General features: G+C 45.7%; 10 protein-coding genes across 10 annotated transcripts; 6 read left to right on the top strand and 4 right to left on the bottom strand.

Annotated features, from left to right (window-relative positions):
* Nucleotides 1-20,236: 20,236 nt before the first annotated feature.
* Nucleotides 20,237-22,176, top strand: F5J12DRAFT_833230 (uncharacterized protein; the record flags this gene model as incomplete). Its single annotated transcript, XM_051745803.1, is given in 10 exon segments — nucleotides 20,237-20,373; nucleotides 20,427-20,535; nucleotides 20,597-20,953; nucleotides 20,986-21,094; nucleotides 21,131-21,253; nucleotides 21,365-21,428; nucleotides 21,457-21,502; nucleotides 21,563-21,675; nucleotides 21,709-21,953; nucleotides 21,963-22,176. Coding segments are annotated over 9 exon segments (1,303 nt in total), but the record flags the coding sequence as incomplete, so codon positions are not given.
* Nucleotides 22,177-22,324: 148 nt separating this feature from the next.
* F5J12DRAFT_783024 (uncharacterized protein) lies at nucleotides 22,325-23,806 on the top strand (the record flags this gene model as incomplete). The annotated part of the gene is made up of 7 exons (XM_051742804.1): nucleotides 22,325-22,468; nucleotides 22,528-22,624; nucleotides 22,677-23,002; nucleotides 23,073-23,110; nucleotides 23,282-23,399; nucleotides 23,577-23,634; nucleotides 23,691-23,806. 7 exons carry the CDS (start codon nucleotides 22,325-22,327, stop codon nucleotides 23,804-23,806), a joined length of 897 nt encoding a protein of 298 aa, XP_051599729.1.
* A 2,728-nt stretch (nucleotides 23,807-26,534) lies between these two features.
* Nucleotides 26,535-29,003, bottom strand: F5J12DRAFT_939998 (cytochrome P450; the record flags this gene model as incomplete). The annotated part of the gene is made up of 11 exons (XM_051749674.1): nucleotides 26,535-26,965; nucleotides 27,025-27,171; nucleotides 27,230-27,244; nucleotides 27,301-27,426; nucleotides 27,484-27,565; nucleotides 27,614-27,827; nucleotides 27,916-28,026; nucleotides 28,078-28,193; nucleotides 28,245-28,393; nucleotides 28,446-28,770; nucleotides 28,826-29,003. Coding segments are annotated over 11 exons (1,536 nt in total), but the record flags the coding sequence as incomplete, so codon positions are not given.
* Nucleotides 29,004-30,145: 1,142 nt separating this feature from the next.
* On the top strand, nucleotides 30,146-31,811 carry F5J12DRAFT_905735 (uncharacterized protein; the record flags this gene model as incomplete). Its single annotated transcript, XM_051748702.1, has 3 exons — nucleotides 30,146-30,499; nucleotides 30,523-31,249; nucleotides 31,360-31,811. The coding sequence occupies 3 exons, from the start codon at nucleotides 30,146-30,148 to the stop codon at nucleotides 31,809-31,811; spliced, it is 1,533 nt and encodes a 510-aa protein (XP_051599727.1).
* Nucleotides 31,812-35,297: 3,486 nt separating this feature from the next.
* On the top strand, nucleotides 35,298-35,855 carry F5J12DRAFT_721228 (uncharacterized protein; the record flags this gene model as incomplete). Its single annotated transcript, XM_051741300.1, has 1 exon — nucleotides 35,298-35,855. A coding segment is annotated over one exon (558 nt), but the record flags the coding sequence as incomplete, so codon positions are not given.
* A 4,865-nt stretch (nucleotides 35,856-40,720) lies between these two features.
* Nucleotides 40,721-43,348, top strand: F5J12DRAFT_905734 (uncharacterized protein; the record flags this gene model as incomplete). The annotated part of the gene is made up of 11 exons (XM_051748701.1): nucleotides 40,721-40,743; nucleotides 40,783-40,920; nucleotides 40,963-41,122; nucleotides 41,215-41,482; nucleotides 41,537-41,562; nucleotides 41,610-41,748; nucleotides 41,886-41,935; nucleotides 41,987-42,163; nucleotides 42,191-42,443; nucleotides 42,714-43,079; nucleotides 43,119-43,348. 11 exons carry the CDS (start codon nucleotides 40,721-40,723, stop codon nucleotides 43,346-43,348), a joined length of 1,830 nt encoding a protein of 609 aa, XP_051599725.1.
* Nucleotides 43,349-46,693: 3,345 nt separating this feature from the next.
* Nucleotides 46,694-47,354, bottom strand: F5J12DRAFT_892978 (uncharacterized protein; the record flags this gene model as incomplete). The annotated part of the gene is made up of 2 exons (XM_051747620.1): nucleotides 46,694-47,011; nucleotides 47,064-47,354. 2 exons carry the CDS (start codon nucleotides 47,352-47,354, stop codon nucleotides 46,694-46,696), a joined length of 609 nt encoding a protein of 202 aa, XP_051599724.1.
* A 1,897-nt stretch (nucleotides 47,355-49,251) lies between these two features.
* Nucleotides 49,252-51,096, top strand: F5J12DRAFT_892977 (uncharacterized protein; the record flags this gene model as incomplete). Its single annotated transcript, XM_051747619.1, has 9 exons — nucleotides 49,252-49,383; nucleotides 49,435-49,581; nucleotides 49,636-49,806; nucleotides 49,853-50,034; nucleotides 50,084-50,280; nucleotides 50,312-50,596; nucleotides 50,644-50,792; nucleotides 50,847-50,894; nucleotides 50,944-51,096. 9 exons carry the CDS (start codon nucleotides 49,252-49,254, stop codon nucleotides 51,094-51,096), a joined length of 1,464 nt encoding a protein of 487 aa, XP_051599723.1.
* Nucleotides 51,097-51,980: 884 nt separating this feature from the next.
* F5J12DRAFT_783017 (uncharacterized protein) lies at nucleotides 51,981-52,450 on the bottom strand (the record flags this gene model as incomplete). The annotated part of the gene is made up of 3 exons (XM_051742803.1): nucleotides 51,981-52,106; nucleotides 52,192-52,308; nucleotides 52,349-52,450. The coding sequence occupies 3 exons, from the start codon at nucleotides 52,448-52,450 to the stop codon at nucleotides 51,981-51,983; spliced, it is 345 nt and encodes a 114-aa protein (XP_051599722.1).
* Nucleotides 52,451-56,653: 4,203 nt separating this feature from the next.
* On the bottom strand, nucleotides 56,654-57,437 carry F5J12DRAFT_783016 (uncharacterized protein; the record flags this gene model as incomplete). Its single annotated transcript, XM_051742802.1, has 3 exons — nucleotides 56,654-56,694; nucleotides 56,899-57,305; nucleotides 57,340-57,437. The coding sequence occupies 3 exons, from the start codon at nucleotides 57,435-57,437 to the stop codon at nucleotides 56,654-56,656; spliced, it is 546 nt and encodes a 181-aa protein (XP_051599721.1).
* Nucleotides 57,438-71,388: the final 13,951 nt, after the last annotated feature.

Raw genomic sequence — 71,388 nt, 5'->3', positions numbered from 1 at the left:
GGGATGACCTCTGTTTCATGATGGCAAGACAGAAAAGCTGCAGTGGGGTGTGGAGGTAGAGGCACCCTGACTCCAAGACCTCTTCCAAACAGTCCTCTAGGAGGAGGGGGTGGTACAGGTGGTTTACAAGAGGGTGAAGACACTTTGATGAAAAGTGCAAATGAAGGCTGAGGGAGGAATTATAACCTGAAGGTAACCTGTCAGCATAGGGGTGGTCTAGGGAGGAGTTTACAGCCTAATGGCTACCTGTAGACTGATGGATTTGGTTAAGGAAAGAAGGGTGTTTTTCCATTCTTGATAGCACAATGGAAGTCTTTGGCATGACAGATGGATGGTGTTTCCAGATAGGGAAGTACTAATTCCAGAATTGAAGGGCATGAGTCAGGCATCAAAGGGGCTAGGGCATTGGGGGTCTATGGGGCAATGGGAGCATAAGTGATTGCATCTCCCACCCTTTCATTCCTTCAGCAAAGTTAACAAAAGCTTCATGAATGGGGCTCTGATGGAGGAGAGGGAGAAGGGGGGATGTCTTCTGCTGAACCTTGCAGTAAGAAGGCAAGATGCATGTCATACTCATCATGGATGCAATCAGGGAGGCTGGATAACAGTAGATTATGCTGCAGCTGTCACAATGTGGGGAAAATGATGGATGAGATTGGAATAAAGACAGTGCAGGGAGCAGGGAGGAATGATCCATAGTGCAGATACAATAAAAACTGGAATGCCATACACAGGCACTAAGAACTTTTAATGTGCACTTAACTTGCTTCCTCTTTTCTCTTTAGCACTAACAACTTGTTCTTGTGCAAAGGATGGCTGCTAATGTCCAGCAGTCTTTCTATGCATGAGGCCTTTACTCTTCATCTGCATTCATGGGCATGGGCATTGCACACAACTTGTCGATGAGTTAGGCAGAGTCAGCTGTAACCATGTCCACAACACCTTTGGTATGTGACACCAGCCATCCCAAACACCATACCCAACTGGACTCAACCTCCACCCCCACCAGTAGATGTTGACAGCAACCTAGAATTCAAAGTAGCAGAGATACTCAATTCAAAGGTCAACTGGTGCAAGAAGTATTGGTTGCAGTACCTGGTCCAGTGGACTGGTTACAAGGGAACTGATGAAGAGACTACTGGGGTACTAGCAATGGAGCTAGACAATGCCTCAGAACTTGTTCAAGAATACCATGACCATAAGTATGATATTCCAACATGCAAAATTGCAAGGCCATGGGAGTCAAGAAGTTATAAAGGCAAAACTGGGGACTGGGTCACCCATATTACTTCCTTCAGAGCCAAGATCTGGGGAAAGACTATGTGCATCCATGCATATGTCCTCAAGCTTGGAACTTGGGAGTCCCATTTACTGGGAATGCCATGGCTCACAGAGCACAACCCCATAATCAGCTGGACTTTGTGAAAGCTGATCAGTTGGGGGGAACTTGACCATGGCCTTGACAAGAAAAGTTGTGTGTGTGGAACTGACTTTGCCCAGACCATAAAAATCAACCACACATCTATTTCCATGACACTCAAGGTTTTGCACATACAGGCAGAAGTAGAGTTACCCCTAGAATATTGGGAGTTCTCTGTAGTCTTCTCCAAAGAAGAGATCCCTCTTCCACCTCATTGTGGCTTCCTCAATCACAAAATTTGCCTGAAGCTGAACTTCCAGCTGAAGAAAGGAGCTATCTACCTGCTCTCACTTGATGAACTCAAGGCCCTCGACAAGTTCATCAATGAAGACCTTAAATGCAGAAAAATTTTCCCCTTGAAGTCTTTGCAAGCTGCACCTGTGTTTTTTGTTGGAAAGAAAGATGGCAAGAGAAGACTCATCCAAGACTACTGGTACCTAAACTCACACACTATCATTGATTTGTACCCCTTGCCCAATGTCAAAATTCTCCTTGATGAACTGGCAGGTTCTAAGTACTTCGCTAAGTTTAATGTTCATTGGGGGTTCACAAATATATGGGTAAAGGGAGGTGATGAGTGGAAGGGAGCTTTCATCACTCCCAGAGGTCTCTTTGAGCCAATGGTGATGTTCTTCAGGCAACATAACTCACTGCCTACCTTTCAGAGGTACATGGATCACACCTTTGGAGATCTCAAGAACAAGAGGAAAGCCATAATCTTCATGGATGATGTCACTGTTCATTCCAAGACTCAAGAGGGTCTCAAAGTGGCTGTCTGCCAGTTCCTTCACATTGCTGCAAAGGAACATCTTTTTCTGAAGCTCAAGAAGTGCACCTGCAAAGCTGAAGAAATAGAGTTCTTAGGTTTCATGATCCACCAGGGTCAGTATGAACAATCAGAAATTAAGATTGAAGCCATCAAAATGTGGCCCATGCCAATGACTCTTAAAGAACTCTGTTCCTTCTTAGGGTTCTGCAACTTCTACTGGCAGTTCATCTCCAGCTTCTTGCAAATCACCTGCCTGCTTCACAACCTCTTGAAGAAAAACATGAAATGGATCTGGAGCCCTGAGCAGAGCTCCACCTTTGAGGCCCTGAAGAAGGCCCTGTTGTCCAAACCAGTTCTTTGTCTGCTGGACCTCCAGAAACTGTTCATACTCCACACTGATGCCTCAAAACTTGGCACCAGTGCAGTCCTGTCCCAAGCTGACAACTTGGGAATGCTCCATCCCTGCACCTACATGTCACAGTCACTTACTGGAGCAGAGCAGAACTACCAAGTCTATGACTTCGAAATGCTGGCAGTGATGCATTGTAGGAATAGGTAATAGAAGATACCTAGAAATAGTAATTATCAGTAATGGGTGAGTACTTGTGCTTGACCCAAAAGGGAGGTCCTGTGTGGAGAAAGAAAGGTGTAGTAAAAAGGTAACAATGCAAACTAAAATGAAGACTTAGCTCTGGGATGTCTTCCTACTGATATAAATGTGTTGCCAGTCCTCCTGGCCCTTTGGGAACTCCCCAAAGTAATAATTCTATCCTCAAAAACTCACCAAAATGTGAGACAAAATCACCTACTACTGAGGGCCTGTGACATGAACTGGTTTTCTGGTAAACTGAACTCGTGCGAACACAGCATATGTGCTTAGTCAGCAACACAGCTGCTCACCACCAAGTCCAGTGGTACAAACATGAAAACAAAAACAAGAAACAAAACAAGTCCCTCCACCCCTATTTTCCTCTGACCAAGACAACTTCTCCTAGGGAACTCAAACTTGTTCCCTACAGTGTGCCCTTGAACAGTGGCACCCTTACTTGCTTTTGCCCCTGGAACTGACTCATGTCTATATGGACCATCAAAATATCACATATTATGCACAACTGCAGAAGCTTACTGCCCAGCAAGCTCATTGGCAGGCTACTCTACAGGAGTACCCACTACAGTTTGTTCACATTGCAGGAACCAAAAATTCTGCCACTGACACCCTTTCCCATTGCTCAGATTTCAACACTGAGCCTTCTACCATCTCTACCCTACTTCTGAAGACCATTTGGCTTGAGGGGGGGGTGAGACCCCCTGTTGTTTCCCTTTGTAAGATCAACTGAACTGCTCCCAAGGCCCCTAAAGCCACTGTGCCTGTTCAGAAGGTCTCTTTCAAGGAACCAAGGACCCCTGAATGCCCACCTGAGGATGGGGAAAAGGTTCAGAAGGGTAAAGGACATGTTTTCCAACTGAATGCTGACCTGTACCAGGAAGTAGAGAAAGCATCCATGTCCCTTTCAGTCCCTGAAACAACAAAAGGGTCTGACAGAGTCAGAAGGAAGGGGAAGAGGATATTCATTCCCAAACCCATCTGCCAAGATGTCCTTCAGCAGTACCATGATCTTCCTGCATTTGGACACCCTGGAGTAAAAGCCATGACAAAGAAAATGAACAAGTACATGTGGTGGCCTGGGATGTACCAGTCCATTCACAGCTACTGCAAGGGTTGCCCCTCTTGCCAAGCCAACAAGGTCAATATGCATCTGATGACCCCACCAATCACCCCACATGATGTAGCAAAGAACCTTTTCCCCTTTAAACAGATCTCTATGGATCTCATAACAGATCTGCCCCTGTCTGGAGGAAATTATGATTGTATCCTCACTATCATTGACCAAGGACTCACCAAGGGCACATTCTTCCTACTGACTACTAAGACCATGGATAGCATAGGTGTGGCCAACCTCTACCATGCTAATGTCTACCCACATTGGGGTGTGCCTGAGGCTGTCATCTTGGATTGAGGCCTGCAATGTGTCTCTGCCTTCACTCATGATCTCTACTGAGCCCTTGGAATTGAATGGAAGACCTCCACCACATACCATCCACAGACCAATGGTGAGGCTGAATGTGTAAACCAGGAAGTTGGCACCTACCTTTGTATGTATGTGGATACAGACCCACACAACTGGCATGCCAAATTCCTGGGTGCTCAAATGGCACACACTAATGCATGCACTCATCCCACAATCAAATGCCATATTCACTCATGTATGGCTTTGACCCTGCCTCCTATCCAACCAGACAGCCCCTGGTTGAGTCACTTGTGGGAGACCAACTCAAGCAGCTGGCTGCCAATAGGGATGCTGCAATTATCACTCATAAAGAAGTGCAAGAGTTGATGAAGCAGTGATTGAAAGGAGCCTATATGGAGTTCTCCATAGGAGATAAGGTTTGGCTTGATGTGTCTGACCTAAAAAGGGAAGTTCCATCAAAGAAGCTCGCACCCTGATGGCATGGACTGTTTTTAATTTCCAAACAGATCAGCCCAGTTGCCTACAAGCTCCAACTTCCCCAGAACTGGCAAATACATCCTGTATTCCATGCGTCCAAGCTTACCCCCTTTGTCAAAACAATGGAGTATGGCCCAGCACAACCCCCACCACTGCCAGAACTGGCAAGAGACAAAAATGAGTGGGAGGTCGAGGCTATTCTTAAGCACAAATGTGTGTGGAAGGTCAAGTCATCGTCAAAACAACCTGGGGTAAACCCTCAGCAAAAATACCTCTATCTCATCAAGTGGCTTGGTTACCCACACTCCCAAAACAGCTGGGAGAGTGAGGAAAATCTTATAAATGCCCCAGGGGTTTTAGGGGAGTACAAGCATGTTCACAACCTCTGAACTGTGATGTCTTACACCCCCAACACTGAAAACCCTGGCTCTGACTACTTTGACAATGACTTCCATGCCAACATCAACAAACCCTACAACCCTTCCTGTCCCCACTTCCATTGCAATGCCAGTACCCCTCTCTGTCTATCAGAACCACCAGTATGCTCCCCCAGAGCACTACATGCCGCATCCCCCACAGTATCCACCCACTCCTCACATGGCAGTCCCTACCAACCCCTTTGTGACTCCATCACCTCTGCCATTCACCTGTACCCACACCTGGTCATCTGCTCAGCCCCCACCACTCAGTGAGCCTGCAAGGATGCCCATAAGGGAAAGTCCAAGGCCTGCAAGCCATCTGAGCCTCACTATGACACTTCCTTCAGGTCCTGCAACACCCCCCCACTCTCCCAAGCCAATTATAAGTCACCATACCCAGCCTCTTGCCCTGGCTCATCTGCTCCAGAGCCATGTGTCACACTGGCCACACTCTTGGCCCCCACAGTCACCCCTACTGCCCCTGCCACTGCCACCAACAGAGTGGCTCCTGAGGCAAGCCTCTTCCTCAGTTATGTGTGGCTGCTTAACAACTTCAAGCACTGGGAATCACACAGCTGGAGAGCAGGAGGACAACACAAGCATCTACAGATGCTGTCTATGATCTTCAGAAGCACAGAAGTGATCAGGAAATGTGTCTATGACCTCACCAGAATCACAGATGGAAGCTTCAAAGCCCATATGTATGAGGATACTGATCATGTGAACTCATCCATCCTCCAGGAAGCCATTGTCAAGATTGTGCATGAAGACTATGGCCCCTCCCTCATCTCCTCCTTTCATTCCTTTCTTGACCAACTCCCCCTCGACATTGTGGTCTGTTGTGAGTCAAAGTGTGGTTCAGTGGTGAAAACCAACCAAAACCAACACAAAAGACAAAAAGAGTGAGTGGTGGTGTGCCTATGTGGTACCTAGATGGTAGAACCTGTTCTTTTGGAGAGTTTTTGTGAGCTACAACACTCAAAGACAAGTGCTGAGGGTTGGGGGTGCTCCTGACAAAGAGGGAGCAAGAATGTGATAGAAAGCGATAGGGTAGACTGCTGTCAGCCTACAGAAGGATGGATGATGACTTAATTTGATGCTCTGAGCTGCACTGAGCTCAGGGAGGGCTTGGAGTGAAGTATATTGATGATAGACAAGGATAAGTGAAGTAGACAATAGTTAGACCCTTAATAAAGTCTCAACTATCAGAGCTGCTGAATGAATTACTGAGTGATGATAAAATGCAAGCAAGAGGGGCTCTCTGATATCTTTTTTTTCTCTGCTATCTAAGTACAGTGATTTATATACAGTACAGGGGTGTTGCCCTTGGAAAACAAGGTGCAAACACTTGGTAAGCAATTGGTAACTGATGAGTAAGGAATGTAAGTGATGGATAATTGTCTTGGAAAGCATTGGAAAGCATTGGTAAGCATTGGTAAGGATTAGCAAGCCAAAAGGTGAAGGATCAGTAAGCAAAGTCAAATGATTGGTAAGTATTGGCAATAGGTGAGTCAAAGACAGTCAAAACATCAAAGTATGAGTCAAGTAATGTCAGGAACTGGGAAAGTGCACTGGAATCACATTAGGGGGAGGCTGTGCATGTCACATCTCAAAGAGATCACTTCTAGGCCAAGGTGGGATGACAGAGAGGCAGCACCAATCTGATGCTGATATAGTACATCCAAAAGTGGACAGGGTGAGTCAGATGTCAACAGGCGTCAAGCTTTGGGGGTCTGTGGGGTGACAGGAGCATAGGAGATCACAACTTTCCCCCCAAAACCATCCCCTCAGTGAAGCAAACAAAAACTTCATGAATGAAGCTCTGTTGGAAGAGAGGATGAAGGGGGAGTGTCTTCTGCTGTATCTTGCAACAAGGAGGCAAGATGTGCATCATACTTGTCATGGATGTGATCAGGGAGAGTAGAGAACAGTAGATTATACTGTAGCTGTCACAATCTTGGAAGAATGATGGATGAGACTGGTACAAAGACATTGCAGGGAGCAGGGAGGAAGGATCCATATGCTTCTTGGACTGGAGAGACTGAAACAACCACATAAGACCTTTCCAAGCAATGACAGACCTGAGGCAACCAAAGAATGTCCTCCTAGAGGTCATACTGACAAAAAGAACATGCTGTCCAAGCTGGATGGGCTGAGAGGGGGCAGAGAAGGGTGGGATGTACCAGGATGCTTCAGGACAGAAGCTGGTAGGAACTCCTGGTAGATATATGTAGCCATGGTCCCTAGCAAAGGGGACAAGTGAAATGATTGATGTGGAGGTGGCCATATCAGAAGAATTAGTGAAATGAGCATCTTTTGGAGGGAGTGCTGTAGAAATGTGTGGAGTGTGCAAATCCTTCCCAATTTTGGAAGGTAGGATCGCATGGCTGAGCACTACAAGCAAGTGTGGGAATGGTCTCAGTATCTGCAGAGACAGTGGAGATATGTTGAAAACTGGAATGCCATACACAGGTGCTTAAGAATTTTAACTAGTGCTTAACTCACTCCCTTTCTTTTTCTTTGGCACTGATGACTCATTCTTGTGTGAGGGATGACTGCCAACACTTCTGGCTGTCCTTCTTCACAGGAGGGCTATGGTCTTCATCCCCATTTGTCAGCTGTATCCATGTCCACCTCACCAAACACCTTTGGTGTGTGACACCATGGGCTCTTCTCTCCAATGCATCAAGCAGCATCTGGAAGATTGAGCCTACCTTCAGTCCCTGACTGAAAGGAAGCATGGCTGCTCCAGGGTCAGAAAGCCAGCATCAGAAGGACATCTCAACCTGGAGGAGGAGTTTCAATGGCTGAAGGAGATGTCAAACCAAGGTGTTGCAATTGCTGGGAGAAGATTGTACTGGGCCAGGGCCAAGAGCACTTCCAGGCCATCATGGATGCCCCTGCAAGTGTCCCCTTCAACAGATTGCCCTGTGACTGGCTCGACTTTTTTGCTCAGGCCAGAGGAGATTCAGCAGGGCAAGCTATCTTCTATGCTACTAAAATGACTCAATCTCTGCTGGATGTACCCTTTGTTCCAGTCCCCATTTCCTCCCTCAGCAAGTGAGAACCTGGTGGGCTCATTCCCCTCGATTGGCAGCATCCCCTGCATCAGTTCACCTGCTACCAATGTTCATGCCTTGGACATTGGTCAACTGACTACCCAACTCAAGGTGGCAACTAACAGTGAAATCCATTCCTGGGTTCTTTCTGGCCTCTACCTGCCTTTGGAGGACCTCAGGCCTTTGGGGGGGGTGATGTTATGTGCTGCTCACATTCCTCCCTTTTATAGACTTTATACAATACTGCTTGTCACACTTTCAAGTGATGATGTTCTGTTGCCCATGAGCCACCTCTGGACTTGTGTTCTCTTTGTATGTTTCCTTTTATGGTATCCCCCTGTTCACCCCACATTGTACTATAGCCAGACTATGTCCAATTGCCTTTCCTTCTGTGATCCACTGGTGGCCCTGATCCATGTGGTCATGTGACACAGTTAACCTGTCTACCCCAGGTTGCCTGTTTACCCCTGCTACATCATATATGTGGTTATTCCCTCTTCCCCATGTTCACCCTCATGTTTAACCCCATCTGCAGACTTGGTTACCCTTATGCCTGCACAAGGGTGGACATTTAAACATTTTCAAATGTTTGTTCCACAGGTACTCTACATATGTATATAAACCCACATGTATTGTACCAGCTCCTCATTTCCAATCTACCTTGCACCTGCACTTAGCTCTGTCCATTGTACCCAAGAGGACTTGGCAGTAAAACTTCACTCAGCCAAGACTAGTGCTCTATTTGCTAGTGAGGTTAAATTACATGTCACTTCATGTGCTGTCACATGCTTGTACCTCAGTACTTGATTTGTGACACAATACAAGTTCGTCAGCATAACAAACAGTAAGGCAAAGAATGTCAAAGGTACTGAAGGGAGTATCCACCAGCCCTCCCTTCCCAATGGAGGAAGGGAGTTCAATATTAATTTTGAAGATTGCCTTCACCCTTACATTTATGATGAAGGGCACTGCCTCATCTTTCATGGAAAATTACCAGAACAAAAGCAACATTGGCAGTCATATTTGGTTCTTTGACACATTCAAATGCTTCATCAAAAGGTTGAAGGCAACCTTTGATTCTGGAGACCAAACTGCTCTGGCTATACTTAAGCTTTCCTCTGTCACTCAGGGAAAGTGGGAGTTAGAAGCCTATATCACAGAATTCATGGGACTCATTAACAAAGCCAGCCTTCATGAAGAGTCCTGCAAGGGAGGTATATTTTTCAGTGAGGGGCTCACCCCTAATTTCCATAACTGGATCCTTAATACCAGAAGAACCCCTAGTATGGTAAAGGAATGGATCATAGCCATGGGAGAAGCATGTACAGCCATCACTCACTACTCAATGGACCTTAGAGGGAAAAGATTTGGATCAAGATTGCTGCTGCTTCATCTCATACTGCACCTCTAACTGCAATCCTGATGCTATGGATGTTGATGATCAATGAAAGACTACCACACATTGTGCAGATATTAAATGTTTTAATTGTAATGCAACTGGTCACATCAAACATGACTGCAAGAAGCCAATGAAGACTTCCAAGAACCAGACAAAGTCTCCTTACTCAATCAAAATGATCTGCAAAGAAGATGGAAAAGAAAAAGAAAAAGAAAATCAATTCCATTGAGCAGATCAAAGAGGTCATAGAAGGGGAAATGAAAAAGGGTTTTTGAAACAGGCTGCTGCTCCACTTGCTACAGTCAGTCTGTCATACATATTGTCTGCTAAATGTACTTCTATAGATGAGGAATCTGATATGCATGTTGTTTCACCCCTTGGATGAATACAGTTAGAAGACTGTAATGCAAGCATTGTTGCCTGCATTGACTCCAGTGCAGAAGTCAATTTAATTTCAAAATGAATGGTTGACAGGCTCCAGATCATCACCTATTGCATCGAAGAACCTTTCCTGACAACTTCATTCACACAGAAGGACTGGGAAATGCTCAAGTACAAGTGCACCCTTCATGCAGTCATCAAAGGATGCCAGTTGAAGATCAAGGCCTTTGTTGGATCACTCCATGGAAAAGAAGATATCCTACTCAGGATGCCCTTCTTGAAAGAGTGTTAAGTCCAGGTCTTCACTGGTCCAAGGCCAGTCTGGAGTCCAGTCTGGGGTCAGGGGGGGTAGACTAGGAACTAGGAGGTTGGACTGTTGGACTTAGCAACTGAGGGTGCAGTGCTATTCCCTTGTGTGGGCCATAGTCTGGTCAAGAGGCAGAAGTCAGAGATTAGGGGGACCAGGTTAGATGAGACTAAGTTGATTTCAGACTGAGGCTAAACAGATTATCCTACAGCTTAAATACTAGAAGTAACCTAAGTGTAACATAGCACTGGAGACCAGTTTGTGCTGGTACAGCAATGATTGGTAAACTGATTGGTAAGTAATGTTACAAAGAATATTATCAAGCAAAAGTATGAACAAAGGGATTACTGGGAACTGGGGCAGGACTTGTGGCTGGGCCAGGTGTTACACCAGCCTGGTATCAACTGAGCAGACAACTTGATTGGGCACTGCCTTGCAGTGCCTCATGACCTAACACATTTCTGGGTTTAAGGGTAAAGGCCAGGACCAGGGCAAGGATTGGATGAGACTGGTCAAGACTGGGGTAGAGCCAGTCTAGAGTAGTCTGGACACAGTTGTGACAGTATCCCCTCTTGGAGCCAAGCCCATGAGGCTCCAATGAGGACAATGCTGAGAACAAAAATTGTGTCTGACCTTGAAAACTGGTGGACTTAAGACTGGTCCACTTCAGGTTTGGTCCCTCACTTTGACATGTCTATTTGCCAGTCCCAAACACCAAACAACCAAGACCTCTTGCTTGACCTAACCCAGGTGACAAGCATCAAGCTGCAGGTAGGCAGTGATGATGATGAACAAGCAGTCCAGGGCAAGCTGGCTGAGCACAAGAGGTGCAAAGCAAAGGTGCAGGAGGAGGCCCAGCTTGCTGAAGAAGCCTGGTTGGAGGTGGAGAGACAAGAGCAGGCCTGGCTTGAAGAAGAGAAGGTGTGTGCAGAGGCTGAGGTGCAGAGGGTAGAGGCTGCATGCAAAGCTGACAAGGCCAGAAGGGCAGAGGAGAGCTGGCAGGCAGATGCCTTAGTGGGTGGTTTGACTTGGACCAGGTCAAACATCAAGGTGATGAACCCTTGGTAAGTCATCTAGCTAGTTTCAACATGTTTGTTAATGTGCTCTCTTGCAGGTGTCTTCATTGTGACCAGACCAACACAGTCTGTGTGTGGTCCACCAACAGCAAGAAGTGGCAGCTAACCTGCAACCAGTGCAATGAGTTGAAGGAGCATTGCCAGTGGCCAGTTGAAGGTGAGACTGGTCAGGGGTCTGGCCTGGCTGCTGACAAGGGCAAGAGGAAGGCTGATGTGATGTCCCTGCATGCTGGTGATGATCAAGGTGGTCGAGTGTGTGGCTGACAATGTGGCCAGCCTAGCAGTGGCCCAAAAAGAAGCCTCAAGGAACTTCTACCAGTTTGCCTGGTCCTATGAAACATATGTGAAGAGCACCTTGAGTTGTTGGTGCCAGACATGCCTTCAGACCAGGACACCACCAATGAGGAAGACAGGGATGTCAAGGGGCTTGATGAAGAGCTGGAGGGGCTGAGGAGGGAAGAAGAGGAAAGCCAGTCCTGTTCTGAGTCAGGTGATCAGACCAGTGCCAGTTCTGCTGGGTCCCAGGTCTAACATCATGCATGTGTAGTGTAGTGTTCTTGTATGCCTGTGAATGCCAAATCCTGGTTCTGGTTCTAAGTAGTGAAAGAAAACAAATAAAAGAAGAGTAAGGGAAATCAAGACATGGTAACTAAAAGACAGGTGAAACAGATAAGGAGAAAAGAAACTTGAGACTGGTTCTAGGTTATTTCTTGAAAGGACTGGGTTTGTTTGGGTACCAGTCATGATGTTCTTGGATGAGTTCTGAGGTGTTGTCCAACTCTGTTGCTAATACCCAGGTAGTTTCTTTGTCAGTTCCCTCATAACTGGTCCACTGGACCAGGTACTGCAACCAACACTTCCTGTGCCAGTCAACCTTTGAATTGAGTATTTCTGCTGCTTCAAATTCTAAGTCACCATTGACATCTACTGGTGGGGGTGGAGGTTGAGTCCAGTTGGGTATGGTATTTGGGATGGCTGGTTCAAGTTGGGATATGTGGAAGACTGGGTGTACAGCACAAATGGAGTCTGGTAAATGCAGGGTGAACAAGTGAGAGCCAGCCTGGGCTATTATGGGGTAAGTCCTGAGGATCTTCTCACTCAACTTCTTGGAGGGCTGGGTTGACCAGAAATACTTGGCTTTTACATAGACACTGTCACCCACTTTGAAGTCCAGGGCCAGCATGTGCTTAGCATCTGCTGGTCCTTGGTAGTGTTGCTGGGTGAGAGCCATTTCTTCACAAAGGTATTGGTGCAGTGAATCTAAGTCAACTGCATAATCATGAGCCCAGTTGGATGTGAGATTGCACTCAGGGAAGACCAAGATATTAGGGTGATAACCCTTATTAGTGAAGAAGGGTGATACCCTGGTCATAGCACTAGGTGCATTGTTGTAAGTGAACTCAGCCAATGGTAGTAACTTGGCCCAGTTATCCTGTTGGTAGTTACAGTAGACCCAGAGATATTGTTTGAGGGTCTGGTTGGTGCACTCTGTCTGACCATCCCCCTCTGGGTGATAACTGGAGGTGAAGTGTAGACACATGTCTAGAGCTTTACCAAGAGACTGGAAGAAGTGGGATACAAATTCTGATCACCAGTCTGAGGTCACATGGGCTGGTACACCATGCTTAGAGAACACATGCACAAGGAAGAGCTTGGTGAGCTCAGGGGCTGTGATGGTGTTGTGAGTAGGTATGAAAATGGCTTGCTTTGAAAGCCAGTTGACCATGATGAGGATGGCAGTAAAGCTGGTTGAGGCCAGGAGTTGCTCTATGAAATCCATTGAAATGGAATTCCATGGCTTCTCTGGCACAGGGAGTTGTTTGAGTAGGCTGTGAGGCCAGTGGCAGGGTACCTTGGCCTGGGCACAGGTGGTACAAGACCAGACATAGTCTTTGATGAATGTCCTTAGGCTGGGCCAGGTGTACTCATGCTGGATGAGTTCTAAGGTTCCATTATTGGCTGAAGTGGCTGGATGAGGGGTGATCATGTTTGAACCTTAAGATGCAAAGGCAAAGGTCATTAGAGTCCAGTACATAGATTCTTCCATCTAGGCAGAGGAAGCTGATGTATCTGAGAACTGGACTTGGGTGACTGGGTCTGAGGGTAGAGCTGAGAGGATATCATTGTGTAACTTGTCCATGTCCATCAGTGCAACAGCATGTAGGACCAGGTATTCAAGGTAGGTGGTGTGCAGGGAGGTGGCTAGTTGTTCCTGTGTGAAGACTGGTCTGAGATTCTGTGGGTTGACCTGGGCATAGTTGCTATCCCCCTCTTTGGGGTAGACATCCCATTGTCTAGTTAGGGTGTCAGGCTTAGTGCCAAGTTTTCCAGGTCTGAATTGGATAACCATATTGAACTGTGACAAAAACTCAGACCAGTGCACCTGGTGCCAGGTTAATACCTTTGAGGTGGAGAAGTGTTGGAGTTTATCACTTTTACCTTGGTTGTGGTTCACCGAGCACAGCATTATGTAATCCAAAAGCGGACACTTAGCAGTTTATTTTTTTCCTTACTGCACCTCAGCTTCAACCAACTTGAAGTCTGAGTATATTCCTCTCTATAGACTTGACAATCCTGCAGCTCATCATCCTCCAAAAGGTTATGAGCCCCACTTGTGAGTTCTAATCCTAGGGAAGTTGAACACGTCAAGTCTGGTACAAAGTGTCTACTATGTCTGGTCTGTCAGCATCCACTTCTGGTCCCTCAAAGGCCCCAGTCTCTGCCCCAACAGTAACCTCTACTACACCTTTGGGTAAAACTACTCAAGCCTCCAGTCAACTCTATGACATACTGTCCCTCAAAGACAATGGTTTGAACTTCCAGACGTGGAAGTACTGAATTATGATGATCCTAGATGTCCATGGACTTTGGGAGCTTGTAGAAGGAAAGTTGAAGGCACCTGATGCAGCAGCTGATCCAGTTGCATGTGCAGACTGGCACTACAAGGATAAAGAAGCAAGGGTTCAAATCACACTTACTCTAAAGGACGACCCACTTAGTGGTGTTCTGCATGCCATGACAGCAGCAGAAGTCTGGAAAAAGCTATGCAAGTGCTATGAAGGCAAAGGGAAACAAATGATAGCCTACCTTATAGGCAAACTATTTCGTGGTACCCTAGCAGATGATGTCTCAATGGAGATGCAGCTTAATGCCATGTGGCAGAAGGCAACAATCCCAAAGTCTCTTGGACAGCCCCTTGAAGACTCTCTTGTTGCCATAGCCATGGTCATCTCCCTTCCAACCTTGTACTCAACCCTTCACACTATACTCATGTCATCCAATGAGAAACTAACTCCAGACTCTGTCATTTCCCAAGTCTTGATAGAAGAGAAGTCTTGCCACACCTCTTCGGCACAAACTGCCCTTGTAACAAAGATGCCTAACAAAAAGGGAAAGAGGAATGACAAGAAAAAGAAAAAGGCTTGTGGCTATTGCAAGAAGATGAACCATGTCAAAGATGACTGCTACAAGAAGAAGGCTGATGAGGCAGCCAAGTCCCTGTCACAGGCTGAAAAGGATAAGCCTAAGGAGGACAAACTTGTTGCTAAAGTCACACGCATCTCACCTGCTGAAGACAGTGCCCTATGGCTCTTCATGGCCACTGACAATGGTGAGAATCTACACACACACTGGGTCATTGACTCCAGTGCCTCTGTGAATATGTGCTGTCAGCAGAAATGGTTCACTTCACTAAAGATGCTCTCACCCCTGCAGCCTGTAGTCGTTGGAAATGGGAGCACAATTCCTGCTACTGCCATCAGATGGATCGAACTTCATATGGATCTTCTGAATGGGAAGACCAGTAGAATCCTACTACAGAAGGTCTATTTTGTTCCAGATCTCAGTGCAAACCTCCTCTCAGTGGCATACCTTGCCACTAGAAATGTCCAAGTCATCTTCACAGGTGGAACATGCTCAATCACTGATGGTACAGACACTGTAGGTGTGGGTCATCATCAAGGCTCACTCTCCAAGTCATGGAGCACTTGTCATACAAGGACCATCTCCACTACTTGACCCTACCCTTACTTTCCTGGCACTCGCAGCTGCAGCACCAAAGTCTGTAGCCACACTTGACTTGTGGCATTGATGACTTGGGCATGCAAATACAAAATCTGTGCTTAAACTGGTTAAAGTGGGAATGGTTGAAGGCATGGAGCTTACCAGCACTGAGCACTCGAACTCAGTATGCCAACCTTGCCTTGAAGGGAAGCAACACCATAAGGTGATACCCATCAGGTCAAACATTGAAAGCCCAACAGTACTCTACCGGACATACTCTGATGTATGTGGCCCCATGGAGACTATAGCCTGAACTGGACACTGCTACTTCGTAACCTTCATTGATGCTTGCTTGCACCACCTTGTGGTTAAACTAATAAAATCCAAGGATGAAGTCTTCCCCTCAGTGAAAGACTACCTCGCTTGAGCTGAAGTTGAGACTGGCAAAAAAGCAAATTATTTTTGGAGTGACAGAGGTGGGGAGTATGGCTCAGATGAGTTCAAGGCCTACCTCAAGTTGAAAGGGGTCCACCACGAGAAGGACAAATGCCTATACCCCACAGGAGAATAGCATTGCCAAGCAGATGAACTGCACACTTGTTGAAAGTGCATGGGTGATGCTAAAAGACGCTGGACTGCCAAATAAATATTGGGGGGATGCTATCCAGTATGTGGCCTACCTAATCAACCGATCACTGACCCATGCTATCTCTGAGGATGTCACACCATATGAAGCCTTTACAGGTATTAAGCCATTGCTGGCCCATATCCAAACCTTTGGCTGCACCACACACATACATATACCTGAGGAAAAAAGAAAGAAGCTAGATGCAAAGTCCTTAAAATGCATTCATCTGGGCTTTGCAGAGAACAAGAAAGCATACCTATGCTTACACCAGCCCACTGGTTGTGTCTTCAAATCCCAGGATGTAGTATTTGATGAGGGAAGCACAGCAGCAGGCCTAGATCGCATCCAGATAGAAGAAGATCCTGCAGGCATGGTTAGTAAACCAGCAGACATAAGAGGGAATGCCCAAAAGGGAAATACATCGCACCTGGATACCATCAGGGCTTCGGGCATGGAAGGCCATGCTCACATGGAGTCTGATGATGGGGATCTCCAGTCTAGTGAGGGAGAGAGTGAATATGTTGTCCATGAGGTCAAAATCAAGTCAAACGACACACCTGATCACTCAGGATCAATGGTAGATCATTCCCCACAGCACTTGGAGGGTAACATGCCAGGCAGCGGCCAGAGTCCTAAAACAGCGCTTGAAATGGCCTCAAAACCATCAGTAAAGCGAGCCAGGACGACGCCAAAACCTACCATGCATAAAGCGACACCCCTGCAGCCCTATCCAACTCCAATTCCACCTTGAGAGACCTGAAGGTCCACCAGAACACAAAAAGTGCCACCTAGAGATGATGATTATCACTTTTTCATCAATTCCTATGACAGGACAACCTTGCCTAGTCAACAGCTTGAGGCGCCAGAGGGTTCAGGTGCAGAGAGTGAGGGTGGATGCCCCATCGACAAAGTCACTCGAGAGCGAGAGTGTGCATGTGGCAACAGTGAGGCTGAGGTGGCTGAGATGAATGAGGAAGTGGCTTACAAAGCATCCACAACACATGACAATGAACCTTGCTCGTTCAATGATGCAATGCAAAGCACCAATGCAGATCAGTGGTATGCTGCAATGATTGATGAATTACAGACCTTTAAGTCCATTGGACTATACAAGGAAGTTGCCCTGCCTCCTGGCTGTAAACTGATTGACTCAAAATTGGTCTACAAGATCAAGCAAGGGCCAACTGGTCAAATTGAGAGGCACAAGGCTCATTTGGTAGCCAAAGGCTTTGCACAGGTACATGGGATCAACTACACAGAGACATTTGCACCTGTCACCAAGTTCACAACCATCCACATACTCCTGGTGCTTGCTGCTAAGTATAATCTTGAAATTCATCAGATGGATGTTAAATCTGCATTCCTAAATGGACTATTAGATGAAGAAATATACCTTCACCCCCCTCCAGGCTTTCCTCCTGACAGCAACAAAGTCTGGCAGCTGCTACGAGTGCTCTATGGCCTTAAACAGGCCCCCAAGTCATGGTACTCTCGTCTTTGGACTGTTTTCAAATCCCTGGGTTTCACTCGAAGCCAGGCCGACCATAGCCTCTTCTTTAAAGTCGAGAATGGCATACTGATTGTTGTTGCTGTCTACGTAGATGACAAGCTAATACTCTCGAAGTGCTGCACAACCATTGAGCATGTCAAGGCTCAGCTCTTGCAGGAGTATGAGATGAAAGATCTGGGGGAGGCACATTGGATTTTAGGAATGGAGATACTTCGCAACCATGATAAAGGTATCATACGGCTCTCACAGAAGGGATATGTTGAGAGTATTCTCAAGCAATTTGGAATGAGTGAGGGGCGAGCCATCATGACCCCCATTGAGCCTAACCTAAAGCTCAAAAAACTAGAAATTCCAGAGGCTGACACCAAGTCATACCAGGGCACTCTCAGAGCCCTTATGTATGCAATGCTAGCAACAAGGCCTGACCTTGCCTTTACTGTAGGCATGTTGAGCCATCATGCTGCATGCCCTGGGCATGAACACTCTACTGCACTAAAGCATGTTTTTCACTATCTGTGATGCACCCCTGATGTCTGTCTTACCTATAAGTGAGACTCAAATGCATGCATGATCAGGTATGTAGATGCAGATTGGGCAGCAGATATCAATGACTGCCACTCTGTTACTGGCTATACTTTCATCCTTTCTGGTGGAGCTGTTAGCTGGTCATTGAAAAAGCAATTGTCTGTTGCTCTCTCAAGTACAGAAGCCAAGTACATGGCCACATGCACTGCCACAAAGGAAGCTATCTGGATTCATACCCTAGTCCTTGAACTCAAGACTGTGTTGTCACACAAACCCACTCCCCTCCTCATTGACAATCAATCTGCTATCTCACTGGCTCGAAATGCAATGTTCCACAACTGCATGAAACATATTGTGATCCATCATCACTTCATACGAGAGAAGGTGGATTCTGGAGAAGTAGTTGTCAACTATGTGTCTACCAATGACCAGGTGGCCAATGTGCTGACTAAGGGTGTGTCTAGGGAGAAGCATGTTCGTTTCTCTGAAGCTATGGGTATTATTTTCTTTTAATTCCTTCTTGACTATACTCATTGAAGGGGCATGTTGGAGTTTATCACTTTTACCTTAGTTGTGGTTCACTGAGCACAGCATTATGTAATCCAAAAGCGGACACTTAGCAGTTTATTTTTTTCCTTACTGCACCTCAGCTTCAACCAACTTGAAGTCTGAGTATATTCCTCTCTATAGACTTGACAATCCTGCAGCTCATCATCCTCCAAAACTTAACAACTTCAAGCACTGGGAATCACATGGCTGGAGAGCAGGGGAATGACACGAGCATCTATGGATGCTTTCTATGATCTTCAGAAGCACAGAAGTGATCAGAAAGCACATCTATGACCCAACTGGGGTGGCAGATGGAAGCTTTGAAGTGCATATGTACAAAGGCACAGATCGCACAAACTTGTCCATCCTCCAAGAAGCCCTGAGAACTCAGGAGGCTGTCATCAAAATTGTCCACAAAGACTACAGCCCCTCCCTCATCTGCTCCTTTCATTCCTTTCTCAACCAACTTCCCCTTGAAGTTGTGGTCTGTGGGCTCTTCTCTCTGTTGTGTCAAACAATGACTGGAAGATTGAGCCTACCTGCAAACGCTGACCAAAAAGAGACATAGCTGCTCCAGGGCCAGGAAGCCAGTGTCAGAAGGACATCACAACCTGGAGGAAGAGGAGTGTCAATGGCTGAAAGAAATGATGAACAGAGGTGTCACAATTGCTGGGAGAAGATTATACCAGGCCAGGGCCAGGAGCACTTCCAGGCCATTGCAGATGCTCTTGTGGATGTCCCCTTCAATGGATCACCCTGTGATTGGCTTGACTTTTTTGCTCAGGCCAGAGGAGGTTCAGCAGGACAGGCCATCTTCTATGCTACTAAGACAACCTGTCCTCTACTAGATGGTCCCTTCGTTCCAGTTCCTGTCAGCACCCTCAGCAAATGTGAACTTAGTGGGCTCATTCCCCTCGATTGGCAGCATTCCACTCTTGGGTTGCCCAGGGACTCTACTCACCTTCAGAGGACCTCAGGCCTTTGCAGGGGGGGGGTGATGTTATGCACTGCTCACATTTCTTTCCTTTTATAGATTTTCTACTTTATTGCTCATCATGCTTTCGAGTGATGATGTTCTGTCACCCACAAGCCCCTGCTGGGCTTGCATTCTCTTGTACATTTTCCTTTTATAGTATCCCGCTGTCTACCCTGCATTGTACTATAACTGGACTATGTCCAGTCACCCTTCCTTCCATGATCTGCTGGTGGCCCTGACCCATGCAGTCATGTGACACATGTACCCCATCTACCTGGGTTACATGTCTACCCCCATTCCCTTCCATTCTGCAGACTTGGTTACCCTTATGCCCACATAACAGTGACTTGACAATACCTTGTTTGGAAGGTGGGTGAATGGTTAAACATTTTCAAATGTTTGGCTTGCAGGTACTTTACATACATATATAAACTCGCATGTATCATACCACTCCCTCATTCGAAATCTACTTTGCAACCATTCTTAGTGTGGTAGTCAAGAAGTCCATGGTTCAATTTTGCATTGACATGTTGACACACCATTCATTTGGCATTGTTTATTGTTATCTTTCACTACCTATGTACTACACAGCTCAGAATACAGTATGCTGATTGACGTGATGCAAGGTATATCATGACCTCATAAGAGATTAGTAGGCAAGAGTGTAGGTTCAGGTCATGGGTATGACTCGGATGCCAGATGATGCATATATGTTTTGTAAGCAAGAACACTGCCACAAGGCCTTGCACTGCACTGCACTGACTCTACGAAGTTCAGTGCATGCTCAATACTGGACTTGGATGGCACACAATCAAACAGGTGTCAATGGATATGGAGTCAAGCAGTGTTCGTCCCATTAGTATATCACTGGCTGACTAGCTGATGTTGCTGCAACACAGATCCTCCTGAAGATGTCCTTTGTGAGGCACTCCATCAGTATGCCAAGGAACCACTCATGGTGCAGGAACATTTGGCAAGACTGAACTCTGAGTTCCAACTTACTGTCAAGTTAGGCCAAGGATTTGATTCTGTCTATGCTATTAAGCTGACACTACCATACTTTTGGCAGGAAGTCCTGGTTGCATGAATTAAACAAGCAGTTTGATGTTCCAAGTCCACAAAAGCCACCCCTGACTGATATTGCAACCCAAGCTGTTCTGGAGAAAGTTGCGAATGATGTCAACCAGGCAAATGGAGTCCGAATGATCACATCACTTTTGAGTAGTGAAGGAATGCCCCCACCTTGGTATGACCCTTATGTGTCATACAAACATTCCTTATGCATTTATTTATCTAGTGATTTTGTACACACTGTGCTTGCCTGCCATGCACCAGATGGGTCGAATGCATGGTTTCCTCATGGCAAGCAAGTTCACAGATCAACCTTATCAGCTATTGGGCCTAAATCACCAGCATCATGTGGATGGTTTTGCGAAGTTGAATGCACAGGCTTTGCAGGATGGGTGGTGTAGGACTTGACATATATGGGATAAAGGACCAATGGAGTAGTTTTCTTCTCCATCTTGTTGTAGTTCCAAACCATCAGCTTGCAGCAACAATTGGCCATGTGCACCTCAACTACATCACAAAGTACATGGGTTAGTGTTATGCTTGTTTCCCTTGCAGTTTTGTACTCAATATTGATGTGGAAGCAATACCTCTGACATTTGTTACTGACAGAGGCTCAGAAACAGGTATCATTTTCAGCCAACCAGACAGCACTGTGGTATATTACAATTCCTTAGTTCACTGCTAATAAATATACTAAACCCTGCTTGTGTATGCTAGCATGGTTTTTGCACCTAACATTGATGCCAACCAATACCCACCATTCCAGTTCTTGAAGAGTGTCCATAATACACCCATTGAGGGCTTGTGGCACTGGTTTCTTGATACAAAGGGTATTAATATAAAAATTTCGCTACAAAGCGGACTACATGATGGTGTATATCACCCTAAATATATCTCTTCACAAGTGCATTGCTTCATTCACTACCCATATTTTTCTTTACCTGATGGATGGCATTGCCATTAGGCAACTCTTCTACTGGCTCTGGCTGAAAATTTTGCAGGGCAAATTGGATTCTTTTGTGGAGTATTGGAATAACCACTGCATTTGCTACCAGAAACAAAAATCCAATGCTTCAAGTACCTCTCCATGACATGCATTCACTCTCCCAGCATCACAAGGTGGACAGGACTGCAAGATCCCTGTTACCCAAGACATAATTGATGCACTGAGGCATGAAATCCCAGTTTTGAGAGATGTGTCAATGTGTTGGGTAAGTGAAGAGTTTGGTAATTTGGCCAAAAGGATCTATGAAGAAATTGGATGTCCCAACTTCACACTGCATGGAGGCTGGGCTATTTTTCAAAAAATGGAGGAAATCCTTGTCAATGAACTTCAGGTTGATGAGCTCTTATAGGAACACATGTCCATATTTATGCTGATTAGCTATTTCACAGATCAGAACTTAATATGAGTCTGAGATGTAGTGGCATCTCTGTGGTCACAACTCCACATGCAACAAAATGCTACTCCCATTTTAGCAACACAAAGGATATCACCAGCCATGGAAATAATGTACATGGAAACTGCAGGCTTGACATGATGTACATAGAATTTTGATCCATCTGCATATGAAGGCCACATGTACTGCACAATCCAAGTCATATAAAATGGGCTGGGCACACCACAGTTCAGTGTCATCCAACAACACCACTCCGTCCTTACAGGTACTCCCCAGTTTGATTCTCTCTTTTGTCAAGTGCATTCCTTTCAGTCTTTAACCTAAGAATGGCCATTCTTTCATGGTGTGAAGCTAGTGATGGTGATGGCTGTGGGCAGATCTTTCCTCACAAGACTCAACCTGGGATCTGTGCAAAATGCCATAAATTAGCTTCCTTTCAAGCTGGCTCTGCAGACATCAAGTTATGGCAGGTATGTTGATACACATGGATTCCTGACTTTGCGAAGTACCTACTGACTATTGCTTACAGGCAATGCCACAATGCAAAGGATGTGGCATGGCATGGAAAAATTTACAGGGAGAGATGTGTGGAACTTGTGAAACTGCATCACCTGCAGCCAACCAAGGTGTGATCAATTATAAATGAGTAATTACTGGACTGAGATTGTGCAATGCTAGTTGGTAACTGTGATAGCAGTGCTGGCACAAGTCAGGTCATGCATGATGCCATTGAAACTGCAAGGCAAGCATGGGCAGTGTTAGCTAGTGTCCACTTGCAGAAATCACCAAATACATCTGGATGTCCAAACACCCTGAACACAACTGCTGGCCTCAATTATGCATGGAATGGTGGTGGTCAACCAGGCAGTGACAAGATCAAAATTGCTATTGAAGTCCAAATCAAAGGTGCCTCAAAGCGAAGCAATGCTGGTGATGCATATGGGAAGTGGATAATTACCAAAAGTTTATTGACCAGCATGAACATGTTTGTGGGGAAGTGCCAGGTAGCTGCACTATGTCCACCCAAAAGTGCCCTGCTGTGGATCACTCCTCTGATGAGGATACTGCCCTTAGAACTGTAACTCATCAACCACACAAAAAGGTGCAACACGGTAAGTCTCATTTTCAAATTGTTGACTCGTATTAATTGCAATATATACCTCAACTACTACAGGTCACCTTGGACTCACATTGACCTTCATTCCCACACCATCATTAACATCTCTGTCTCATACTACATCAGGACCTTCAACCTCAGTGACATTTCTATGTGCGGTTTGCAGCATGGTGCCTGAAACAGGTGAAGTTGAAATTGTGTGGCCAGATGACAGTGTCAAAACAATCAAGGGTTTCCTGGGATCTGATGCATTTTCAAAAGGCTGGACAAAGAAGGTTTATAAGGTTTGTCACTAAGGCACATCATACTTTTAGTCATTTGCTTACAGCTTTCAGCTAATGCTCAATGGAGATCTTTTTGTTGCCAAATGTTTCTTTGACATTGACACTGGTGAATCCATGACAACTACTGACAACAAGAAGTACCTCAAGGCTGAACTAGTCTGACTTAACTTGGGAAAGTGGTTTCTGGGCCATTTCCATGAACTTGCAAAGCAACAGGGTGTCAGCATCTTTTCAGGTATGTTTACTCAGCCTTAACCATCCCTATGTCTTAATAACCTGTGCCAATGGCAGAGATAGTGTTTTCTGAAGGTTTCCTGCTCTGTGAACATGAGATGTCATCTGCTGCATCTGGTGAATTGGACCATGGGAATTACTATGGTGGTGCCATTTGGCTTGTCGAGCCTTGACAGACTACAATGGTTATGAAGTTTAGTGGCACACTGGAGCACCCATCTTCAACAGACAAACTCAGAACTACTATTTCAGCCTTTGCTGATTTTGCATATGAGTACAGCAAGCATAAATTGGTCTTTGCAGATATTCAAGGTACACATCTAATACCAATGATACACCCAGTAACACTGACCTTCTTGCTGCCCCTTGTCAGGTTCCCCAATGACAGTGAATGGGCATGATGGAATGGTCTTATTCAATGTGATGACCCACACAGTGACATTGTATGGTAACCAACTGCATCACAGTGTCAAGTTACTGATTCCCCTCAAGTGACAGTGGAATTGGCGATCACAGCAAAGACATGGAATCAAAATTTTCACACAGCTAGCACCAGTGTGACTACATCTGTGTCAATATGGGACTCCCCTCAATTGTAAATACCATGTGGTGATGAGGCATAGACTTCATGCAGGAGTTACATTAGGGCATGATCGCTCTAGGATGTAGTAATGCACTGCTATTTGTGGACAGCTAGTAGCCTAATACATTCGGACAGAACTGGATGGTTGATGTTGATCCCATATTTACTCAATGCTAGCCAGCAGATGTGTTCATGGGCCTCAGACTTGCCTGACAGTGCACAAGTAGTCAGGACAACACTAGTCATACCTGCTTACATAACACACACTAATTCACATTCTTGCTCCGAGGCTCACCACACCATCATAAATGTCAGGTAATCACTTATGTGGTCACAATATACCTTGTAGATGTTGTGTAAATCAGCATACTGCATTGTTGAACATAGGTGGTGGAAGATAAACAATGCCAAATGAATGGTGTGTTGACATGTCAATGCAAAATTGAACCATGGACTTCTCGACTACCACACCCTTAGCTCTGCTTGCTGTACCCACAAGGACTCAACAGTATGACTTTGGCTGGCCAAGACTAGTTCTCCATTCACTAGTGAAGTTAAATAACATGTCACCTCTTGTGCATCACACACTCAATTCATGACACAATATGAGTCATCAGCATAACACCATTGACTTCCCCTCAAGCTGCCCCAGTGATCTTTGTCACCAAGAAGGATGGTAAGAAGCAGCTAATTCAAGACTACCACTGCCTTAATTCTTGGACTATCCCAGATGCACACCTGCTCCCCAATGCACAATCCCTATTTGATGAATTGGTAGAGTCTCATTATTATGCTAAATTCAACATTTGGGGCTTTACTAACCTCCATGTAAAAGAAGGAGATGACTGGAAAGGGGCCTTCATTACTCCTAGGGGCTTGTTTGAGCCCATGGGAATGTTCTTTGGTCAATGCAACTCACCACCTTCTTTCCAGAGGTATATGGATAGAACCTTCAAAAAACAATGCAGAAAACAAGTAGGATATATGGATGACATCATCATCCATGCCAAGATTCTCAAGGCACTTTGGAAGCATGTAGAAGAATTTCTAGAAATTGCACAAAAAGGAAATCTCTGCCTCAAAATCAGCAAATGCATCTTCAAGGCTGAAGAAGTAGAGTTCTTAGGGATGATCATAGGGAAAGGAAGGATCAAAACTTTGCCAACAAAAACTGATGCCATCTCAACCTGGGAGGCTCTGGAGAAGCTCACAGTGCTCAGATGCTTCCTGGGGTTCTGTAACTTCTACTGGAAGCTTATTCCATCCTTCTCCTCCATTGCCCACCCTCTTCACAACCTCACAAAGAAAGGGGAAAGCTACAAATGGACCCACAAACACAATGCAGCCTTTGCTAAACTTAAGTCCTTGTTATGCTCCTCCCCAGTTCTAAAAATCCCCAATTTCTTGAAACCTTTCACACTTTCTACTGACACATCAAAGCTTGGGACATAACATGCCTCTGCTAGAGCAAATATTCACCTTCTTTCCAAATCTGGCCTTTCTGCTCCTCAAATATCCACTAAACCTGGTCTGGGAAGCTCTACTGTGACCAGGGTCATCAAAGAGTTCCAGCTAGATCAGGAAAACCTTAAAATGGGACATCATTACCAGCTTTCTTCTACTAGCAGAAGGAGAATAGTCTCTAGTGTGACCTCTGGGAGAACTGAAAATGCCATCCAGGTCAACCATATAATTAGAGTGGCCCTTTCCTCTCCTGTCTCTGCCCAAACTGTTTGCAGTGTGCTCAATTCTACATCCCTGAAGGCTACAGTCAAGCAGGAGATTCCAGCTTGTGTGACAAAGTGTGAAAAGGATCAGAGACAGTAGACAAGGGCTGGACACACAGGTTCTGCATGCAGCAAAGTGGGCTGAGGCAAGACATGTGAACCAGTTTGCTTACTCAAACATGAACTATATTCTATGTCACACTTTGTAACTCAGCTTACATAGAATACTATTTTGTTAACTTCCTGATGACTATCACAAACCAACAGGTGTGTCCCAGGTAGTACCCAGGCATGCCCATGATAGACTCTAGTCACTGCTAGTGAAGTAAATTTCTCATCCTTGTAGACTATTTCCATAAGAGGTAGTACAAGATGCAGATGTTTAATCCTCAGCATTCAAGTTGGAATGTGTTAAGTGCATGGACCCTTCTTACACTGAAGGTCAGTATGGAGGGCTTTTTCAATTTGCATACTAGAGCAGGACCATCACCAACAGCTGGCACCTTGTTCACCACATGACCCACAATTCCTAAATGGCAATATTAGACTCAGGGTGACTGAAATTTATACATCAGTAAATCACTTTTGCTGGCCAGAGCTGTCCAGAGCTGTCCAGAGCTGTCCAGCACTGGACAGATTCCCTAGGACTGCCAGCACACAAAGTGGTTTACTGATGTACTCAGCACTTCATGTACATACATGTATATTAATCCGCAGCAGATACTATGGACGATAGAGATAATACTTTCCGGCGCCTACCCATGACTCGCTAATCAGTGTCCGCATACTAGATACCGAATGCCAGGTCCTGAACTTGCAACTACTTGGCCACTCAAAATAACCTACAGGTGTTCACAAAACTGAACAGACGTGTCCACGAGTGAATGCATAGATGGGCTTCACCCATGACGGACGATTTGCCTCCGAGACGCACATTCCATATTGAAAATCAAAGGTGAGGATTCTGTTGGATCAGCTCAACAGCCTTCGCAGACCGGGCTTTGATCGAGCACTTGAACTGGCTTAGGGTGACTATAGAAAAACAAAAGTCCTCAGGTACGGAAACTTGTGGGATGAGGACGTATACCTGATGGTACCACTCGTGGGATCAACTTCCGGGGTGATTTCAACTCCGTTCTCAACCACCTTCGAGATATTGAAGACAGCGAGTGACATGGCTACGATGATCCACACCGAGGCCTCACCGAGGAACAAACCTGTTGGTATACTATCAAATCCATTCATTACCTCTCGTTTATCCATAGGAGGCCTTGCAGAGAGAGTACCAACCAGGACAGATGCTACAAGAGACGCTGTAAGCATGTCAATAGAGACCAAATTATCTGCCCGATCTCACCGTCGCCCAAATCCGAAGCATACGTCACGCGGATCAGGTGGCAATGGCTTACCCTCTCCCGGAAGGAAGCGATCGGGATTAAATTCCTTGGGGTCGGGATAGATCAAGGGATCATACAGCATGCGCCTACAGAGAAGGCGAAGTTGGATCATGGTCAATGGCGACCTGCAATAGAAGACTTACCAGGCGTTGCTGAATACCAGGGTTCCCTTCGGAATATAGTAGCCGTTATGAATGTCGTCGACAAGCAGGCGGTGCGGCATTACTGAAAAAAATCAGCGGTATTACTAGTGGGATCATCAGCGAGACGTACTGACGGGACCGACGACATGCCAACGGAGGACTTCTTTGGCAAGTGCGTCGACATAGGGAAGAGATTCACGATCCGCAAATGTGGGGAGACGGTCAGAACCAATAACGGCGTCGATCTCTGCCTGAGCCTTCCTTTGAACCTCTGGGTAGAGAGTCATAGCCAAGAAGAATGCGGAGTGCGCAGCAACGGTCTGCGAAACGTCCGTGTCTTTGCCCTAGGCATGGGATATGCGACTTACCGTATCCGAACCACCTGTAGGATCAGGACATAAGCCACTGTAACGATGTAGAAGGGGGTGGTACCATACCGGCGAACATCACCCCAGCTGTCCACTTGATGTCGTACTCTTCTTCAGTCGATGTTTTGCGTTCCAAGAGGTCTGAAGTGACTGATTGACTAGCAACGCCAGCAGCCTGGTTGGCATAGTGAGTGAGGCCACGCTATCTTTCTATTGGTTGATTTACCATCTGTTCCTTGACAAACTCAAATGATTGGTCAAACATTTTGTGGAGGTCTGCACGCGACTCTCTTGCTATGCGTTTGAAGCCAGCGCCAGGGAACCATTCGGGAAGATACCCCACTGGCAAATACGGATCAATTTACCACATTGCAAACCTGAATGCTGACTTACAAGCAGGGATCCTATCGACCAAGAAAGTGCCTACAATAGTGTATCGGGCAAAATCGTCTAAGACCTTCTCAGCAAGGTCCACGAAAGGATCGCCGCCTTCCTGGATACAATACCCATGTGAAATACGCAAGATAACAGCCCCTGCAGTCCTGTAGTGGAGGTAGTACAAGATAAAGGCAAAGCATATCACATTTGACATACGTGCGCAGGTGGGCGATCAAATCAGCAGGCTTGGCTAGGACGCGCTGCAAAAACTTATGGGTCTCTGCTTCCTCGATAGGATGGTATACAGCAACAGCAGCGTGGTTGCCAAGGACGCGGTGGAAGTTCCGGCGGTGTTGGCGGAACCTGTCTCCATAGGGCAGGAGGACAAGGGTTTCGTTCCATCCAACCAGCTCACCTCCCATAGGGAGGACGGGGCGGTCAGAATAGATTGAACTCTTCTTATCGAGCATTTCGACGGCAGCATCTACAGAGTTGAGGATGACGATATGTTCGCCAAATACCTCCAAGTGTACCACGTCACCTGTAAAGGTAAATGATGAAATTTCGAGGGCCGTATGAGTGAAGGATATACTGACCGAACTTGTCAGCCCAATGAGAGAATGTGAGCCACTGCTTTTCAGAAGGGATGTCCAGAAGGTTACCGATGAGGGGAAGGGGTTTCGGACCTGGAGGAAAGGGAGCGGGGTTCTTCTTTGATATGATGCGCTTGATGAGAAAAATCCCAGCGCCAACCAGACAGAGACCAAGCCATGACGTAGACGTGGTCATGTTTGGAGGAGGAGACGAGTTGCACAAACTCTGAGGTCAATGGAAGGAGGGGAGCGATTCAGGAGCTGATAAACGAGAAGAAGAAAAAAGCGGAGAAATGTACATAGCTGTTATATGCCTTCCTCAGAGGAGAAAGAAAATTTTCTTTTCTTCTTCCCTTCCCTTCCCTTTTGTACTAGTCCCGCTGAATGCACTGGCAGAAGACTGAATAGTGTACGTCAGAGTCCGAGAGTCGTGGGTTACACTTTCTGAAAGAAATAACATTATCATGTCTGAAAACTGAACCGAAACTTCCTTCGTGCCGAACGCGTACCTCGAGTGGTTCTGACCCTCACGACTCGCGACTGTCCGAGGTGAAGGCTTTACAGATATGCATCACGAATTGATTTAGGCGCCCACCAGTTTCCCGTAAGAAGATGCAAACGTCGTCGGAAGACAATCTTCCTTCCTCGATTATGGAGCCACGCACTCGAAAGGTTAAGCTGGAGGTCGGTGAAATCCTCTTCGTCATTTGAAATTTTGAATGGAAATCCACCCCACACGCAGTACTCGTTAGCCAGGGCCGGAAGAACCATTTATCCGGGGTCGGGGTTGAACCTAATCTCACTGAGAACGGATAACGTAAGTCAGCCTCCGCAATGGCTAAGATCACATGGACATGTTTGGACTGGATGTCGAGCGTGTGCGTCGAGTGCGGGACCGTAGCCCAGCGAGAGGTTCAATAGTACCTCTGGGTTTGGTCGTATACTGGCGGTCTTTTTGCTGTGCATAGTAAAGCACTGGGAAAAAGAAGCAAGGTCAGAATACTACAAGACAAGCAAGAAAACGCAAAGGGACGCGCTTGTGAAGCAACTTAGAGGCACACGCTGAGTCGACGGAGGGGAGATTACAAGTAAGCCCTCTTCGCTTTTATTGATCCCTCCTCGTTACTAGCTGCTCTCTCGTCGACAGTGACGTCCGTCACCGCTCACGCTCTCAACATCAGCAAGGAGTTCCTCGACGGCTGTTTAGACATCTCCACGCAGGTCGGGAACCAGTCTCCCATCTCCTCCACCGACATACTCGTTCCCCCGACTGCCTTCTCTTCCGGCGATTTCTCTCTCCCGAGCCATGACGAGAGGACGGCCATGGACAATGTCGACTCCAAGGCGACCTGCCTCACTGACAAGTACGCCAACGCCTACAGCGACTTCTATGGCAGCGGTACTCCCTGCGTCTTCAAATCTGGCCCTGCCTGGCACGTCCGCGAGGGCCCTCAGGCCCAGGGCATCGTACGTGAGGCTCGCCCGGTCTACCGCCACGCCATTGGCCCCACTTGGCTTGCTATCGGCAAGCGCATCTACGACAACCTCGACTCTGATGGCGTGCAGTGGACGTCGATCAACCCCCTCGCCTACGCCGATGCCGGGGAGGCCAAGCCCTTCTGTCCTCTCATCCTCTCCATCGGTGTGAAACCCCACTCCCTCCTCTACCATGCCGCTGTTGCCGCTGCCGCCATCGTAAGGGCATCCTTACTGAGGCTGGCTTCCCCACCATCGAGGTGGCCTTTGTTGAGTCGGTAGTAACTCGTTCCTTTGCTGTCGGCCCCAAGCTCCTCTCATTCGACCCCCTTGACGACGTCTCCGACCTGCGAAAGCCATTCACCGCCGCTCTCGGTCTCTCCATTGCACCCCTCAAGTACCCCGAGTTCGAAGGCACAGCCGCTCTCTACTTCCGCCTTGGCAAAGACGACAAGCGCACCGCGATCCTGACTTGCGCCCACGTTGCCTTCCCCCCTCCTGTCTACGCCAACATGAATATGGCACGTAAGAAGACACGCCCAACTCGTCAGAAGTTCGTCGCGCTTGGTTACACGGGCTACGACAACGCCATCACGGCCATGATAGTCACCATCGGCAACCTCCTCCGCTCCATCGAAGGCTGGAACGACACGCTTGGCAGGCTGGGGGAGCCCGTCGAGGGAGAGAACAGCAAGGTCACCGAAAGGCGCAAGGAGCACGTGGAGTTGGTGGCGAAGGCAATGAAGAAGATCAAGGAGGTGAACGCGCTCCACGACGAGGTCACCAGGTACCGTACCACTCCTAACTTGCGCGTTATTGGCTTCGTGCGTCACTCCGAGAACATCGAGGTCTCGGACGGGCCTCACAATTTCACCAAAGACTGGGCTTTAATCGAGCTGTACGACAAGAAGATTGACTGGGCTACGTTCAAAGGCAACAAAGTTTACATCGGTACGTCTTTTTTCCATATCTTTGTCTCCATCTCGTCTTCATCTCTCGTCACATTTTTCATCTCCTGTCTTCTTGCCTTTAGTTGACTATTACTTTTCTTTCCTCCGCAGGCGGTAACCTCTCGGTCGCTGACTTTCATAACACAATGTTTCCTCATCCCGTCGATCAAGCGAACTACCAGTACCCACAGGATGATCTTCTCCAGGCCTACAGCGTCATCCAGGACGACGAGATCCACGACCCCCAGCACCTCGACGTCTACGGTGAGAAGTGCCTGCTCGTCGTCAAGAATGGGATGTCCACGGGTACCACCGTCGGTCGCGCCAACGGTCTCGAGTCCTTCACCCGCATCTACGATGAATACGGCACCAAGCACACCTCCATCGACATCGCCGTCTTGTCCTACGACAAGACACGCGGCAATTTTTCCCATGCTGGCGACTCCGGGTCCATCATCCTCGCCAGGGATGGTCGCATCGTCGGAATCCTCACCGGTGGTGCAGGCCCTGCTGACGAGACCGACATCACGTACTTCACCCCCTACTGGTGGGTCGAACAGTAGATCAAGGCCAAGTACCCCGACTGCTTCCTATACGAGGTCGTCCAGTAGGTCTGTCGTGAGCTCGACGCGCAGCGGACTTCTTCTCAACGGACCTTTTCCTCTCCCCTTCCCACTTTCCCCGCCACTATGCCCCTTCTTTTCTTTTCTCGTCTTGTATCTTCTCATCACTCTCGCTCCTTCCCCCCCTTTTCTGTCGCGCTTGTCCTATCTATTAGTTCACTGTCGATGCCCACGTCGTGGATCACTGTTTAGCTTTTTCTTTTTCTCTTTTCCACCTGTAACTAACGCCATCTATCCTCGATAAATGGGTGGGGACCTTTCAAGACTCGGCTTTGTAGTGTAGGTCCTGGACTACCCTGTTCGATCTTGGTCAGTCCTTGTACGGTATCGTATATTTCTGCATCTCGGACATTATCAGTGTAGCTTATGTGTCGTCTCAATGTACTATTACTATCGTCTCTCGCCTCCCCCCTTCCACTGTAAAAAGTAAAAACCACTAAATATCAGTGTCGTTATGGTCGCCACGATTTATATACTTGATTTTCAATGTCAGTCACAGAAAATAAGTGTCCCCATTACTAGCTTGGGATTATGAATTCAAGCCTGATTAGGGTTGGTTGGAGCTTGAATTCAAGGATGATATACTCAAAATATCTCACTATATCCTCCAGTCTATTCCATCAGCAAATTCACACATTACTATTTTGCATACTATTCATACTATTTGTGCCTTATTCACACCAAAATAGTCAGAAAAGAAATAGTAGTCTTGTTAGTAGGTTCATTTACTATCCACACTATTTTTTGTACTATTTTTTGATTATTTATGCTATTTTCCCACTATTACTACTATCTGACTTGTTGTCAACTGCAACTTTCTTAGTACTTATTCTCACTATTTTCACTTTTGTTCAGCTCACATAAAATGTGATGCATTCATGATAAAGCAGTGCAGTGCCGAAAACATTAAATGAGTGTAGGCCTATGACAATCCAAAATGAGGGTGACTCAAGTAAGCACAAAAAAAGACAATTAATTCAATGATTGTGGTTGGCAATGAGTGACTCAGGGCAGAAGGGGGGAGAGAATGAGAGCATGTCCAAATCATGAGATCCTATCAACAACTTGTTAGTAGTGTGCATAAATAACAATGTGACTTACAAAGAGTGGCAATTAAATCATTGATGTCATCCTTCCCACATTGAAAGCTCCCTCCCTCTGACATGCAATCTATACTGTATGGAATGAGCATAGTTGCTCCCATAATGATGTTACAGAGCACAGCATTGTCATGCTTAGCAATGGCTATAGCATATTGCCTGGTGTGAGGGCCACAATTCTGCTTGGAGAATGCTGAAACAGCCAACAACTCCTTCCCAGTTGCCTTGTTCACCTTGAGTGGGATCTTGATAGCTGCCTTTCTGAAGGACATGTGCTTAGTGTCAATTTGCAGTTTGCCAGTTTTGAACAGGGAAAGAGTACAGTGCAACTAAAGAGAATAAGTTAGCTGACTGTCTAGGGCTAAAATGCAATAAATTACTTTGGCACAGGTAAGGGCTAGTGTGCCTTTGATGCCTGTATTTTTCAGTTCCCTGATCTTCAGTTTTGGGACATCAGGAGAATCAGCACAGGGCTGCAGATGTGCATGGCCAAGGAGGTATAATGCAAAGTATGACTGGAAAATGTTCTCCAGTTTTCAAGAATCTTGGTCTGAATATAAAGATGCGAAGCCTTCCAACAGCTTAGAGCAGAGTTCCTGGGCCTGAGTAAGAGACAGCATGCCAATTTCTGGATCTGAGACAAGGAAGTGAGCAATAAGAGTGATTGCAGTGGATCCAAAGTTGCTGCACCACTGGCAGAGTCATTGACACACCTGTCCAAGGAAGCATGAGTCAAGTAGCAAGGTAAATAATACTAACAATATGATATTAAAGACTGCTGTCCCAGGATGAATGTCATTCAGGTCCTCAAAGTCCAGAGCAATGGTCAGGATAATGATTTGCAGAAACCATATGAGTTCTTCATCTGAGATTGTCCAAGGGTCAGCTAAGCTTCCAGCCCACACAAGGAGAGCAGGCATAATTTCTTTTGCCCACATCTTGCCCACCATTAGCACAGAAAGCAGATCTTGGCTTTGGTAATGAGAGCATTTGCTGGCCTTGCCTGTGGTCCTTGTTGAAGGTGCTTGACCTGCTGTAGTGCTCCTCTGTCCCAATTCTTGGTCTGCATCCCTGTCAACCTTTGATTTCTTTGGTTCATCTACTCCATTATTGGTCTGTGATTCAAAAAGAGTTAATGTACAGTTCAAATAGATAAAAAAACATACCATCATGACATGCAATTCCTTAGCTGGCAACATACAAGAGTTTAAATTGTGATCCTCAATGTCAAAGTATTCATCATTGAAGTCCTCAACCTCAGATGAGGTAACATAGTTGGCATCGTCATGATCCAAATACTTGCACTTTGAGCTGGTCTGTGCCTCCTCGAAAATGAGCTGATTGAATTCACTGTCACTCTCTATATCATTAGCCATGCTTGCCACCACCTAAAACCAATATAACACAATGGTCAATTTGCATCAAGAGACATACCTTGAATTTGTCATGACCTATGACCTTGACAGAGAAAGCCAGTTGGTCTTCTAATTCCTCTTTGTCCACACAGTGGGTTGGCACAGGCATCTTTCCCTGATTGAAGATGTTGAAGATGACTGATCCTACTTGATAATGTAGCATGTACCTGGTATGCCAGGCTTGTATTGGAGTTGACAGCAGTAGTAGCTCTGCTTGTCAAAGAAGGGATGGAAGTTGGTAGTCTGTTGGATCATGGCATCAGCCCAGTTGGGACATCCTTGACCCAATGATGGACCTGGCAGTCCAAGTTGGTGTTTGGGTCATCTGGGGCACTGAGAGCATTCCAGGTGAGGTTCAGCCAAAACAAAGTTGACTCAGTAAGTAGCAGCATCTGGCATCAAATAGTTGAAAATAAGAACAAATTTCTGCTGGGACGTTTCATTGGATCCATGTGTTGATGCCACATTTGCCAGCAGATCAAGGTTGGTGACTGCACCTTGCCTTCTCAGCATGCAGCTAGCTGTTCTCCCACTCTGTGGCTTGTTGCTTGTATAGTTAGTATTCTATGTAAGTGGAGTCATGGAGCATGACATAGAATGTAGTCCATGTCTGAGTAAGCAAAGTGAGTAATGTGCCTTGCCTCAGCACACTTTGCTGTGGGCAGAACTCACTCATCCAGCCCTTGTTTCTGCCTCCTCTGCTCCTTTTTTGCACATTAGTATGGAAGACCCCAATCTAGCAGTGAGACCTGACTTCTTCAACAGAGGAATACAATGAGGTGCATCTCCATTCAGTCAGTGATACAGTAGACAACACACAGGCAGCCCAAATCCTGGGCTCACTCTGGGACATTAACAATGACAGAGAGAAAGCACAGTGGACAGCACACTGAACAGAAGAAGCTCACAGAGAACAAGAGGCAGAAGAACAAGCTGCAGAAGAGCAGGCAGAACAGGACTGCTGTGCTCATGAGGAAGAGGAGACCATATGTCTCGAGGAGCACAAGAAATACAAAGTGAAGTCCATGCTGATCTGTGACATCAAAGCCCCCATGGGACCAGTCAACATCCCCACCCCTTATGCTTTGCACAAACTCCTCAAAGGAGAATATTGCAAGTTATATTTCTTCACCAATGTGGGACTAGCAGAAGCAGAATCATACAACCCCTCTGTAGATGACAAAGCTTTAACACTACTGAAAACTGACAATGGTCCACACCTCTGGGTGCCTACCTCCTCAACCAGAGACAAATCCACAATCATCAAAGATGAGGACCTCACCTGGGAACAATTCAGAGAAGCAGCTATCTGCATGATCAATGTGATGAGGGATCATGACTGGCCAGAAGAGAGTGTAAAGATGCACCTCAAATTCTGGATGGCAATTGAAAGTCACCCTTGGTGTCACTCATTGCATGAGCATTACAAATGTGCTCTACTACTCTATCAAAGCCAACAATGCCAGTGATGGCACCATTCCAAACTAGGGCAATATAGGTGGTCCCTAGTGGAACTGAATGAGGAGTTACTCAACATAGCAAAGGAGGAGATTCTTGACAATGAGAAAACAAAACAATTAGAGAACCTCTGCAAGGTGTGTTCATTCTTCCTTCACCAATGACCACCTTGACTGACAGACCCAAACAACACTCATCCTCACTAACTGCCATGTGTTCCCCCCCCCCCCCCCACACACACACACAATGCATTACATACCACTCCAGCATCATGTCCAATGATTATACTCATCCAACCTCACTCCCAATATTTCCACAGGTCAATGAGTTCTTCACAGCCATTGCCAACCAATCCACCTCCCCAGCGAGCTATGTGAGGAACCCCAGCAGGCAGAAACACCCTCTCTCTCTCCCCTCACACAGGTTCCACACATGATTATGCAGACCACAAATGACAGAGATCATTTCAGAACAATAGCTTCCCCAACTCACATCCCCTCCTGGCCTGCACAGTATGCCTCAGGCACCATTGCCACCTTGTCATCAAATGCAGAGCCACCCACACCTGGGACAAGAAACATGAAGTTTTCGCAGAAAGGATCTATAAGGCCCTCTTTGCCAAAGGCTGATGATGAATCTGTGTGAAATGGCAGCGAGATGAGGGCTGCACAGAGTGGCATAATACCAGACACTTCTGCTTGGGATGTGGGGCAATGACTCACAGAGCTCAGAAATGCCCTTGAGTGCAATTGATCACAACCAACAACTCCATATAAAGTAGAAGTGTGGAGCAGAGAGCTTCGAAAATTTAACTTAATCAAATGCTCTAGTAGTATCCTGGAGGGCCTTTGCCAGGGCTTCAATGTAGATTTCCCCCCAATCACACATACATAATCCCCCCCAAACAAAGATTCCATTGCCATTTACCAAAGTGAACTTAATAAGATTGTCCATAAAGAAATTGAGAAAAACTGCTTCATACGCCCATGCCTGCTGGAAACAATTGAAGCCTTAATCAGCCCTTTCCAGTCCTCCCCCCTCTCTATCATCCCCAAACCTGAACACCCAGGCAAATACTGTCTCATCCAGAACTTCTCATTCCCACATACAACCAACCTGACCACCCCCAATCCATCCATCAACTCCCATGTAAATGCAAATGATTTCCCAACTACATGGGGAAAGTTTTCCATAATCTACATGCTAATCACACACCTGCCTCCAGGTTCAGAAATAGCAACATGTGATGTAGAAATGACCCCTGTCCTTACTTGGACTTAGGCATGTGATCGTGTCGCTTACATAAGCTGTTAGAGCACACCCATACACTAGTAAAATTTACCTAGTCCCTCAGTAGCTTGACAGACTACTGAGGTTCCCTACAGATTCCTCTCTGGGTTTCCCTCTGCAACCCCACAAACTTCTTCAACCTGGTGAGTGTTGACTTGCATATCAGCAACTTCAACTGATATGTAATCAGTGTCTGTGATTGGATGACATCACCAAAACATCCTCACCTTCACTGCAAGGTTGGACAACTTTCCTTGAAGGCTGACAGGCCCCTGTCTTGGTCTGACTGACTTCACTTTAGCAGTGACTTGGATTGCCTGTCTGGTCTCTGTCACAACAGGAGGGCTGATTTCCTGGCCAGGATCTCTACTGGCAGGCACCTGTTTTGGTCTGACTGGCTTTGCTTTGGCAGTGCCTTGGATAACCTGCCTGACCTCCATGGCAGTCTCCATCTCCCTGAATCAGGCAAGAGCCTGCTGGGTAGCAGCTGCCTGAGCATCAATAACTTCCTGTGCATGCAAGTCATCAGCCTTCTTCTGGGCTGGGGTATGCCATTGAGTCTGCACTTCAAGAACAATCCTCCCTGGATGCAGGTTGGCCTTTTCTTGTCATGGACAAATATTAGAAGAAGCCAACATAATACTTGTCATGCATGGGGGGAGATGAAGACAGCACAAGGTGAGTTTGAACCTGTTGTTTTTTATGCAAGAAAATTTCCTTGCAAACAAATACACAAAGTTCTGCCTAACTTAGGTTTCTGATCATTTACCAATCATGCAAGGGTCCCTAAACGTGTTCATTTATCATCAAAATGTTGCCATGCAGAGGCAGCACCCAAAGCTCTCAACAGACAAAATTCAGCACTCTCTGTCTTCCTTGTGACATGCCAGGCTGCAACCATTGGTTCAAAAACTGGTCAGGGCTCACTCAGCACAAGTGCAGCCATTTGCACCTTGACCACTTTCAAGGGTCTTACAGTTACTCCAAACAGGACCACAGTTTAAATGCCATACCCCCAGTAGCTGAACACATTCTAGATTATGATGATGGTCCACATGACTTCAACTGTGGTGCAACATTGGATGGAATGATCACAAATTCATTGGTCCTGGCAACAAGGTTTACCACAATTATCATGCAGGTCTTAACAGTAAGCCTATGCACACATTATCCTACCTCTACTCATACAATTTATTACAGCATGAAGGTGTGACTCCCAGGGCCATTTTCTACCAGATGATGCTCCACCACTGCTTCATATACAGGGATTGCTGGATGATTGGGCTCCATACCACAATTGATTAGAATTCAAACTTGTTGAGTTTCTTTTCAAACATGCAGAAATGCCAGCAAACCAAATCGACATGTTGCTTGAAATCTGGGCCACCTTGTTGCTTGAGTTAGCCAGCAATCCACTATTCACCAACCAAACAGATCTCTATCATGTGATAGACAGCATGTCAGTTGGTACAGTCAACTGGGAAAACTTCAAAATCACTTACAAGCACAAGTGGTGTGAGTCAAAGTGAGGAAAGGTGGTGAAAACCAACCAAATCCAACACAAAAGACAAATAGAAGTGAGTGGTGGTTTGCCTCCATGGAACCTGGAGGGCAGAAAAACCTGATGTGGGGGGGGGGACTTCAAGTAGAGTGCTCCTGGTGCAAGTCATTGACAAGTTATGCAGGAGGGGGTGAGTGAATGCTGATTGAGAAGGGGATGCTGAATGGAGAAAGGGTGTTCAGCCAAAAGGACTCCTAGCACAAGTTGATGTTGAGTTATGCAGGAGTAGTGGGATGACCAAGCAAAAACTGCTGACTAAGTGAGGGGTGGACTGCAGATGATGAAGGATGGTTGATAGACTCTTCTGAATGAGCCTCAACTACCAAGTATACAAATGATGACAGATAGACTCTTCTGAATGAGCCTCAACTGTCAACAACAAGTTATGCCTGAGAGAGAGCTGAACTGACTGACTGCCAAGTGACTTCTGGATTGCTTGCTTCTTGTTGTAGCTAAGTACATGAGGGTTTCATATACTGTGGGGGGAGTGCAGCTTGTGACAAACAAGGCACAAACACTTTGTAAGTAATGAGTAAGGACTGAGTAATCATGATGAGTAAGTGAGAAATGAAAAGTAAGCAAGCAAAGAGGATTGGTAAGTATTAGCAATGAACAAGTCAAGGATAGTCAAAATATCACAGAATGAGTCAAATAGAGTCAGAATCTGAGTAAGCACACTGATATCACATTAGGGGGTGGCAATGCAAGTCAGATCTCAGCAGAGACATCTATCCAAAGATGGCATGACAGATGGATGGTGTGTCCAGATAGGGAAGTATTAATTCCAGAATTGAAGGGCATGAGTCAGGCATCAAAGGGGCTAGGGCATTGGGGCTCTGTGGGGCAATGGGAGCATACATGATTGCATCTCCCACCCTTTTGTCCTCTCAGTGAAGTTAACAAAAACTTCATGAATGGGGCTCTGATGGAGGAGGAGAAGGGGCGACATCTTCTGCTGGATCTTGCAGTAAGAAGGCAAGATGCACATCATACTCATCATGGATGTGATCAGGGAGGCTGGAGAACAGTAGATTATGCTGCAGCTGTTGCAATGTGGGGAGAATGATGGACAAGATTGGAATAAAGATGGTGCAGGGAGCAGGGAGGAATGATCCATATGCTTCATCAAGAGGGGAGACTGAAATGACCACATAAGACCTTTCTAACCAAGCGACAGACCTGATGCAACCAAAGAACATCCTTCTGGAAGTCATACTGACAAGGAGAACATGCTGACCAAGCTGCATGGGATGAGATGGGGCTGACAATGATGGGATGAACCAGGGGGCTTCAGGATGGAAGCTGGTTGGAATGCCTGGCAGATATATGTAGCCACTGTCTCTGGCAAATGAGACAAGTGAGACAATTGACAAAGAGGCAGCCATTATTGATGGACTTAGCAAAGTGAGCATCTGATGGATGGAGTGCTGTAGAAATGTGTAGGGTGTGAGGATCCTCTCCAAATTTGGAAGGCAGAATCACATGGCTGAGCACTTTAAGTGAGTGTGAGAACAGAGTTGATATCTTTGGAAATGGCAAACATCTGATGGATGGAGTGCTGTAGAAATGCATAGGGTGTGAGGATCCTCTCTAAATTTGGAAGGCAGGATGGTGTGGCTGAGCACTTTAAGTGAGTGTGAGAATGGAGTCAATATCTTTGGAAATGGTGGAGATACAGCAGAAACTGGAATGCCATACATCGGTGCTAAAAACCTTTAATGCATGCTTAACTTGCTTCCTCATTTCTCTTTAGCACTGATGACTTGTTCTTGTGCAAAGGATGACTGGTCTCATCCAGCAGTCTTTCTACACATGAGGCCTTTAGTCTTCATCTGCATTCATGGGCATTGCATGCAACTTGTTGATGAGTTAGGCAGAGTCAGCTGTAACCATGTCCACAACACCTTTGGTGTGTGACAGTGGGACATACAGGACAAACCAGATGAACAGGACAAAGTGATCAAACTGGGCAGTCAGGATGGTCAGGATAGCCAAGATGGCCAAGATGAACCCAAGGCCCCTTGGATGTTTGACATCTATGATGTATGGTATCAAGACCCCTGTTGAGTTATCCACAACCTCCTCAGTTGCACTGACTTTAAGGATCAAATGGACTTCGTGCCATACCAGGAGTTCAATGCCACAAGTGATCAGAGGTGTTGGGAGGATTTTATGTCAGGCAACTGGGCCTGGGATGAAGTGGTATGTACTGGGTTTGTCTCAATGTAGGTCCTACCAATCTCATACTTCTAGGACAAGATTATCAGCAATAACCCATTGGCAGCCAGAGCAACATTGGTTCCCATCATCCTTGGCAGTGACAAGACCACTGTTTCCATTGCAACTGGGCAAATGGATTACTACCTGCTCTATCTTTCCATCAGAAATGTGCACAACACCACTCATCATGCACACTGCAATGTGGTAGTGCTCATTGGATTCCTTGCAATGCCAAAGAATAAGCACTTCAAATCCTATTAATTCATACAACTGCTGATAGCCCAATAGTGACTAGGGAGCATGCTAATACACAAGTGTTCCATAAATTCAAGAAGCAGCTCCTTCATTTGTCACTGGCACATGTTCTTTGGTCACTTGGTCCTGTGATGACAGTTCTGGAAATAGTACTATTCAGCAATCAGTACTACCAACATGTCATCTATGCACTTGCAGCTTACATAGCTGACTATGAAGAGCAGGTCCTCTTGTCATGCATCATGCATAATTGGTGTCCAAAATGTCTCACACACCAGGAGAACCTTGACAAAGATGCACTCTGGCATCACTGTGAGCACACTGAATTGATCATCAGGGAGTTGGACCCTTAGACACTTTGAGAAGGGTATGGAATTGATGGAGACATAGTGGTATGTACAATATACTCACTTCTTTTTTCATGACTGATTGAGGACAGCCATTTACAAGCATGTTTCTGCATGTGAACATCCAGAGAATGCTTTCTCCAGACATTCTTCATCAACTCATCAAGGGTGGATTCAAAGATCACCTGGTTGACTGGGTGGAAAGGTATCTCATCCATATTCATGGAAAGGGTGCTGCAGAAAAAACACTGGACAATATTGATTGAAGGTGTGTTGGCTGACCTCTGTTATCATGCACTGACTGACCTCATTGATTTCCAGGATCACAGCTGTCACCCCATTTACTGGGCTGTGACATTTCCCTCAAGGCCAACACTTTAAACAATGGACTGGTGATGACTCCAAAGGCCTCATGAAGGTTCTCCAATCCTTTTTAAATGGTGTATGATGATTGAACAGTCCTCTACAGGTATATATTGCAGCCATCAAAGGCTATGCCCCAGAGGACATCATCTGCACATCTCATGCCTTTCTCAAGTTTTGCTACCTTGTCTGCCAAAATGTTATCACTGAACCAATGCTGACCACAATTGAGGACACACTCACATGCTTCCACTTGTATCATGAAGTCTTCCAGAATGCCCAAGTAATCACTACATTGTCATTACCCCAGCAACATGCTATAAAGCATTATCCCTATCTTATATGCCAGTTCAGCACACTGAATGGGCTCTGTTCATCAATTACCGAGTCCAAACATATCAAAGCAGTCAAGCGACCTTATTGGCATACTAGCCACTTTCAGGCTCTTGGACAGATGCTTGTGATCAACCAGAGGCTTGACAAATTTGCTGCAGTGTGTGCAGACTTCAAAAAATGTGGTATGTTGAGAGGGACTTGTCTGTCACATGTGCTTGGAACTCTAGGTGTGAGCATTTTTCTTAGACATTGTTCTTGATGCTGACTGTATTCTAGAACAATATTGTAATGAGACTCATAATGAGACTGACCATGACATGTCAAACAATCAGGACTGCAAAGACAGGGCTGATGAACCCACAGCAAGTTTTGAAGAAGATGCAGGTGATATGGATGACTCTCCTATGTCAGTCAAGGCCCATGTATCATTGGCCTGGACCTACTGTATGCCTTTGCTCATAGCTTCATGCATATGAATTCTAATTTGTTGATCATAGAATGTATGCATGAAAGGAATATGAGGGACCTAGTAACTGAACTCAACATACCCCAGCTCCTCAATATCTTGTGCCATTTTCTTCAATTGCAGCTTCAGCATGATGATCACAATCTGGAAGATGTCCCCTTGGATGAATATCCCTTTTATGATGGATCTTTCTGTGTCTACAACTCTGCATCCTCAACATTCTATGCACCTAGTGATGTGAGTGGCCTCCATGGCATGCATCACAAACATATACATTGTTCCCCTATGTGGAGGAATGAAGGCCCCCATTATGACTGTGTCTTTGTTGTAACTGATCCCCATGCAGAGGGCATGCTTGGGCTGGATGTTGCTTGTGTTCTGTGTTTTTTTTCTCAGAGTATCCTTGCATGATCCTACATTGGTTTGACCATGGTAGGAGATGGCCCAGACACCAACACAGGGATGTGGATAGTTTGTACACACAATGCTCAAGATGTCACTATCATCCACATCAATACCATCTATCACACAGCTCAACTCATCCCTATATATGTGAGCCACCAAATTGACCCAGCAAGCATCAAGCCTAACAAATCATATGACAAGTTTTTTTATTATTATGTGAATAGATTTGCTGACCATCATGCATTTGAAATTGCATCCTAGCTGTGAGTTATGGCACATGAAGTTGTTCAACTCACTAACTCCTATTTCTTCATATGGTGTTCATTTCCTGCTCCCAGACCACATAGTGTAGTCACACTTAGTCACAACACATGGGCAGCCTGTGTGCCAATACACCAACACTTATATAGACCCTGAGATGGGCCCACCTAAATAGATTAGCCAGTACACATGGACAGGCCCAAGGGACTAAAGTGAGAGCAACATATGGGAGGGCCCATGGTGGGTAAGGATGTTGAAACATTTAGACAGGCCCATGACCAATTAAGAATACTGAGCTGCTGTAAGACATGGACAGGCCCATCCTGGTAGGTTACACCCCTGTTGCAACATCAAGGTGGGCCCACCTATCATAACATGGAGAGTGTCACAACATAAGGATGGGCCCAGGAGGAATATCATTTATGGTGTTGCAACATATAAATGGGCCCATTCATAATAAGCCATACCCCTGTCACAACATAAAGACAGGCCCATCAGTAATGTTATTTCATAATGTCACAACATATGGATGGGCCTGTCAATAGTAAGATGTACCACTGTTGAAACATAAAGATGGGCCCATCACTAATATCATTTAATAGAGTCACAACATAAGGTCAGGCACTTCAGTAGTATTATTTATATCATTGCAACATATGGATGGGCCTGTCCACAGTAAGATGTACCTCTGATGAAAATAAAGACAGGCCTGTCAGTAATCTCATGTATAGCATCACAACATATGGACAGGCCCTTCAGTAGTGTTATTTATATTAAACATATGGGTGGGCCTGGCCCCAGTAAGATGTACCCTGTCAAAACATAAAGATGGGCCTGTCACTAGTATCATTGAATAGAGTCACAACATATGGATGGGCCCATCCACAGTAAGATGTACCTCTGATGAAACATAAAGACAGGCCTGTCAGTAATCTCATGTATAGCATCACAACATATGGGTGGGCCCTTCAGTAGTATTATTTATATTGTCACAGCAAATGGGTGGGCCCTGCCCCAGTAAGATGTACCCTGTTGAAACATAAAGACAGGCCCATCACTAATGGATGTGGTATCCCTGGCACCCACTGAACAGTGGCTTTCAATGGACACCATGCTGGCATGAATTAGAGATGATTTGAGTGACCCAGATCTCGCAAGCTGCACCCTGGATGTATTTGGCATTAATCAAACTATTTCCAGCCATCCACCCAACCATATTGAGTGGATGCGGTATCCCAAGCACCTGCTGAACAGTGGCATTCCATGGACACTATGCTGGCATGAATTGGAGATGATTTGAGTGGCCCAGGTCTCACAAGCTGCACTCTGGATGTATTTGGCATTAATTAGACTATTGCCAGCCATCCACCCATCTGCATTGAGTGGATGTGGCATCCCTGGCACCCCCTCAACAGTGGCTTGCCATGGACACCATTCTGGGATGAATTGGAGCTGATTTGAGTGACCTAGATCTTGCAAGCTGCACCCTGGATGTATTTGGTATTAATTGGACTATTGCCAGCCATCTGCCCATCTGCATTGAGTGGATGTGGTATCCCCAGCACCTACTGAACAGCTGGCTGTTCCTATGGACATCATTCTGGCATGAATTGGAGCCTGATTTGAGTGATCCTAGATCTTGCAAGCTGCACCCTGGATGCTATTTGGTCCATTAATCAGGGACTATTGCCAGCCATCTGCCCATCTGCATATTGAGCTGATGCAGTATCCCCAGCATCTGCTCAACAGCAGCTTTCCATGGACACCATTCTGACATGAATTGGAGCTGATTTCCATGACCCAGATCTCACAAGCTGCACCATGGATGTATGTGGCATGAATCAGACTATTTCCAGCCATCTGCCCATCCATATTGAGCAGATGTGGTATCCCCAGCACACTGAACAGTGACTTTCCATGGACACCATTCTGGCATGAATTGGAGCTCATTGGAGTAACCCAGATCCTGCAAGCTGCAGCCTGGATGTATGTGGCATTAACCAGACTATTGCCAACCATCTGCCCATCCATATTGAGTGGATGCAGTATCCCTGGCACCTGCTCAACAGCAGCTGTCCAATGACACCATTCAGATATGAATTGGAGCTCATTTGAGTGAGCCAGATCCTGCAAGGTGCACCTTGGATGTATGTGCCATTCATTCAACTGTTGTGAGCCATCTGAAGAAGTTTGTGGGGTTGCAGAGGGGAAACCCAGAGAGGAATCCATAGGGAACCCCAGTAGTTTGTCAAGCTACTAATATTGAGTATAGTACCTGTAGGGAACTATACAAGTTAGTAAGGATATTCTATCTATGTAGAAGTGTACTCACCCTCAGTAGTCTGTCAAGCTACTGAGGGACTAGGTAAATTTTACTAGTGTATGTGTGCGCTCTAACTGCTTATGTAAGTGATATGATCACATGCCTAAGTCCAAGTAAGGACAGGGGTCATTCCAACCGAAAACACCCCAGTCAGCTTCAGCACAACACATACTGAGCATAACAAGTGCAGTGCACAGCCACTCATACCACTTCAATGCTCCTTGCTTTGATCCATAAAGTGCTATGTGCAGTTGGGTGACAGGGTTGTTATATTTGCTGTTAACTGAGAGTCTGGGTGGCAGTTGCATGTAGATTACTTTGTTATCATCCAACTTCCCATTTAGGAAAGTGCTCTGGAAGTCAAAAACATCAACATCCCAGTCATTCTGCACTGCAATAGCAAGGACAGGTGCAGATAGATGCCATGCATGCAATGGGTGCATAGGTATCATAGTAGTCGATGCTGTGGACTTGTGAGTAGCCTTTTGCTACAGGTTGTGCTTTGTATTTTTCAATTTCTCCCTCTGTGTTTTGTTTGATATGGAACACCCATGTACAGCCAACCATGTTGACACCTTGTGGTCTCTTGACAATGCTCCACATTTGTGCTTTGTCCAACAAGGTAAGTTCTTTATTAATTGCTTCCTCTCACTTTGGGGACCACACCTAGTAAGCTGTTTTGGTCAATGAAAAGACATCTATGAAATTTGGTCAGACACATAAACTGTCTAGGTGAGTTAGTGGTAGACTGATGATCCTGCAACACCAAGTTACAGGACTGTGACCAGGACACTGAATCCTGGTTGCTGGAAGGCAACCCCAAGATGCCACCAGCATGTCTCCAATAGTTAGCCTCCAGCATAGAAAAGTGAACTGACCTTTGCACACAACTAGCAAGGGTGATGGGGAAAGAGACAGAGCAAGTGTGTGATGAACAAAATGAGATTGCAATTGTGGCATGCTATGAATATTGTTCAGGAAACATACAGAGTAAAAATGGTATTGGGGAATGATGAAGGAGGTTACTGACTATTTGAACCATAACCATGCAGTGCAGTTGGAATAAGACAGGGAAGAAGGGGTGGACAACCAAAAGTATCAAAGAATGACTGTACATAAAATATAGCCAACTCCTTTTCCATTGCCCAGACATGTGACGATGATGCTAATGGCATAATTGGCTCCACCAAGTCTGTGGGGCATCCTGGCCATACAGCAAGTAATGCCCAGAGCTTCTCTATGTACTCCCATTTTGATTGAAAGTCAGATGAGCTGAGGCCTTGATTTTGCTGAGGGAAAGGCTCAGCACACATGGTGAGTTCTGGATCACCAGGGAAAATCTGTGTAGAGTTCAGAAACAGCACATGCCTGGTGAGGTAAAATTGTACATACCTGCCAGACATGATCAAGCTGCTCTGAATCCCAATTTGACCACAAGCTAGGCATCATCACATGGTCAAGAGCAACCAACTTGAACCAGAAGTTGTGTTCATATAGATCCCATAAAATCTTGCTTTTTGTCATCTGATCAATGGTAGCAAGGTCTGTGAGGGAAATTGAAATATCCCAGAATTGTACATGGCCAGGTATGTCATGTTGGAGGCTGACAAGCTCGGTGTCACACACCAAAGGTGTTTGGTGAGGTGGAAATGGATACAGCTGATGAATGGAGATGAAGACCATAGCCCTCATGCAAAGAAGGACAGCCAGGAATGTTGGCAGTCATCCCTCACACAAGAACAAGTCATCAGTGCCAGAGAAAAAGAAAGGGAGCGAGTTAAGTGCTGGCTAAAATTCCTAAGTGCCCATGTACAGCATTCCAGTTTTCAACATATCTCCGCCATTTCTGCAGATACCATGACCATTCCCACACTCACTTGTAGTGCTCAGCCGCGTGATCTTACCTTCCAAAATTGGAAAGGATTTGCACACTCCACACATTTCTACAGCACTCCCTCCAAAAGATGCTCATTTTGCTAAATTCCTCTGATATGGTTGCCTCTACATCAATCATTTCACTTGTCCCCTTTGCTAGGGACCATGGCTACATATATCTACCAGGAGTTCCTACCAGCTTCCATCCTGAAGCATCCTGGTACATCCCACCCTTGTCTGTGCCCTCTCAGCCCATCCAGCTTGGACAGCATGTTCTTTTTGTCAGTATGACCTCTAGGAGGACATTCTTTGGTCACCTCAGGTCTGTCATTCACTTGGAAAGGTCTTATGTGGTCATTTCAGTCTCTCTGGTCCAAGAAGCATATGGATCCTTCCTTCCTGCTCCCTGCAATGTCTTCATACCAGTCTCATCCATCATTCTTCCAAGATTGCGACAGCTACATGTATAATCTACTGTTCTCCACTCTCCTTGATCACATCCATGACAAGTATGATGCACATCTTGCCTCCTGTTGCAAGATACAGCAGAAGACACTCCCCCTTCATCCTCTCTTCCAACAGAGCCTCATTCATGAAGTTTTTATTTGCTTCACTGAGAGGATGGTTTGGGGGGGAAAAGTTGCAATCCCTTATGCTCCTGTCACCCCACAGACCCCCAAAGCTTGACCCCTGTTGACATCTGACTCACCCTGTCCACTTTTGGATGTACTATATCGGCATCAGATCAGCACTGCCTCTCTGTCATCCCACCTTGGCCTAGAAGTGATCTCTTCAAGATGTGACATGCACAGCCTCCCTCTAATGTGATTCCAGTGTGCCTTTCCCAGTTCCTGACATTACTTGACTCATACTTTGACATTCTGACTGTCTTTGACTCACCTATTGCCAATACTTACCAATGTTTTGACTTTGCTTACTGATTCTTCACTTTTTGGCTTGCTAGTCCTTACCAATGCTTACCAATGCTTTCCAAGACAATTACCCATCACTTACATTCCTTACTCATCAGTTACCAATCACTTACCAAGTGTTTGCACCTTGTTTTCCAAGGGCAACACCCCTGTACTGTATATAAATCACTATACTTAGATAGCAAAAAAGAAGACATCAGAGAGCCCCTCTTGCTTGCATTTTATCATCACTCAGTAATTCATTCAGCAGCTTTGATAGTTGAGACTTTATGAAGGGTCTAACTATTGTCTACTCTGCTTATCCTTGTCTATCATCAATATACTTTGCTCAAAGCCCTCCCTGAGCACAGTGCAGCTTAGGACATCAAATTAAGTCATCATCCATCCTTCTGTAGGCTGACAGCAGTCTACCCTATCGCATTCTCTCACATTCCTGCTTCTTCTTTATCAGGAGCACCCCCAACCCTCAGCACTTGTCTTTGAGTGTTGTAGCTCACAAAAACCCTCCCAAAGAACAGGTTCTACCATCTAGGTACTGCATAGGCACACCACCACTCACTCGTTTTGTCTTTTGTGTTGGTTTTGGTTGGTTTTCACCACTGAACCACACTTTGACTCACAGTGCTTGCAATGCTCAGACCATTTCTTGTGCCCAGTCCCCACTTCTCCTGTCCTCACCACCTGTGTATGAGTCTGATGACTCTGCCCATCCTGTAGGGGATGTTGTCCAACCTTGCCAAGAAGGTGGCCTGATCTATACTAGACTTCAGGAGATGGGCAAAGGTAGGGCTATAGATGCTGAGGACATTGATGCTGCAAACCACAGTGACCATGACACCCAACTCCTGAACCTCAAGAAGCTGGGGAATCTGTCCACAGCAGCATTATATGAAATACATGCTTTTGTGAAGGACATCAAGACGACAGCAGAAGAACTTGGCTGACAGCATGGGCAGTCTACATGTGACATACTCATCACTGTGGGATTTAGTGTTAAGGCTTCTCATACCAAAATTAATGAGGCCAACCTCTTCCACTCATGGTATTGGGCCACACAGCCCAAACCAGATGGTGGTATGGCTTTCCTCCCTCTCACATCTACTGTTCTAATGTCCTGACCAGCCAATTGAAATTCAATCAACAATTTGATTATGAAGGAGTACACCACCCTCATGATAGGCATCCCCAAGGATGACTTTTCAGCAAGGAGGGAAAAGTTAAAAGCCATCTATGAGTGGAGTGAGAGCTCCTCCACCATACTGACTAATCGATCTGTCAAATATATTGCAGCTAGAGTGGACAATGCAAAGACACAATTTTGTGGATTGGTATGTGGTTGCAACTGTGCAGCCATTGATTCTGATCATTCCACAGGCAGAGGTGTGGTCCAATCTTGAGGATATTGAGATAGTTGGACTGGTAATGTATGTTGGACAGGACCCTGCAGGACATCAAACTTCTGGCATATTTGGAGGCTCTGAGATGATAAGAAACTTCATCAATGAAAATGGCATTGATGTCTGGTCACTCATGGATAAGTATACTGCAATTTTCAAGTAAGTTTATTTCTTGCATGTTTCATTCAACCTCATTGGATTGTTGTAGGTGTCTCAGGAATGGCGACAGTGTGGATGCCAGGGTGGCCAGCACTGGTTCCATTGGAGATGTGGGTTCTGTGCTGGAACTACATTGCTGTACAAAGGAGACTCTGAGAGACTGCAACCACAGAGTATTCGGAAGCATGATGAAGGAGAAGATGTTGGCCACATTGAGAGATCTGTGCAGCAAGTTATTCTTGTGCTGTATGTGCATTTATCTTGATCCCTTGCTCAGTCACACATGGCATTGAAGTCAGTGATCCCCAGAGAGTTTCCTGGCACTGGCTTCTCGAGTTTTTGTGGAAGAGCCACCTCACTATTGTCAACTGGCCCCATGGTGTATCTCCACCAGGCCCTGGTTTTGAGTACAAGAAACTTAAGGCTGGCCCTCATTGTCAACTTGTAGTACCTTACCTTCAGAGAAAACTGGGTCTTTTGTATGATGGGCAAACCAATGATGAGGAAGAACAAGATAGTCTGGATGATGTGCTGGAAATTGAGATTAAGTGCTGGAATGAAGGTATTCCCTATTTTATTCATCCAGTTGGATGCTGAAGTTCTGTGTAGAGGTCATTGATAATTTGGACACTGACCCTTTGAAGGGTGAGATTGCACTTGTCAAAGCTACTGATGGTACTGTTTTGTGGCAGATCTCAGATGATCCAGAGTGGCAGAAGTCCCTCAAGGAAATGGATTGCCAGCAGCAAGGCATGGAGGTCCTTTGACAGCCACAACCCCAACTGCAGCAACAACTCCCTTTTCCCTCTCAGAAGCAACCCCACGTGGAGGCATCAAATCACAATACTATTGGTCCCCAGGTAAGTTCTGCTCTTTACTCAATATCCAGTATCTGCTGACATTTGCAAGGCTTTACAGTCTGACTATCGAACTGCGCCATGCAATCAATACTGGGATGCATGCCCCATTGTGCAAGATTCACATTGTGACCCATCCACAATTCCAAGCAATGTGCACACTCGAGAGCCTGGCCCATCCAAGCCTCCTGTGCCTGCTCTGTGATATGGGGTAGGGTTTGGTTCCTATAGTCTGATAACAAGACTAATGAAGCATCATATAGGATCTACATCGGGATAATCTTCCAAGCTGTCCTCACATGCGAGAGGCTGGCCCAGCCCAGCAGTCTTTTCCCGGATGACAATTGAGTATCCAGGTCTCTGACTTTTGGTAACAAGACTAAGGAAAAATTATGTAGGATTCTCAGGGTGACTGTATGAACTATCATGATCCTGGCCCATCTAATATCCCATATCATGTGAGTAATTCAATTGCAGAGGTTTCACTGTTGACTTGCATTCTCTCTAGCACAATCAATTTCCTCTATCTCACCAAGGATTCCATTGCATTCCATCTTGAACCAACCATCCTTACTACAATGGTCCATATACCAATGACTACTACCCTCCAACCCAGTTGGGTGAACCTCATTGGGTTAACAGGGGTAATGCTGCACAATATGAGGATGACTTCGCTGAGGAGTATATAAATGAAGATTACTACTAGTGTAGTTTTTGCTTCCCCTACAACATATTTGTCATGTGCCTGCTTGTATATTGATGTCAGCTGGTGTCAGTGATGATATTACCATCAGATTCAGGGGACAAGTCTGCAGCTCTCCACTCAGTCCTGTGCCTTTCCTATCGCTTTGTGCACCACTCGTTCCCCTCGCCGAGACCTCTCTGGGGGGGCCTCTTTTGTCTAATTCCATGGAGCCACTATTGAGATATCACCATTTTTGTGTTTGGAGGGCAGTGAGACAGTTTCAATGTAGCTCAGGATCTGATGGTCTGATCATGGTGGCTCCTTTTTTTCCATGTTTATCTATGAGTACCCAACCTGCCTTCCTGAGGCCCATGTCGATCACCCCAGCTGTTGTCCTGAGGTCATCACCTGCTTGTTTGCTTGCCTGGAGTTACCCCTATCATCTTGGGGCTGTATCTTGGTGGTTTCTCTGACACATCTCTCGCTTTTTTGCAGACTTGCACTACTAGATGACGACTCCCTGGAGATGTCTAGATTGTTGTGATTGGTGCAGTAGTTATGGAGATGTTTGCATTTTTGTGGCAAGGCCCACCCCTTGAGGTCCTCTCATCATACCTCATGCATATCTGCACCACGTCTCTTGCTTTTCGAGCCACAAATCCCTCTCACTGACCCATTTCTGGGGTGCCCTTGTTCACCCAATTCTGCTTGCTCGTTGTTGAGATATTCCCACTGTTGTGTTTGAAGGGTTTTGAGGCAGTTTAGCATATACCTCAAGATCAGGTGATCCAATCAGTGTTTTTCCCTCTTTCTCCCTGATTGCCTGGGAGTCCTCTACCACATCCCATAGTTTTGTGTCAGTTGCCCCAGCCATTACTGTTACATTTCAGTACCAGCCACTTATCAACTCTTTGTTAGGGGTGGTCCAGGGTCAAATCACATATGGTACCAATGTCCATCACATTTCCATTGCTGTTAGGCACTGTACATGATGCCTCAATCTGTATATACAATTCCCACAGTCCTAGCTACTGTGTTTGTGCCTTGTTGCTCCTCATGTTACAGCTATTTTCAAAACTGAGAGCAAGGCCAAATAAACAAAATCACACACATATAGTAGCTAAATGTTATAACTTTGATATCTCAATCAATTCAAGTTGGATCACCGCAATTTTTGCAGATTCAGAATCAGGGAAATTAGATGTAGGTCCTGGTGTAAAAATTAGACTAGTTCTAGCACTATATAAGTCTGAAAAAGCATAGGCTGATTTCACATATACAATCAAAATTGTGAGTGATCTAGGCATCTGTACATCTTAGCAAACTAATAGTGGTCTTCTATACATCAATTGTCCAGCAGGCTTTCAATGCTTTTTGGGCAGTAGAGAGCCCTCTGCTTCCAGATGTTCATTGCACATATAAGTAAGATTGGAAGCCTATTATTGCATATTTCTTCACACAAGATTCATATCCTTGGAGCCCTGTGTATCATCTGGAGAACAGTACCAAAAATTTATGCAATCATGCAGTGTGTTGTTGTGATCTGAAGTTCTACACCTAGTATTGTCTTATCTACACTTGGTGGCTGCTTACCAATCATGTGCTACCCCCTACCTGTGTCCCCTTGCCTCACATCTCAAGACTTGCTTCAAATGAAATCATAGTAGAAGGACATGAGATTGAGAAATAATACAACACTTGAGACCTGCAGAGTATGATTGCTGGATACAATTTGAATAGCATTCTTTGGGTGCCATGACTATTTCAAGCAATGATATGTATATGACATTTGGAGCCATTGAGTGAACCTGATCATGTCAGCAACTACTCATGCATATGGCTACACCCACTCAAATGCAGTTATTCACTGCTCACTGCTCATCTGGTCACTGACTTTTCATCTCTGCACATATTTTTTGGTACTGTTCTCTAGAAATTACACAGGGCTCAAAGGATATGAATCTTGTGTGAAGAATTATGCAATAATGGGCTCACAATCTTGGTTATATGTGAAATGGACATCTGCAAGGCAGACCTGTGTCTCATTGCCCTGATTCTGAATCTCCAAAAATCATGGTGATCTGACTTGAACTGATTGGTGCCATTGATTGAGCCTGTTACAATGTGACAATATATATGCCAATTGTGGGCAGAGGGCAATGTGGATGTCAGAGATACAGGGTAGGATGTCCAACATTTGCCTCTGTGGCATTTGTATAACATCTCACTGGTGTCCAGAGGGGGAGATGGGATGTCCCAACATAGCCTGAGAGGCTGCTGTGGGACATCCCACTGGTTTCTGGAAGGGGGGATGGGATGTTCCAGCATAGCCTGAAAGGCTGTTGTGGGACATCCCACTGGTTTCTGGAAGGGGGATGGGATGTCCCAACATAGCCTGAGAGGCTGTTGTGGGACATCCCACTGGCTGCTGGAGGGGGGGGGGTGGGATGTTCCAATGTAGCCTTATGATGGAAATGTGACCAGAGCTAGGATTGAAGCAACCTCTTAGGTGTTAACCAGGTGATCTGACTGCTCAGCTGTGTATATTGTCTAGGTGATAACATCAGTAGCATGGGGCATGGACCAGTGAGGTGGGAACAAAACTATGTGGAGTGCAATGCACAGAATACACCATTTCCAACATGGTCCTTCAATCTGGAAATTTTTGGAGTGCAACAAGGGTGCATGCCTCCTATGATCATGCAAATGGTCTGATAGCATTTTGGCCTTGTGTTATGTGGAGAGTGGTGTGGGACATCTGGCCAGACAGGGGGTGGGATGTCCCAACTTAGCCTTAGAGGCTGCTGTGGGACATCCCACTGCTGGCCAGATGGTGGGGAGGGATGTCCCAATGTAGGTGTAGGGGCTGTTGTGGGACATCCCACTGGTTGGCAGAGGGGGGGGAGGGATGTCCCAATGTAGCCTTATGAGGAAAATGTGACCAGTCCTAAGATTGAACCAGTGACCTCCTAGATGTTCACCAGGTGCTACAAGCCACTGGACTGGCTGCTGGAGAGTGGGGTGGGATGTCCCAATATAACCCAAGAGGGTGTTCTGGGACATAGCCTCAGTTAGTGTTGCTGTGGCTCAGCTCCAAAGGCTGACCTGCTCAACAACAAGCAGCTTAGTCACTATGACAACTATTACCAAATGTAGCCTTGTGTTGCCACATACCAAATCCACAATAATTATTTTAATACTCAATAATATAGATGTGGTATGGCCCTTGGCTTAGGACAGCTCCCTGAGCCACAGCAACACTACCCCCAGCTGCCAGAGGGGGAAGTGGGATGTCCCAATGTAGCCTTATGATGGAAATGTGACCAGAGCTGGGATTGAAGCAACCTCTTAGGTGATAAACAGTGCTCTAACAGTTGAGCAATATATATTGTCCAGGTACTAATATCAGTAGCATGGGGGTAAACCAGTGACATGGGAACAAGACTATGTGAAGAGCAATGCACCATTCCCCACTTGCTCAGAGGCTGCTGTGGGACATCCCACTGGTTGCCAGAGGGGGGGAGGGATGTACCAATGTAGCCTTAGAGGATGTTGTGGGACATCCCACTGCTTGCCAGAGGGCTGGGAGGGATGTCCCAATGTAGGCCTTAGAGGCTGTCAAGGGACATCCCACTGGTTGCCAGAGGGGGGGAGGGATGTTCCAATGTAGCCTTAGAGGCTGTTCAGGGAACATCCCACTGCTTGACAGAGGGGGGGGAGGGATGTCCCAATGTAGCCTTAGAGGCTGTCATGGGACATCCCACTGCTTGCCAGAGGGGGGAGGGATGTTCCAATGTAGCCTTAGAGGCTGTTGTGGGACATCCCACTGGTTGGCAAAGGGGAGGGTGGGATGTCCCAATGTAGGCTTAGAGGCTGTTGGGGGACATACCACTGGTTGGCAGTGGGGAGGGTGGGATGTCCCAATGTAGGCTTGGAGGCTGTTGTGGGACATCCTACTGGTTGGCAAAGGGGAGGATGGGACATCCCACTGGTTGGCAAAGGGGAGGGTGGGATGTCCCAAGGCAGCCTTGGAGGCTGCTGTGGGACATCCCAAGTCCCCTTATGAAAGTCAGTGAGATGTCCCATCCCAGCCTCAGTGGGCTATGATGGCACATCCTCCTAAGTTACCTTTGCAGACCAGCACAATGCCCCATGATGACCTCAGAGGCTCATCTGGGACATTCTGCCCTCTGCAGATGGTGTTGCAAAGGTGACCAACCCCATGTTCTATGTGGGGGACTTTGAGATATTGGCTTGTCACACAAGTGTTCAAAAACCATTCACTTCTTCCTTCATACAGTACAAATTGCATGAGGTATAGACACAAATTGATTGAATTTATTATTGCAATTTTCAAGGCAAATGTGGAGGCCCAGGTGGGTCATCTCCCTGGCAACTAGTGAGATGTCCCAATACAGCAGAATCACATTGCAAAGATGTACATGAAAAGTACTATTGTATACTACTATGCATGGTGGGATGGGAGGGGATGTATAGGTCAAAGGATACTTTGTGGATTAAATCTGTCAGAGGAGCAAGGGGGCTAGGATTTCTGCAGCTATTTCAATGCTAATATAAGCTGCACTTTCAGGAGTAGGGACCCCAGTCACCCAAGGCAGTCTTGGGACATCCCAAATAATTGCATTTGAATGGATGGCTATGTGGGAAATCCCATCTGTCCCAGGGCCTAAAAATCTGCATAGCCCTGGGACATGACCAGATGTCCCTGGGCAGACCTTGGTCTGGGAGGCTATTAGGCTGGATGGTTTGGAGAAACTATTCAGCCTAAATGCTTATGAAAAATGGTTACCTGAAGTGGAAGATGTATCATAGCTGGACTAGTTCATCCTTTGATCCCAGGTTCAGCTGATGTAAGACAATGTCATGCCATATCAGTCATTATCAGATCATTATCACTTGGTAACTCAGGTAACTCCTGTCCAATGAAATTTCTTCCCTTGGCACTGCCCCCAAGCCATTGACATGTCATTACCAGACCATTTTAATGACCCTAATAAGGAAATACATGAGCATTGTCAGCCAGCAGCATTAATATGTGCCTCGAAAATTTGTGACATTATGTGACACAATGTGTGACATAGAGTAACCAGCCTGTACCTGCAGAGGCATACATGGTAAATACAGTGTATTAACAAGTGAAATACATGGGGAGCATGGTCTGTTTTGCCAAAAGGATCTCTCCTCATTGTGCACAAGCTCTAAACTTAATAAGGTTGGAGGATAGATTGAGTGAGATTTGGGGATCACCTCCATACTGCATGCAGCCAGCTTCAAGTTCCTTGCACAACTTGATAAGCTCACTGCAAGTTGGCACCATGACATCTCTGGAGTCACCTTCATCACTGTCATCACTGTCATTGATGTCAATGACCTCACCATTTTCCACAGCTGTCTCTGAGCGCACTGCATCAGCAATGGCTTTGATACTCCCATCCAATACAAACTCTGGGAATTCCCTTTCCTCCGGTGGCTCAACTAGTTCATCAACAGATGGCAGCTTGCCAAAAATGCAATTCTGTTCCTTTAAGCAATGGACAGATTCCATCACTTCAGATTCCACCAAGGCAAGTTGGCTTGGCTTCTGTGCAGGATTGGAGATTGCCACAAGTGTGGGAATGTGGATTTTGATCCCAGAGTGAGACAATGCAGCAGTGTGGTGAGCTGAGACTGTCGAGTGCTGTATCATTGTCTTCAGATTCCATGACAACCTTCAGCACAGGCTGCTAGTCACTGTCAACATACTTTTCTCCAAGATGATTGTATAAGTTACTTTCTACCTTTGGCAGTGGCATGAGGCCAGCAGCATACTGATGAATAAAATCCCATGCAATGGGATCCATGTGAGCAGGAAGAAATGACTCAGAGTGGTCCCTATGACACAAGATGTCAGTATAAGCCATTGCCAACTGTAGTCAGTATGTATGGTTGAATTTTGGTATGATTCCAGCAATGTTAGATTGTGTCAGCTGACATGGCCTCCCAAGCTGCCTTAGCCATAGTCATTCCCTCCAGTAAGCTGAGATTGTAAATGTCATGCTTGCCAGCTGCATCCTGATCAACTGCTTGAGCACAGAAATTATGGCAATACAAAGCCTTGAAACAATGGATTACACCAGCATCACATGGTTGAACAAAAGGTGTCATATTTGGTTCGAAAAGTTTGAGTAAAATGTTGGAAGGCTCATAAGAAACCTTATGTCCATTAAAATTATCAATGGAAAGGCATATCTTTCACCATTCATGCTTCATGTGGAGACAAGTCTCTTGAGCCATCTAGAATGACAACAAGTCAGTTGATTACAAAGCTGATAAGATAAGAACACACTCTTCAAATATGGATGGTGTCATCCATGCCTTATTATTATTCCGATAATAAAAGCCATATTGCTCTGGTTGTCTGCTTTTTAAAGCAATGAGGTTTTGCTTGAAAATTGGCTCAAGTTTTTCACTCCCATCAGCATTGCATGCGAGTCCAATGGTAATATGAAACTTTTCTTTCTTTTTTCCACTAAGTTGGTGTGTTGCCAAACCACAATCGGGTGGGGCACTAGCACTGAGTCAGATGACATAATCATAAATGGTGAGACCTGCTTACTATGGGAACAGTGCTGTCTCATCAAAATTACAGTGATCTTGTGGTGAAAATCTTGCCAGGATTTTTTGGAATCATTGTTGCTCAGTCTCAACTGCCACAGGGTCTACTGAGCCTGCCTCTCCATGTCGTCAATGCTCCCAAATCTTGTAGGTCTTGCAGAATGAGTGCAGCCACCCTTCTCCTAGCAGCCTTTCCTCTTTAGGAACCTGAAACTCATCCTTGAATCTACTGCATTTCTCTCATAACATTGGGCCTGTAACAGTATCTCCTTTATTTTCCATATGCAGAACCCATAAGTATAGTGCCTGTTCTACATCAGGATGTGTAACAATGCATGGTCTCTTTGAAGAGAGTGTGGCAGGGTTGGTGTTGATGCAAGCTTCCATTTTAGGATGATCTCATAACTTCTGTGACAGGGTGGACTGGTCAAAGAGAAGTGCCCCAGTTGCGAGAGTGCTGAAATGCTAAACTATATCAGCCTGAGGAACATTGGGATGTGAGTCAACATAGGAGTAGACAGCCATCCAGTCAGAAAGAGTGAGATTTTGCTGACAGGAAGTTTTTGGAAGCTGAGCAGATGTCTGAGGAGCATTTTCCACTCCTATTTTGTGCTGTTTCACAGGTGGGGCAGTTTTCAGGGGATTACAAGGCTTTCTTTTCAAGATGTCTGGCATGGTTGAGTGAGGTCTGGTAAAGTTAAGTTGTTCCACCCCTCCTGGTGCCTACATATACTATTGAAGTACAATACACTTAGCTATTTGGGCAACTCATAATGCATAAAGTGAGGTGCAATAGCATGCATTATGCATTATGCATATGTGAGCCATTGTGAGGGGCTCCCACCTGCAGTTGCATAAAATCCTTTGCATTAGCCATTTTATGCATAATTATGTAATGCATTACGAGGTATTCTACTGTAATGATTCTCATATATTGTTTGATCCTACTTGACCCATATGCATACTCTGACATATTTTGTGCCTAGTCTACCCTATAAAATGGGTTATGTAGCATACTGATGGGAGTCCTTTTTTCTACTTCAAATAAGACATACCCTTGTGTCTGGAAATCCAAATAGTGTCAAGGATTCTTCTTGTTGTGCTGCCATTAAAAGACCTTCACTTCTTATTGATGTTACATATTTTTTTCCTGCCTTCAAAAGTCTTAAACTTGAACCAAAAACAAAATGCTTCAATACCTTCTCCTCCATTTGCAGATTGATCCCCTGTGAAGATATGAGTAAGTATCCAATACACTTGATAAGAGAAATGGTTAATACCCATGCAACTGTTCACTGAGCCACAAGGGCTCAAACACCATCATTACCCCCCAGCCTAGGCACTGACATTGTCAATAAATCTCCACTCCCAAAACTGACTCCACTAGGAAGTCAATACTCCACCCCCATCAAAAGGCATGGTCACTGATAACATCCAAAGTTACAGTGATGTGGTTAGAATTGGCATGAGGGATCCAAGCCAGGCACCTGAAGGAGTTGCCACAATTGTCCCCTGGCTCGAGATCTAGCTTGCCAATTAGACCCAGGCTTGAGAGCTACCTCACCAATGCACCTTGGCTTGAGGAAATACCTCACCCACTCAGCCAGGCTTGAGAGTCACCTCACCAATGTGCCCTGGCTTGAGGACTATCTCACCAACATTTCCTGGCTCGAGAGCTACCTTGCCAGTGTATCCCAGTAACACTTAGACCCCAGAAGCTGTAAAGGCTCATTCTGTTAGAGTCTGGGTACTGACTCACAAAGTAAACAAGAACTTACCTATTGATGTCTGATGTGACTCCATCTTCCCTACAAGCAAAGTAGGATGTCGAACATGGTGACTGGACAAAAGTTGTGCACAAACAATTGCATGAATGATGTGCTCATAGTATGCTGAGATCCAATCAGAACAATGCCATCTGAAAGGCCACAAAATGACTGACCCCAGATGAGCAAGACAGGATCCAAAGGAGGTCGCTGTCACTGACAAGAAACAATCTAGAAAGCTCCATGTCTGAAGGCAATGAGCCCTCAACCAAGGGAAATTACAAAGGAAAGGGACCTGACCTGAAGAACTGGGGGAACCTGAACCTTAGTGAAAATGAGGTGAACCCAGAAGTGCAACACACTGCCCTTGCATCCTCGAACATCACAAATAAGTTAGCCAAGGGAGGCGATGATAGCTAGCCCAGTCCCTTGCAGAGAAATAGTCAGAAGGATGCCATGCCAGCCAGTAAGGGCACTCCCCAGAACCCTAATAGTGTCAAATGAACCTCTAAGGAAGAAAAGTCAAAGTGTAAAGCTAAGAATAAAAGGTCTGCACCAATGCTGTCAAAGACTCTTCCCAACCTGGTGAAAGACATGGTTGATAGCATTGTATGCCAGGACCACAAATGACATGAATGACAAAAGACTCCAAGAACCATGGAGCCTGTAAAGCAAATTAACCCTAAAAGCTATATTGGACTAGCATTTAAACATCTCGAGAAGGATGAGAAATGCACCAGTGAGACAAAGAAGAAATACAAGTCTTCTTGCCAATGTGTATCATCAGATGATAGTGACTCTGACTCCAACTTGAATGATGACTCTGAGACCAATCCCTCAAGTGACAACACAAGCTTGGACTCATCCAGTCCTTCGAGTTCAAACTCTAGCACCTTTACTGATGATGAATCATCTTCAAGCTCAGATGACATGTCAAGCACAACCAGCAGCTCTTCTAACTCCAGTGAATCCTTGACCTAGCTCTAGTAGGTCAAGGGCTTACCTGCATGAGGACAGCTGTGCTCTCAACTGGTAAGATTTCTTACTTCTCTGATTGCATAAACCAAAGAAAAGGTCCAGATCACACTGCAAGATGACACTGAAACTGATCCCACATACAAAGTATGATGGGTCAGACAACCCTCATGCATTCCACTGCTTCATCACTGAGGGAACAGCATATGTTGAGGATGGGCATGTAGAAATGAAGAGAGGCATGTGCATTTTATCACACTACCTAATGGGAAAGGCACATGAGTTCTATGTGCATGAGGTATCTGGAGATCCTTACAAGTGGAGGTTATTGGACTTCTTTACAGAGTTATATAACTACTGCTTCCCCATCAATTTCCAAATGCAGCAGGAAGAAAAGCTCCAGTCATGTTACCAGAACTCAAAGACTGTTAAAAACTACCTGTATGAGCTCAACAAGATCTGGAATATGATCAGAAGACCAATGAATGTACCAAGGCACATAAGTTTTGGTCTGGCCTATGCAAAGAACTTCAGCATGATCTGTGGAGAGAAAAACTGAACCCTGAGGTCTCAATGCTGAAGAAAGTTGTGGCATCTGCAGAGATCCTTGAGATCATGCAATCCATAACCAGGGATTGGTCCCATAAATCACGAAGACAGAGAAGTAAGAAATGTACCAGTGAGAGCACAGCTGTCTCAGCAGGTAAGCCAGAAAGCTCGAAACATAGGTGATGCTGCACCTGCAGAAGGAGATACAAGGGCAACAGAAATCAAAGGGATCCTGCACCTGCTGAGTCCTCCAGGAGTGGAGGATGGCACACAAGACATCAGGACAAGTGTAGGCATGACAACCCTAAGTTGAGCAAAGAGGAGTGAGAGCACCATAAGGTGGAAGGTCTCTGCTTCATCTGCCATAAGTCCAGTCACTTTTCGAGAAACTGTCCTGATCGACATACTGTGTCCTCATCCAACAAACCTCCAAGTCTTACCAGCTTTGGAGTGGATGTGGATTTTGGAGATGTCAAATGTCAGCACCACCTAGCCAGGTCAACTGAAGATGACCCCAAAGTTTCTGTAAATTTTATTCAAACTTGGGGACCTAGGGTCCAAGACAATGATGATGTACCTGAAAATGATCTCCCAGAACTCAAGAGTGTCTCAGATGACAATGATGATGAAGCCAGACTTAGTGATAATATCACTACTGATGAGGATAACCCACCCACTGGAACATGGATATATGTATAAAATTGATGACCATTCTGTAGGTACCAATCTCTGGGGACCTGGATTGGACACCCCATGGAGGAGCATGGTATGGATTGGTTAGCTGGGATCTGCTACCCAGGCAATGATCTGGACTCATTGTGTACCTTCATGGACTCTCAATTCCTCATCTACAACTTGGGCAATGGACAACATATGATTGTGGAAAGCAAGAGGGATGTATTAGGGTGGGAAGACGAGATCCAAGTTGACACTCACCTCCTGAACAATCCCACATTACAACTTGATAATTGGTATTGGTTTAGAAAAGGGGAATGTGCAGGCATCCCAAAAGCTGAGAGCGAGCCAGAACTTGGAAAGCCCCTCCAATGGGGTGACCTCTCAAAGACTGAATCATTGCCAAACTTGAGGAGTATGGTTTGCAGGTTCTGGAAGGAGAGAATGCAGGTGATTCACATGTGTTAGAAGGGATGAGACAACAATCAAGGTGATTGACTACCATATGGCACTGTGTTTTGAACTCCCAACAGAAAGGGTGACCACACCCTACTTTGATGTCATTTGCTGGCATGCTAAAAAGCTCTTCCATGCATGCATGGATTTGATGAGCCTTGACCCTTTCAAGGATGACAACATTGGAATCCAATCCTTGACTAAAGATGAGGATCTTGAGGATGTGAATAATGATCATCATGACCCTGAAGAGGATGTACAGTGTAGTGCAATCCACCTTAATGGTACTACCATTCATAATGGTGGTCAGATGACCCTTCAATGAAATGCTTCAATAGCCAAGGACTACACATGGAAGATACCAAAACCATTGGTGGTGGTAGTGCACATCAATGGCCACCCTGCATGTGCCCTAATTGATATGGGATTGCTGGCTGACTTCATGTCAGTAATGCTCACCAAGCAGCTGAAAGTGAAACAGATCCCACTTGAAAAACCACTTACCATACAACTGGCAGTGCAAGGGTCACACTCGAAGGTGAACTTCAGAATGAAAGTATGCCTGCAGTACCAAGGCATAGATTGTGAATGACACTTTGACATGAAGAACTTGCAAAACTATGACCTTATCCTTGGAACACCATTCCTATATCAGCACAAAGTGATGGTGGGGCTACACTCCCCAAGAGTGGTGATTGGTAGTACAACCCCGACTGAAATGAGAGGCAAACAAGTGTCAACCCTAGAGTCACATGCTACAGGAAATATATCATGAAAGCATTGAAAGGGTGCAAGAAAATACTTACAAGAATTAGCAAAGCCATTGTGCTCCCAAGTTGGCACTATGGCATTGCCCCCATTCGGAGCGAATTAACCACGAGATCCCACTCATAGATGAGAAGAAAATCTACCCATGGTGGCTGTCTAGGTGCCCAGAGGCATTACAAGCCTTTGTGGACTGAAAAGAAGAATGCATACCTGAAGACGGGCTGCTGGGAACTGACCTGCAGGCACAGAATACTTGCCCTATGTCGTTAATCCCAAAGGCAGGGAATCCTCCTTGCCTCCATGTGGTGGTTGACCTGCAGGAACAGAACAAGAATACTCGAAAGCTGTCATCCCCAATGCTGGAAATGGATGGAATCCTCAGACATGTTGCCAATAAGCCATATTGTTCAATAATCAATGGTGCAGACATGTATGAACAGATCTGAGTTATCCCTGAACATGTTGAGCAAATGGCAGTGACTACCACTGATGGAAACATGGTTAGCCTTGTTGTACAGCAAGGTGATTGCAATGTACCTGCCACTTATCAGGCCTTGATGAATCACATCTTCAGTGAGCACATTGGCACATTCATGGACTATGTATCTGGACAATATAATCATCTATTAAAATATGCTGGAAGAGCATGTATGCCATGTCAAGACAGTTCTCAAAGTCCTCACTCAAGAAAAACTGTATCTTAGTGAGAAGAAACTGAGGTTCCTCTGCAAAGAGGTAAAGATCCTTGGGCACATCGTCACTAATGATGGGATAAAGATGGTTCCTGAAAAGGTCAACCAAATACTGAACTGGAAGGTCCCTACAAATCACACATTGTGCAAAGGATTCATTGGGTCAGTAGGTTACCTTGCTGATGATGTCCACAAAGTACACATACCTTTGGGGGTACTTGCAGAAGCAAGTGCAGAGACCCACCCCTTTTGATGGACTTACACCAAACAGCACACTTTTGAGACAGTAAAGCTATATGTTGCTGCTTGTGCATAACATTGCCATGTGCTGCTGAATTACAGCCCTGATTGTGACCCCATCTGGGTGGTGACTGATGCTTTTGGCAATGGTATTGGGGGTGTGATCATGCAGGGGAAGGATTGGAAAATGGCAAAGGTTGCCACATTCTACTCTGCAAAAATGTCATCAGCTCAATGAAACTACCCCATGCACAAACAAGAACTCCTTGCAGGAGTTGAGACGATGCTAAGGCACTGAGATATCGATATCCTACAGGGTGCACACTTTACATGGGTAACAGATCACAAAAGTCTGACACACCTGTTGGATCAAAAGGATCTGTCCAGGTGGCAAGTGTGGTGGTTAGAAAAGCTGGCTGAGTTCAATTTCGAAATCAAGTATGTACCAGGGGTTGAGAATGTGCTCCCTGATGCACTATCCAGAATGTATGAGTTTGATGTGCCAGGCATGATCAGAGCACCAAGTGAGTATCTGCACCACAACCTGGACATCAAGGAATCAGTACAGCAAGAGGAAAGACAGCAGATTATCAGCGCACCTTTGTATGTTGGGATTGGGGTGTTGGCAATGTTGACCAGATCCCACACTTGGGGAGTGAGCAAGCAACTTAATGCTACTCCACTGGTGCCACCTGCTGATACCTTGGGTGTGGGGAACCCACCTGTGTGCTGAGTAAAGTTGATTGTAAAACCCCCACTAGAGTCATCTGAACTGGTCCCTCCCATGGAAGAGGGCAGTGGGGGGGGGGGTAAAAGTGGAGACATTAATAATGCACCTGCACAACCCATCACCAAGAAAGTGACCACATGGCAGCACCAATCTCTTACACCTCTGGCAGAGACTGGCTGGCCTGAGACAGGCATCGAGTTCACTCAACAGATGAAAGACCAATTCATTCTCCTTGGGCCAGGCATATGAATGAAGGGGGGAAAGGACAGTGAGTGTCCCCCTGTTATGGACACATGCAACATGGGCAATCCAAACATGTTACAAGACACATGTTCATTGCTGAGTATGGAGCAACACACACCTTGTGCAAGTGAAATTACAGGAACTAATGCCCCACTGGTCATATATCCTGAGCAATGAAGGTGTGCTTAAAGCAGCACAGTACAAATATAATAGTGATCCATTCTTCAAGCAGATCATAGATGACCTGCAGGCTTTCAAAAACTTTGAAGTCATTCCAGATGGATACATCCATCTGAAGCTCACAGACCATACCATTTTCTGAGTCCTGGACATAGAGGTGGATGGCAGACAAATTAGAGAAACTGTCATTGATCATGCTCATTCACTACTTGCCCATCTAGGCACAAAGAAAACAGTATCATACATACATGAGTTCCTGTGGTGGGATTCCATGGTAAAAGATGTCACCACATTCTGCACATCATGTCAGACTTGTCAATGAAGTAAACCTCCTCCTACTCACAAACCATTTGGACTGTTGAACCCGCTGCCCATACCTTCGAGACCTTGGGAAGTGATCAGAGTTGACTTCATTTGACCTCTTCCCAAATCCAAGGATCACAATGGAGAGTATGACTCTATAACTGTGATCATAGACCTATTAACATCCATGGTACATATAGTGCCAAGCAGAACCACCTATACTGCCCATGAAGTAACAGAGTTGATGTTTGCTGAGGTGTATAAGCACCATGGCTTGCCTTGGGTGATCATCAGTGACTGAGACGTCCTGTTCACAAGTATGTTCTGGAAACACCTTAATGATCTGATCAGGATAAGACAAAAAATGTCTAGTGCTTACCACCCAGAGATGGACAGTGCCACTGAACATGCCAATCAAACTATAGCTCAGATGTTGCAATGCTGTATTGGCCCAAACCAGAAGGACTGGGTATCATGAATACCTGCCATCAAGTTTGCTATTAACAATGCGAGGTCAGAATCAATGGGACATGCACCTTTCTTCCTGAACACTGGAAGAATGCCCTGCCAGATGATATGGGATGCCCCTACAAAAGATGAATATCCAAGTGTATGAGTGTTCACAAATAAAATGAAACTTACCTTATTGGATGCTCATGACACCATCCTGAAAGCATGCATTAAGCAAATGGCAGGCACTAATAAAAAGCACCATGCATGTCCTTTCATCAAAGGAGATTTCATGTACATCTCTGCAAAGAATATTAGCCTGTCAAAGGGGATGTCATGAAAACTCATGCCTAAGTTCATTGGCCCATACCACATCTTGGAGGACTTTTGGAATAACTCATACCACATTGAACGACCAGATAACCTGAAACAAAGGGGGATACATGATGTTTTCCACTCATCACTACTAAGGGTGCACATACCTAATGATGATTGTAAGTTTCCTGGCCAAATGGACAACCAGATCCCTGAGTTTGGGGGAATGAGCTGTGAGTGGGCCATTGATTGGATAATTCGACACTGTGGCAGCTACTTGGAGGCAATGTTCGAGGTCCAATGGACAGCTGGAGATTGAATGTGGTTGCCATATGATGAGATCACACACTTGAAAGTGCTTACTGATTATTTTGAAGCCATTGGGGTTGATGGGATTGAAAATTTGAGGGACATGGGCAATGGGAGTTCATTGGACAATGACTCCCAGGTGTTCTTGGGACACTTGGCACCACATAGCTGCAGGGCCCATTTAAACTGCCCATGTCCCACCTGTAAGACTCAATCCACATGCCAAAAATCCCCTCTGGCTGGACCACTTCACTCTCGAAACTGCCACACCAACTACCTCCCTTGCACAAATTGTCCTCCCACTCATCCTCCCACTCATCTTCCCACTCGTCATGCTCATCCATGCAAGTCCTTGTGCCATTTCCAAAGCTGCACTCATCAGGCCTGTCCTTGTGCTGACCACCATGTCAACTTGCATGTATCCTGTACCCATAGGCATCACCAACATGGGCACAACAATCCCTGCCAAAGAGTCAAACACAGGGAAGCCAAACCTACCATGCATAGGCATAGCCCACATCCTCACCATGGTAACTATAATCCTGCCCCTTGTCCAAATAAACAAAAATGTCAGTCATATACTCCACTCTGATAACAATAACTTGACCTTCCCAGCAGCAGGCCCTTAGTCCTGATACTCTAGCAATCCTACAACATATGCTATTCGATATTGTCAGTGAACTTCAGAGCCTAGCTATTGGCCACTCACCCAATATGATACAACCCTGCATGACCAGCATGTCAGACACTGCTGGAGACAACCTAATTGAATGGGTTGACCCTGACTTCTTCATCATCTGGAATGACCCTAGGTCAGGGAACCCTGAAGAATGTATCCTTGTCCACTGTGAGCAAATCCATTCCTACTTCCTATATGACAAAGCCTTGTGTTGGAAGGAGGGAGACCCACTTGACATGCCTGTGGGTACCTTCAGTTCCAAGACACCTATCATTGCAACACTACCACCCAGTCTCAATTTGCATACTATGAACCAGGAGAGAATACTCACACAGTTATCATGGGTCCAGCTCCTACTAAGAAAGAGGTCCTGGGAGCAAATGCAGACCTGAACAGTAAGGAAGAAAGGGAGGGAGGACAAGTACTTAACAGTGTGGAAACAGAAACCCTTAATAGCATGCTCTGGGATGTGGCTGAATGACTCAAGCATCAATGCAAGTGCTTCCAGCAAGGCTACCTGGACTGTTGTGGTCGTAGGGAGAGCAATCACCAGGCAAAGGGGCCCCTGGGCAGATGCCCCAACTCCTCATCCCTCAAAGGTCATCATGCTGAAAAATCAAGCTCGAGTAAGCAGTGGGAGGGCACAAGGGCAGGTAGGCATCAAGAGGGTACTAAACCACCTACTAGCATGTGCCCATCTGCCCCTGTGGCTAGCTCCTTGGCCACTACTGTAGATGTGACACCTTCCTATGGCATATTTGCTGACCTGTCCACTCACAATTCTTCCAATGTCATGTTTGACCCTCTTGTCATTAACAGCACCATCGACACCCTTGAGGGGGAATACAACATGGAGTATGATGGCACCACTGACACTGAAGGTGAGGAGGATGACATGATGCTTCAGGGTGAGGATGCAGAAAATGCCAGAGATGTTGCTGAGTAAGCACATACTCCAAGAAGGAAGGGTACTTTGTACCCTGGAGGGGGGATGTAAGGTGCTGTTCACCCTCCTAAGTCAAAGTCAAAGTCAAAAACTTTGACTTTGGCAATGTAGTCACATGATGATTATATAAGCTGTGCACACCTGCATGAATGTGAAGTCCAAGTTTCGGGCTTCTGCTTCAGTAATGTAGTCATGTGATGATTATATAAGACAACAACACAACTTGTAGTTCAATAGATAACATTGTGATAACAGATCAAACAACTCTGCTATGGATCTTGAAGCACAGCAGCTCCAGCACCATTGTTGTCACCATCTTGCTGCACTTGTAGTAGCAGTGATGATCCAGGTGCTATGCCTCTATGACCTCCTTTTTCATTCTGACTCAGAACCAATCCCCTACCATACCTCAATCCTGGCTGGTGAGGGGTGGATGCTAGAGCTCCTGAATGGTCATCCAGACAGGATACAGACTTGCCTTGGCATCAGCCATGGGGTTTTTGATCACCTGATGCAGGTGCTCACCCATCATGGTTTTGTGCCTTCTCACAATGGAATTTCTGTGGAGGAACAACTTGGGATATTCCTCTACACCTGTGTTACTGGGTTGTCATCCTGGCATGTTGCTGAGAGGTTCCAACACTCACCAGGGACCATCACTAGGTAGGGAGTTCTTTGGACTGTCTGATATTTTTCTCACAATTTTTTAGATATTTCAAAGCAATGTTGGCTTTCTTTTCTGGGGGACAATTCTATGCATCCCAAGTGCAATTCCCCACCAACAACACTCCCATATCAACTATGGTTACTAGTGACCCATGCTTCTGATTTTTCCAGGATTGTATTGGTGCAGTTGATGGCACTCATATTTGAGCATTCACTGCTGCTGAGGACCAGCCTTACATGAGGAACTGGAAGGGCTACCTATCTCAAAACTGTCTCTTCATCTGTGATTTTGACTTCTTCTTCACATATGCCCTCACTGGCTTTGATGAGTCAACTGCAGATGCAACCATGTGGCATGATGCACACAGGAATGACTTGCACATGCCACCTTGGAAGTACCTTCTTGCAGATGTAGGGTTTGGGACCTGTGATGCACTTCTGGTTCCCTATCAAGGTGTTCATTACCATCTGAAAGAATGGCACCAGGCTGGATTAAGGTAAGTTGCTATTCCATCCTGCTCAGTGTACCTGTAACTTCTATTTTATAGACCTCAAAACTGAGAGGAGTTATTCAACCTTTGCCATGCTGGACTTAGAAATGCCATTGAATGGATATTTGGTGTTATAAAATGCAGATGGAGGGTTCTTCAAATTCCCCCTGAATATAGCATCCACACCCAAACTCAAGTACCTGCTGCTCTCTGTGCCCTCCACAATTTCATATGGTGCTATGATCCAGAAGAGTTCTTTGACCCTGAACTTGCCATGGACATAGGAGAGGGTGATGGTATTGGAAGCCTTGGTGATGGACCAGCAGATGCTGCAGAGAGGAGAAGGGCTGATAATAGGCATGACAACATTGCAGAGGAGATGTGGATTGACTATCAGCACCAGCTTACAATTAGGGGCCTTCTCTGAGCCTGAACATTCAGATTTCATGGTGTACAAATATATGTTCTTACAATTGTTTCACACTCATGTAGAAAAATAACTTCCATTGTCAAAAGGAAGCTAGTCATAGTCATGTACATTTTATTATGTACATATTTGTATAAAGGGGGGAGGACTTGAAAAGATATGCAGGGGAGGGGGGTACATTTGCATATTGTAAAAAAAAAACACCTATCTCTGCCCATCCTGGTACTTCATCAGCTGACGCTGCACCCAAATCTGCTTCACTGGTTCCTGATGCTTGAGGAAAATATTGACTTCATCTGGAGACATGCTGAGGAAGAGTCACTGATGGTGATCCAATCGTCTGTTGAGAGCTGTAGCATGTTGTTGATGTAGTCCATGGCAGCGTCAATGAGGGGATTGGTAATGGGTGGCAGGGGCAATGGGGCAGCAATCATGTGCATGAAGTTATCAAGCCTGGAGGTGATGGTGGCAATGAATGAACTGCAATCTTCTTCAGCACACACTTTGGCCAACAGGGGCTGAGAGCACTTTGATCCACCTTTGGACATCACAACAGACTCAGCTTTCCTTTTTCCATGACTGATGCTGGTGATGGCTGATGACAATGATGACCCAGCTGACACATGTGACAAAAAACTTGATGGTGCAGAAGGGGGGATGAAGTTTGGATCCACAGACTGTGTGTCCTCATGATGGTGAGTGTTGAGAGCATGTGTCATGTTGAGGAGGGAGAGGGAGGGAGGGGGGGTAGGAATTGTCAAAGCAGTGGGGGGTGCAGTAGAGGCAGGAGTATCAAAGGCAGAGGTCATGGTTGTAGAAGGCATGGTAGTGGTGTGTGGCTGGTAGATAAACTGACCTCAGCCATGCAAGGGGAGAAGGAGCTCTATGTTGGCAAAGTGGGGGAACCTGGAATTGTGAAATGGCTTTGTGTCTTTGTGTGACTGACTAGATGTTAGTGGATGATCTGACAGGAAAAAAACTACATTACCTTTACATAGTGATCCCAAAGATTGGCATTGTCCAGCAAAACCATCACACCATGCTCATTGTTGTAAGCAAAGCCAGAGGCCACTGATTTAAGATTGGCAACAGCATAGTAGGATTCTTTAAGCTGGATAATTGTTAGGAAGGCAAAAAAAAAGAATGATACAATGACTTACCACCTTGAACTTCTGCTCACACGATTCAGCTGTCTTATTGCCATTATCTGGACCTGGTGGATAATTATGAGCCATGTGGGCTGCTGTGGCATTCCATGTAGCCTTCTTAAAGTTCCCATCACTGGCTTGTGAAAGATGAGAGGCCAAGAAACCCAGTAATGCGCCTTCCTCCTCTGT

Source organism: Pisolithus orientalis, assembly GCF_024613125.1.
Source record: "Pisolithus orientalis strain OTSU chromosome Unknown F5J12scaffold_15, whole genome shotgun sequence".
Classification (NCBI taxonomy): Eukaryota; Fungi; Basidiomycota; class Agaricomycetes; order Boletales; family Pisolithaceae; genus Pisolithus; species Pisolithus orientalis.
Note: the sequence above shows the minus strand (reverse complement) of the source record. Positions and strands in the feature narration are given on the sequence as shown.